The sequence below is a fragment of the Rhinatrema bivittatum genome, chromosome 2 (assembly GCF_901001135.1).
Source record: "Rhinatrema bivittatum chromosome 2, aRhiBiv1.1, whole genome shotgun sequence".
Lineage (NCBI taxonomy): Eukaryota > Metazoa > Chordata > Amphibia > Gymnophiona > Rhinatrematidae > Rhinatrema > Rhinatrema bivittatum.
The window spans coordinates 14,124,017-14,196,105 of record NC_042616.1 but is presented as its reverse complement, the minus strand read 5'-3'; the positions used below and the strand labels follow the sequence as shown (position 1 = coordinate 14,196,105).

General features: G+C 45.7%; 1 protein-coding gene and 1 long non-coding RNA gene across 2 annotated transcripts; both read right to left on the bottom strand.

Annotated features, from left to right (window-relative positions):
• Positions 1-26,923: 26,923 nt before the first annotated feature.
• LOC115083570 (oocyte zinc finger protein XlCOF6-like) lies at positions 26,924-31,039 on the bottom strand (the record flags this gene model as incomplete). Its single annotated transcript, XM_029587468.1, has 2 exons — positions 30,985-31,039; positions 26,924-29,127 (listed from the first exon to the last, which is right to left on the bottom strand). Coding segments are annotated over exons 1-2 (2,238 nt in total), but the record flags the coding sequence as incomplete, so codon positions are not given.
• A 926-nt stretch (positions 31,040-31,965) lies between these two features.
• On the bottom strand, positions 31,966-49,324 carry LOC115083571. The gene is made up of 2 exons (XR_003854359.1): positions 48,945-49,324; positions 31,966-34,972 (listed from the first exon to the last, which is right to left on the bottom strand). It is a non-coding gene; the product is annotated as an uncharacterized LOC115083571 (long non-coding RNA).
• Between the last annotated feature and the right edge of the window lie 22,765 nt (positions 49,325-72,089).

Genomic DNA, 72,089 nt, shown 5'->3' with positions numbered 1-72,089 from the left:
TTCGTGAAGCCAAGAAAGCGGCATAGTGCCTTTAATCCCATTGATTGAGGCCACTCTTGGATGCTTTTAGTCTTTTGAGGGTCCATCTGGAACCCTTCTTTGGAAACAGTATAGCCTAGAAAAGGCACGGATTCCTGATGAAAGACGCACTTCTCGAGTTTTGTGTAGAGGTGGTTGTCTCGTAGTCTTCGTAGTACCTTTAACACATCTGACTGATGCATCTGAAGGTCTTGAGAGAAGATTAGGATGACATCTAAATATACCACCATGCATTGGTACAGCAGGTCTCGCAGAATTTCATTTATCATATTTTGAAATACCGCTGGTGCATTGCACAAGCCGACCGGCATGACTAAATACTCAAAGTGTCTGTCATGGGTGTTAAAGGCTGTTTTCCACTCATCCCCGTGACAGATTCGGACCAGGTTGTAGGCCCCTTTTAGATCCAGCTTGGTAAAGATCTTGGCCCCCTGCAGTCTGTTGAATAGTTCTGATAGCAGTAGAGGATAGCGATCCTTTATGGTGACCTCTGTAATCAATACAAGGGCAAAAGGATCCATCCTTCTTTCCAACAAAAAAACCCCCGCACCAGCCAGGGATTTGGAAGGTTTGATGAAACCTTTCTGCAGGTTTTCTTGGATATAGGCCGACATGGCTTCAGTCTCTGATAATGAGAGGGGGTATATACTTCCCTTGGGAGGTTCAGAATTAGGCTTCAGATTAATTGCACAGTCAAAGGTTCTATGTGGTGCTAATACATCTGCTGCTTGCTTGGAAAAGACGTCCTGAAAGGATGCATATTGAGGCGGTAGGCCGGGTAGAGATGGAATGGCAGGCATGCATGGTAAGGGTATAACTCTCGATAGACATCGATCATGACAGCCAGTTCCCCACTGCGAAAGTTCCAGCGTAGCCCAGTTAAACTGGGGTGTGTGTTCTTGTAGCCAAGGTAAGCCGAGCACAACGGGGTGAATGGCTTTATCGAGAACCAGGAAGGAGATAGTCTCAGTGTGTAAGGCCCCCGTGCGTAAGCATATGGGCTGTGTAATAAGGGAGACCTTCCCTGGTAGAGGCTCACCATGTATTGAAGACAGCAGTAGTGGAGTAGCCGTGGGTGTAGTGGGAATCCATAGGTGCTCTACTAATCTTTTCAGAATAAAATTCCCTCCAGCACCCAAATCCATGAGTGCAAGTGTCTGGAACTCGAGACTCCCAGATATAAGAGAGACAGGGAGAGATAGTGGAGGAGAGAGTGTAGTCAGACCTAGGAAGAGTCCTCCAGCGGATCCTAGGTCTGCACGTTTCCTGGACAGATGGGGCAGGTTTGGACAGCATGGCCAGATTGTCCGCAGTACATGCAGAGACCCATCCGTTTACGATAGTGCCTCTTTTTATTTATTTATTTATTTAAATACTTTTCTATACCGAAGATCATGTACAAGTACATATCGGTTCGGTTTACAGTGAACCAACAGTTGGAAATTACATCAAACAATAAGAACATAATTTAACTAAACCTTGTACAGCAAACAATAAGAACATAATTAACAAAATTGTACTAGAGTAGAACTGTAGTTGAACAAGCATAACGAGTGGAATATAGGGAATATCGAAAAAGGGAAAAACATGATAATCAGCACAGGGAGTACATTATAGAGGTTACGGGGAACTTCGATCGGTTAGACACGATTGAACCTAAGTTCTGAAAAGTAAGGACAGGTATGGGACTTTAAGTAAATGCTCTTGAGAAGAGCCAGGTCTTCAGTTTTTTTTTGAACGTCCGCAGGCAGGGTTCTGTTCAGAGTTCCGAGGGCAGATTGTTCCATTGTAATGGTCCTGCAATTGAGAATGCTCGTTTCTTGAGAGCTGACTTGGCCGGGGGAACATAGAGTGTACCTAGGTATGTTGTTCTCATTGGTCTGGAGGTTGAGTGATGTTGCAGGGGGAAGGATAGTTCGAGGGAAGTTAGAGAGTGAATCGTTTTGTGGATCATAGTTAGCACTTTATACTGAATTCTGTATTTGATAGGGAGCCAATGTAAATACATAAGGACAGGAGTGATGTGGTCTCCTCTACCGGTGTTGGTCAATATTCTTGCTGCAGAATTCTGTAGCATTTGCAATGGTTTGGTTGTGATAGCTGGGAGGCCGATTAGAAGAGCATTGCAGTAATCTATTTTTGAGAATAAGATGGCTTGGAGAACTGTTCGGAAGTCCTGCATGTGAAGGAGGGGCTTCAGATTTTTTAGAATGCGTAATTTATGGAAGCATTCTTTTGTTGTGTTGTTGACGAATTTTTTTAAATTCAGCCGATTGTCTATAGTTACTCCCAAATCTCTTACATTAGTGGTAGTAGATATTTGGAGTGAAGAGAGGTTGTGGAGTGTCCGAGCATATTTGTTGTCCTCTTGATCGATGATTAGTAATTCCGTTTTAGATGTGTTGAGTACTAAATTAAGGTTAGTAAAGAGGGTGGTAATAGACTGTAGGCAACTGTTCCAAAAAGTGAGCGTTTTTGTGATTGATTCTTTGACAGGTATCAGGATTTGAACGTCATCTGCGTAAATGAAATGAGTAACCTTTAGTTTTGTGAGAAGCTGACAGAGCGGAAGGAGGTAAACGTTGAATAAAGTGGGGGATAGAGAAGATCCTTGGGGAACTCCGAAAGTGGCATTTACAGGGTGTGAGTCCTTGTTGCTGATTCTGACCTTGAATTTCCTGTTATTGAGGAAGGACTTGAACCACTCCAGGGCTGTACCTGATATTCCAATGTCTGCGAGGCGGTTGATGAGGATGGAGTGCTTCACCGTGTCGAAAGCTGCAGATATATCGAGTAGTGCTAGCAGGTATGGGGTCTTTTTATCGAGGCCTGTGAGGATTTTGTCCGTTAGAGAGATGAGAAGAGATTCCGTGTTGAGAGCTTTGCGGAAACCGAATTGGGCGGGAGCTAGAATCTTATGTTCCTCTAGGTAATCCGACAGTTGTTTGTTCACAATTCTTTCCATAAGTCTGGCGACAAAAGGAAGGTTAGCAATGGGGCGATAGTTAGCTGGGTCCGTGGGGTTCAAGTTAGGTTTCTTGAGTAAAGGTTTAAGGGTTGCGAGTTTCAAGATATCAGGTACTGATCCTTGTGTTAGAGAGCAATTGATAATCTTTGCTAGAGGCTTGGAGATGGTTTCTGGTACGGTGAGCAGTAATTTTGAGGGAATAGAGTCAGCTGGGTGTGAAGATGGCTTCATCTTTTTGAGAATGGATTCAATTTCAAGTGAAGTGGTAGGTTCGAAGGCTTTTAAGTTTGCTTCCTGGTTTGAGTCGAAGTAGAAGGGTGACGGTGGTCTTGTGTTTGGGGAATTCAGAGGGGCTATTAGCTTGAGGATTTTATTTTCAAAAAATTGTGCCAGTTCAGAGCATCTAGATTGCGCTTGGCAATCTGGGATTGCTGGAGAGTTGGGTTTCGTGAGCTCTGTGACATAGGAGAACAAGGCTTTGGCATCAAACATAAAATTATGAATTTTACTAGCATAGTAGTCTTTTTTTGTACGGAGGATGGAGTTTCTGTAGTTGTGCATGTATTTTTTGTAGTCCGTTAGGGTTGAGTGGGAGGGTCTCTTGCGCCACAAGTGCTCCTTACGTCTTAGTTCTTGTTTGATGTTTTTCAGTTCCTGTGTGAACCAAGGTTTTTTGTTTTTGTTGGAGGGGTCTAAGTTTTTTGTTTTTAAAGGGCATAATATATCTGCTACCTTGTTTGTGCTGTTGTGCCAGGAGGTGAGAGCGGCATCTACATTGGAGAGATCAAGATTCACCAGTTCTGTTGATAAATGAGACCTGAGGTCATCCAGGGTGCAAGGTTTTCTGTAATTGATTGTAGTTTTAGATGCGGCCGCTGGATTTTCTTTAATGAGTAGTTCCGTAGTGATCATCTGGTGGTCTGACCATGGGATAGGGGAGCAAAGAGGCAGGGAGGTTTGAGTGAGGTCTGAATTGATGAAGATTAAGTCCAATGTATGGCCAGCTCTGTGGGTGGGATTTTTAACAATTTGTGTGAAACCCAGGGCCTTGAGTGCTGACAGGAATGCTTCGCAATTGGCGGAGTGGGGTGTCACATCAATGTGGAGGTTAAAATCTCCCAAGATGATGGCTGGAGTTTCTGATTTGATATCTTTGGCAATGATTTCTATTAAGGGGGAAGGGTCTGATTCCAGGAGCCCAGGTGGGGCGTAAACTAGGCAGATCTGGAGCTGTTTTGATTTGAATACAGCACATTCGAGATTGGAGGTGTAATAGGAGTTCTGTAAGATTAATCTTAGTTTTTAGCGGTTAAATGGCTGCGGCCTGGCTGCATTGGTTCGTCCTCTTCACTGGGTGCAGAAGGTTGGGTAGAGGCCAAATGCATGGTTCGAGGGTGGATACCTCCCGAGGTGTGCTTCTTGGGGCTCTTTGCCTCCTGGGTCTGATCACGTATCTGGCGATCAACTCTCCCAGCTAGATCACTGAGAAATTCCAGGGTATCTGGCAAGTTGCGAGCCGCTAGTTCATCTTTTATACGGGATTGAGGCCCTCCAGGAATATAGTGCGTAGGCACCCCAGGTCCCAGTGGAGTTCTGAGGATAGTGTTTTAAATTCAATAATGTAGTCCGTTAGTGGTTTACTCCCTTGCTGAAGGTGTAGAAGAGTAGATCCTGCTATTGTCTGGCAGGCTGGATCGTCAAACATTGATTTGAATAGAATCAAAAACCCAGTCAAGTTGCTCAGGACAGGATCATTGTGTACCCAGAGGGGTGAAGCCACAGGGCTCTTCCATCAAGTAACGAGAGGATATACTTAGTCTTGGAAACAGCTCGAAAAGTGCATACAGCACTGATTAAGGAAGCCCATGCACATCAGAGCGTCTCCAGAAAAGTGTGTAGTGGTTGGTAGAGGCAAGGTGGTTTGAACAGTAAGGTTTTCAGCTGCCGGTCTCAGTACCACGTTCCGTACAGGGAGCACTGCCCCCTTCCAGCAGGAGGTGACATCACCAAGGAAGAGGAAATGGGAACTGCAACCGCTGTACAAGGAGATGTTAGAAACGGAAACTTGACGATAGAAAAAAAGACCCTATGGCCCATCTAGTTGGGATAGACGCTGGGAAATGTAGTCCTGCACTGTCTTTCCTCAGAGGTTTTTGGGAATTGTGGGAAATGTAATCCTAGGGGGTGGTTTGTTGCAAAAGTCCAGTTCCATTCATAAAAACCAAAATGGGTAACTCTGCAGCCTCTCAGAGAGACTGGGGAGCAGGGAGCAGGGGGAAGGGACCGCCCCCCCCCCCCGCTCACGCCACCGCCAACGCAACCGCCCGGCTCCACGTGGCCTTTAAAAAGCAGGCCAGACCGCAGGCGTCCCCTCTTCAGCCGGACCCATCGCGACCGCCAAAAATCGGCGCAGACCCACCGGGGTCAGGAGGTCGCCCTCGGTCCGCCGCGACCGTCGGAAGGCTTCCCGCAGCGACTCCAGGCAAGGCCGGCCCTCTTCCCCAGATGGACCTCCCCCCTGCTGACGCCACCGCCGACGCAACCGCCCGGCTCCACGCGGCCTTTAAAAAGCAGGCCAGACCGCAGGCATCACGCGCCTAAGGGCACGACCAAGGAGCCTACCCCTTGGTGCGTCCCTTAGTGTCGCCCATTAGTGTGTTCTCCCCCATACCTTACACCCACCTCCTCACTCTCCCTTGTACCCTGGTATTGTGGCTCCCGCCATGCACTCCATACCCCGCCTATACTATCCCACCCTCAGGCACACAATCCCCTTTGCTCTACGTCCCCTCCCTCAGCGTAAATCTCTGCTACCTATCATGATTTCTCCCCTCACACAGTTCCTAGGCCTCACCTCCCTAGCCATATCACTTTTTAATACCCAATCCCTCCTAAAAAAAGCCCCCATCCTCCAGGACATTCTCAGTGACTCCCGCCCCGACATATGTGCCATCACAGAATCTTGGCTATAAAGCACAGACCATGTTTTCCTCAATCAGTTACCCTCACATGCCTACGACATATTCTCCCTCCCCAGGCCCAAAGGAAGAGGTGGTGGCCTCCTCCTCGCCACAAAAAAACACCTTAACCTCAAACAACAACCTACCGCTGCCCCCCACAAACTGGAAATTGGCCTCCTCAGATCCAAAGAGTTACAAATCTGCCTCATATATGCGCCTCCTAGCCTACTTGAACAGGACCCATCCCCATTCATTGAATTCCTCGCGGATACCATCAATATGGAAATCCCCGCCATTATACTAGGAGATTTTAACCTCCATGTTGACGCCACCCCCAACTCGCCTTCCTGTGATACCCTCCTCAACTCCCTACTCGCACTCTGCTTCAAACAAATCATCAACTCCCCCACACATAAAGCCGGGCATACCCTCAACCTCATATTCATTAACTCCTGTATAGACGCCACCTACTCACCGGATAGTATCCCTGTCCCCTGGTCAGATCACTTTCTCATCAATGCACACCTCATGATAAATCTACCCCCCACCAGCACACTCCCCCCCCCCACATAGCACTAAAATCACTTTTCGTAAACCATGCACCACTGAAGATCTCATCTCTGCCTTCGATAATTTCTCTGACAACCTTGACTCTCCAACCCTGAAGCGGCCCTTTCCTCTTGGCACTCTCTTACCACTATAGCCAATAATATCTGCCCTATCATCAAAGAAATACGTCACGGTCAGACAGCAAAAAAACCATGGTACACAACAAAGCTCAAAAACCAAATAAACGACCTGAGAAATAAAGAGTGCAGCTGGCGCAAAAATCCCACACCCAAACATGCAGCCGTATATAAAACTACCCTCCATGCCTACAACCTCGCAACCACCACACAGACGAAACGCGACTGCTACTCTGCTAGAATCCATCACTATCAATTCAATGCAAAGGCCCTATTCTCTTACGTGGCAGAACTCACAAAACCCCCCTCCCCCCTTCCTCTAATGAACAAGAAAAAAGTTAATGTGAAGAACTCGCCCTCTACTTCAAAAACAAAATAGCTAACCTCCTCCTACGCCTCCCCACCAACCCCCCCCCGACCAACCCCCTCCCCACAAACCCGAATCTCAAGCTTGAGTCCCTTGACTCAACCTCATCCAAGGAAATCGAAACTACCCTAAAAAAATCAAACCCGCTACTCACCCCTCTGACACCATCCCAACTAAAGCCCTCCTCTCCATTCCCTCCATCATCGCAAAACCCATTGCAGACATAATCAATTGTTCCCTGTCACACAGCAAAGTCCCAGTCCCCCTCAAACTGGCAGTTGTCAAGCTCCTACTCAAAAAACCCACCCTCGACCCCTCCAACCCCTCAAACTTCCGGCCCATCTCTAACCTTCCCCTCATTTCCAAAGTCATGGAAAAAATCGTCAATGCCCAGCTGTCCAACTATCTGGAAGACCACAACATCCTTCACTCCTCCCAATTCGGATTCCGCAAATCTCGCAGCACGGAACACCTACTACTCTCCTTAACTGACACCCTCATCAAGAGCCTGGACCGCGGACACTCCTTTATCCTGGCCATCCTTGATATCTCGTCCGCCTTCGACACCCTCAATCACAAAATCCTCCTTACCCGCCTCTCGGAGATCGGCATCTCAGGCACCGCCCACCACTGGTTCACCTCGTACCTTCTTAACAGAAGCTACACCATAAGAATGGCAAACTCAGAATCCTCACACATCCCCCTCACCCAAGGCATCCCTTCAGGGCTCTTCCCTTTCATCTACCCTCTTCAACATTTACCTAGTGCCCCTCTGCCACCTGCTTACCGATCTAGGTCTTAAATTTTTCCTTTATGCAGACGACGTCCAAATCCTCATCCCCATCCAGGAATCCCTCACCAAATCCCTCAAGTTCTGGGAAACTTGCCTTGCATCCATTAACGCCCTCCTCTCTAACCTTCTCCTTGCCCTAAACTCCGCCAAAATCGAACTCCTTATCATCTCAAAGCACTCAGACCTGATCATACCCACCACAAGCAACCCCGCCACTCTCGCCATGGCTCTACCCAACTTTGTGCGAGACTTAGGGGTATCCTTAGACCATCAGCTTAACTTCAAAGATCACATCAACACTATCATAAAGGGTGGTTTTTACAAACTCCATATCCTCAAAAAACTCAAACCTTTGCTCCACGCCCAAGATTTACGCACTGTCCTGCAAGCGACCTTGCTATCAAAAATGGACTACTGTAATTTCTTGCTCCTAGGCCTCCCCTACAACACCATCAGACCCTTGCAATTGCTACAGAATGCCATGGCAAGAATCCTCACAAACACACGTAAATCCGAACACATCACTCCCATACTGAAGGAACTCCACTGGCTGCCCATATCCTACCGAATCAAATACAAAACCCTGACCATAATCCACAACTCACTTCACAATCATCATCACCCCTGGCTTGAGGACCCCATCCGCCTCCACGCTACCGATCGCCCCTCAAGAAACGCACACTCTGGCACCCCTCCACACCCCCTTCACTTAAAAGTGCCTCCCTCACCTCCACCAGAGAAAGAGCCATATCCATTGCTGGACCCACCCTCTGGAACTCGATGCCACCTATACTCCGTCAAGAATCATGCATTAAAAAGTTCAAAACAGGGGTCAAAACTTGGCTCTTCAAAATGGCCTATCCTGACCCGGAACCCACATAGATCCTCCCCACGGCTTCCCCTCCCCTGTCCCCCCCTAAGTCAACACATTCCTGTATACTCAAAACCACCTGCAAAAGTACCTGTGTGTACCCATGTCCATAGTACCCCTTGGGAATATTTCCGCATTATGAATACTACCGCGTGTGAATATTTCTAATCTGTAAATAGCACTGCCTTATGATTATTACCGCCTTGTTAATACCCCTTCCTTCATATAGATTTATAATCTTCCTTGCAAATGTATGTCTCCCACCCAGTACAAAGTTGACCGTAATCACAGAGCTGTATAAGACTCTCATAGTTGTATAAGATGTAAAAGACCCTCCCACCTTGTACAAACCTGTCTGTGATCACATAGATGTATAAGACTCTCAGTTGTATATGCCACTCTCTGAGATGCTGACAGTAAGCACATAGATGTATAAGACTCTCACAGTTGTATATGCCATTCTCTGATATGTTTAAGATCTCTTACCTGTACAAAGTTGACCGTAGTGCCTCTCGCCAAGTGCACACACTACGATGTTATAGTTCTTAATCCCTCCGGTGGCCCTCTTTCACCACTGGTTTTTCCTCCCTGCCTTGCCTTCCTCCTGCTCACCTCTCCCCCCACCCCTGTTTTATGTAATTTCCGTCTTTCTGTTACATTGTAAACCGGCATGATGTACCCACGAATGTCAGTATATTTTAAAAGTTTATAAATAAATAAATAAATAAATACATAAAGTGTGTTTCGTCTCTGTAACTAAATGTCTGAGATTAGTTTAACAGCTATAAATTATGAAATTTAGCTCTTATTTTTGAAGATAAGAATATACGTGAACGTATGTATCTGATGGCCACACAGCAGCAATAATCCAATAACCAGAGCAATTTGTATAGTTTATCCACATAACATTGCAGGCCGATTATTGCCCACCCACCCCCTGTGCAGGTAAAAGCACATGTGCTGATACAGTGTGCATACTTTTTAATCCATAACGAAAAGTGAGCAGCAAGTCGGGAGGGAATTTATAAATAGAGATTGCATAATTTATACATAGAGATTGCATAACCATTCCCATTGTTTGCTAACTGCCACCTTATCGCCTCATTGCTCTGTACCCTTACCTGCTGTACTTTCACCTGACTGTACCTGTACCCGTCCATCCCTGTACAAATACCCGTCAATGATGATCAACTTTGTACTATCATCTAAACTATCCTTCCTGTTGAAATTTTGTAAACTGTTGTGATGGCATAACTGAATGACGGTATATAAATCTCAATAAATAAATACAAATAAATAAATAAACGGGAAAAGAAAGAAGGGAGAGCAGGGAGGTGGGAGAAGGAAGGCGGGAAAAGGGAGGGATTCTGGGGACAGAGCAGGGTGAGGAGACGCAGGAGGGAGGGAGACTGGGAAGGCTCAGGGAGAGGGTAAGGAAGAGAGGATGTGAGAGAGAGCCCCCTCTGACTGCTGCCCTCTGCCTCCCCCGCCCAGCACTGACAGCAGGAGCTGAGGCTGCACACAAGGCTGCAGGATTCAGGATCAGCTGGGACTGCGCTCTCAGGAATATTGGGACTGGCAGACTGGGAGCTCAGATTCATACATTATACCTGGAAGGAGAGCATCAGCTTGATGAGGAAGGAAGCAATCCTGGAGCTAGGACCTGCCCTCAGGATGATGTGGTATCCTCTAGCACTGAGAATAGTTCTCCAGGAGCAGGGACCCAGGAGGGAAGACTGGGAGCTCAGATTCATACATTATACCTGGAAGGAGAGCATCAGCTTGATGAGGAAGGAAGCAATCCTGGAGCTAGGACCTGCCCTCAGGATGATGTGGTATCCTCTAGCACTGAGAATAGTTCTCCAGGAGCACGGGCCCAGGAGGGCAGACTGGGAGCTCAGATTCATACATTATACCTGGAAGGAGAGCATCAGCTGATGAGGAAGGAAGCAATCCTGGAGCTAGGACCTGCCCTCAGGATGATGTGGTATCCTCTAGCACTGAGAATAGTTCTCCAGGAGCACGGGCCCAGGAGGGAAGACTGAGAGCTCAGATTTATACTTTATACCTGGAAGGAGAGCATCAGCTTGATGAGGAAGGAAGCAATCCTGGAGCTAGGACCTGCCCTCAGGATGATGTGGTATCCTCTAGCACTGAGAATAGTTCTCCAGGAGCACGGGCCCAGGAGGGAAGACTGAGAGCTCAGATTTATACATTATACCTGGAAGGAGAGCATCAGCTTGATGAGGAAGGAAGCAATCCTGGAGCTAGGACCTGCCCTCAGGATGATGTGGTATCCTCTAGCACTGAGAATAGTTCTCCAGGAGCAGAGATCCAGGAGGGAAGACTGGGAGCTCAGATTCATACATTATACCTGGAAGGAGAGCATCAGCTTGATGAGGAAGGAAGCAATCCTGGAGCTAGGACCTGCCCTCAAGATGATGTGGTATCCTCTAGCACTGAGAATAGTTCTCCAGGAGCACGGGCCCAGGAGGGAAGACTGGGAGCTCAGATTCATACATTATACCTGGAAGGAGAGCATCAGCTTGATGAGGAAGGAAGCAATCCTGGAGCTAGGACCTGCCCTCAGGATGATGTAGTATCCTCTAGCACTGAGAATAGTTCTCCAGGAGCACGGGCCCAGGAGGGAAGACTGGGAGCTCAGATTCATACATTATCAGGGCCGGTGCAAGGGGATTGGGTGCCCTAGGCACCTTCAGCCTTGTACCGCCCCCAGCCCTGCCCCCGGTCACAGCCTTGACTCCCCCCAAAAGAAAACTTACAAAATACCTGGTGGTCCAGGTGGGAGCCCGGGAGCGATCTGCCACTCCCGGGACCTCGGCTGCCACTAATCAAAATGGCGCCGGTGGCCTTCAGCCCTTACCATGTGACAGGGGCTACCGGTGCCATTGGTTGGCCCCGTCACATGGTAAGGGCTAAAGGCCACCGGTGCCATTTTGCTTAGTGGCAGCCGAGGCCCTGGGAGCGGGAGCTCGCTCCCGGGCCCTCCACTGCACCACCAGGTTTTGTTTTTTTTTTAATAATTTCTTTATTGAAACATAGGCAAAAACAGAACCTCAGAAAGCAATCATATAACCGTCAAACTAAGAGTATGAAATATTCGCCTTCATTATTGTAAAGACATGTTTTCCTTATTTTAATGACCCTCACCTCCTCAATTCCTCACCCCCCCTATCCCCCTTCCCCCCACCTTCCCTCCCCCCCCCCCCAGCAGAGAATCCCAGTTCCTCCCCCCATGTATACTATTGTTGTGGAGCGCTAGGAGAGCGATCCCACTCCTGGGTGATGTGTGTCCTTGGGCCACGGCTCGACCCCAGAGGGCTCTGAAGAGGTGCCGTGGGAGGCGTGGCATGCCCGAGCATGGGCTGGACGGGAGCAGGGCTGGAGTGACATGGAAGACAGGCCCTCCTCCGGACCTGCACGCTTCGGAAGACCCAACAACGCAATGTTGGTCTTGTGAACAGTCCTCCGACCGTTCCTAGCCCTTTCGGACCTGCCGCAGGGTACGGCACGAAGCGGCAGGCCAGATGGAGACCAGGGCAGCGAAGACTGGAACATGGATTCAGACGAGACTCAGGAACGACGTAGACTCAGGCATAGACGTGGACTTCAGGAACGAGGTGCAGGATGCATAGACATGGACTCAGGCAAATACGTGGACTCAGGAACGAGGTGCAGGATACATAGACGTGGACAGGCACAGACGTGGACTCAGGACGAGGTACTGGATGCACAGAGGTGGAGTCAGGAACGAGGGCTGAAGGAAGACATGGGCACCGTCCCTCAGGGCGCCCTACTCAGACCACCAGCGGGACTGAGTCGCGGACCACCCTGCCTAATGCGCGCCCTACTCAGCCCTGGAAGGCTGGTCGCGGACCACGCAGAGAGCGGGAGAGCACAGGAAAGAGGAAGCAGGTTCGCTGCACTCCTGGCAGCACAAGGCAAGGATACGCTGCACTCCTGGCAGCACAAGGCAGGTTAAAGCATCAGGATCAGGAACAAGGATATCTGGAACAGCAGGAACATCAGGACTGGAACACAGATACTGGAACAGGAGACACACCTCAGGGCTGGAACATGGACATCTGGAACAGCAGGAACATCAGGACTGGATCAAGAGACAGACCTTGGGACTGGAACGGCAGGCAGACATCAGGACTGGACGAGGAGCTCCAACAGGTAACAAAAAACACAGGACCTTGCAGAAGGCTGGAACACAGACGACTTCCTGGAGCGAAGGATCTCAGGAGTGACCAACTCCTTGCGAAGGCAAAGACAGACTGAAAGCTGAGCCCTTTAGTAGGGCTGAGGTGGACAACGCCCAGGGAGGGGTCAGCAGGGGGCCACACCTGGCTGGCCCTTGAAGAGGAGCAGAGAGACGCGCGCTCGCGCCCTAGGGAGCTGAAGAGAAGAGCTGGAAGCTGGTGGCGTCCTCAGCCACGTGGAAGGCCAAGGAAGCAGTGGAGCAGCCCTGGGCTGGAGCTGGGTGAAGGCAGGTCAGTGGAGCAGCTCCCAGCCGCATGGACAGAAGCAGGAAGAAGCAGAGAGAGGTAAGACTGCAGGCAGAGTAGAGAGCTGTAGCAGGCTGCAGGCACTGGCAGGGACGGCTTCCCAGCCAGGCAAGGACCCGGGCTGAAGCAGGCACTGGGAGAGACGGTCTCGCTGCTGGCTAAAGGTCCCGGGATCGCAGCAGCACGTCGGGGGAAGGCAGGAACAGAGAAGCCTGCCGCATGGGAACAGCTGCGGGGACAGCCCCAGCTGATTCAGGGAGAAACCAAGCAGCAGCGTCAGCAGCCCAGCTGGCTGTCTGTGAGAAGGTAAGAGCCTGCCCACGCTTCTTGTGGGCAGGAGCATAACATACTATATAGCAAACCAAAAAGTATAAAAGTATAAAAAGGCACATATACATATAATAACATGGAAAAGTTTGAACTATTAACCTTTACATGAAAAGCCTGTAAGAGACTGAAGCTATGTGGTCCCAAATCGCAAAAACACAAAAAGCATGACGTAGAATGTCAAAAGGTAATACACCCGGAATCTGAAATCCTTATATCTTGATTAAGGTTTAGCTGATACTTCCAAGGGAGCAAGAGCTCTGGTACTAGCCGGAAAAGCGTCATAGTAAGGGCCCCAAATTTCTCGAAATAAATGTCTCTTGCGTGGAGTAAAAGGTTTGTACATGGATCCGTGTTCCAGTAAGTATAGTTCCGTCATCAAGGTTGACCACAGAGCTGTGGTAGGTGATTGCGGTTCGATCCACTTTAGGAGAATACACTTTTTCACTATCAGGCAGGCTTTAGATATGAAACCTATGTTATCCACATTAAGACTGCTCTCTCCAATGTCAATATTCAGAATGCTAAAAGAGCAAGACCAATGAATATCAGTATGAACCATTCGACCGAGTTTGGTCCGTATAGCTTCCCAGAATGTACCTATTTCTTGACATTCCCAAAGGCAATGAATCAGTGTGGCACCGGGCAAGTTACATTTTAAGCAATTCGAGGAAGGTATGCGACCCATCTGAAATGCCCTCGCCGGTGAATAGACAATACGGTGGAAAATCCTCTGTTGAATTTCTCGTAGAATAATGTTATTTGTAATTTGAGCAATAGACTGATAACAATGAGCAAGCATCCGTTCATCCAGCTCTTCCCCACAGTCCTGAGACCACTTAGGGAGCAGTCTAGTAAAGATATTACACATTGAAACAGTATTATAAAATTGATATAGACACGATAAGGAGCCCTGCTTAACCTTGAAACATTCCATCAAGTCATCATATAGCATATTAGTAATCATTCCCTCTGCCCTGAGCAACGCTGACTGCACCACTGCTTTTAAATGAGCATAAAGAAGGAAATGATGAGACTGGAAACCAAATTTCTCCTGACAATGAGCAAAAGAGTACATCTGGCCCGAGGTAAGATCCAATACAGCACACAAGGGCCAGTTAGAAGGTAAGGAGAAAGCGTGCTGAGCAGGTAGCAGCAGCCGGGACTCCGGAGTGATGTTCCGCAAGGGGAAGTGTGGAGAGATATGCGTTGATAAACCCAAGAGTCTGCGGGTAGTCCCCCACACCTTCCTTATTGTAGAAACTAATCTGTGGTGCACAGTGAATTTTAAACTCGAGGAAGGCCAGGTATGGATAAGATAACAAGGATCAAATGGGCAACACAGTTCCTGTATCAGTAGGGGGTCTGTATATTCCTGGGTGCCCAGAAGCCAATCCCCTAAAAATCTTAGATTCGCAGCCCAGGAATAAATTATGAAATTGGGGAGCCCATAACCACCACGAGTACGTGAGGCAGTCATCGTAGAGTAAGCCAACCGTGCTCTCTTATTATTCCAAATAAATTTACGGATGGCTGCCTGAAGGATCTTATTATCCCTGGAAAGAAGTAAGCAGGGTATCATGGATAATTTATATAGTATTTGAGGAGCAATAACCATTTTAACCACCGCGATATGCCCTTGCAAAGACAAGGGAAGATTTTGCCATCCTACTAGCTTTTTACACGCTTTATCTATCACCGGGGGCATATTTAAGCGATACCATGTCCAGGGGTCAGCATGAATGATTATACCTAAATATTTGATAGTGGTCTCAGCCCATTTTACAGGAAAGTCTGGCCAGGTGCTTTGCAAGGACCCGCTCAGATCCAATGCCTCAGTTTTATCCAGATTCAGTTTGAACCCCAATAAAGCTTGGTAGGATTGGAAGATCTGGATAGCTTCTGGGAGAGCCCGTCAGGCATTTGACAATAGAAGTAAGATGTCGTCAGCAAACAGTAAAGTCAAATAGGTCTGAGAGCCCACCGAGATACCCGTCACTGCCGGGGAAGTCTTTAATCGAGAAACTAATGGTTCCACTGTTAGAATGAACAGGAGAGGGGAAAGGGGGCACCCCTGCCGCGTCCCCCTCTGCAAATATAATTCCTCAGATAATTGGCCATTGACCATAATACGGGCAGACGGATTAGTGTAAAGTAGAGTGATGTATTCATATATTCTACCCACAAAACCCATTTTAGAAAGAACTTGCCTCAGGAAGGGCCATGCCACCCTATCGAACACTTTTTCAGCATCACAGGTGACCAGCAGGGGTTCACAGATTTTGGACGCCTGGGAAAGTTCTAGTGCAGCCATCACTTTGTGAATATTTACAGTAGATCTTCTTCCCGCCACAAATCCCACTTGGTCAGGGGATACTAACATGGGCATTAAGGGCTGTAATCTTGTAGCCAAGATTTTAGCAAATAATTTAATGTCCAGGTTTAACAAAGAGATAGGTCTGTAGGAGGATGCCAACAAAGGATCCCTGCCCCCTTTAGGCAGGACAACTGTAGTCGGCTGCCCTCATTGTCGCTGGCATTTCTTGTCAGTCCGTCATTGCCTCGAAAACGGACTGTAAAATAGGTGATACTTCTGCACTCAACGTTTTATAAAACAGAGATGTCAAACCATCTGGGCCCGGTGCCTTATGGGCAGGCAATGAACGGATTGCTTCACTGATCTCAGCAACTTCTATAGGTCACTGCAGCCGCAACTGCTGAGCTTCCGAAAGGCAGGGCAAAAATTCCAGTATATCAACCTCTTCCACTGGGTCAGCTGAATATAGCTTACGATAATATACAGAAAAGATTTCAGCTATATCTGGTGATGCAGTTTTAATTTCACCTGCCTCGTTTTTTAAATTGGCTATAAATTTAGAGGAGTCTTGTGCTTTTAATAGGGAGGCAAGCAAGCTCCCAGCTTTGTTGCCAAAGCGGAAAAAGGAAAACTGCCTATATCGCAGAGTCTTGGCTGCTCTAGTATGTAGTAAAGAGTTTAGAGCTACTTGCGTCTCCTGATATTGGGCAAGCTTTGTGGCATCCTCCTGAATATTGATTTGACGCTTAAGACATCTCTTTCTTTTTTTTCTAAAGAGATAATTTCCTTGTCAAGCTGTTTCTTCTTAAAGCTAACATAACTAATAACTTCCCCACGGAGAACACATTTTGCAGTTTCCCACAATAAAATAGGCTGAGAAATGTGGTTGTGGTTGGCCTGCAAAAACTTCCTCCAGCACTTCAAAAGAAACACTGGAAATTCAGGATCATTAGCCAAAGAGGCAGGTAATCTCCATTGACCTGAGGAGGCTGTCACCCGTGGACCGTAGGTGCCCAGGTCGGGGCAATGATCTGATATCACCAATGGTGCAATAACCGAACCTGTGAACCTGGAAAAAATGGATTCAGAGATGAGTAACTAATCTATTCGTGAGCGTGTGGGGTGGGCTCGGGCGATATGGGTAAATTCCCTCTCTCCCGGATGCAGGGTCTGCCATAAGTCCAAAAGAGCCAGATGTTTGCACAAAAAATTGGGGCCTTTGTTCTCACTAAGGGCATGTCCCCCCCTAGCCGGTTGCCGATCCAATTGCGGGTCCACTACAAAACTAAAGTCTCCCCCGATGACCATGGGAAACTCGCCCAGCTTAAGAAGGTGTGAGAGTAATGTAGTGTAATAATGATGATCATAAGTATTAGGAGCGTATACAGAGACCAAGATAATTGGATGGCCCATCAAAATTCCCTTCAAAATAATGAACCTGCCCTGGGGGTCCACCACCTCTTCCTGTAACTGAAAAGAAAGGGATTTATGAATAAGAATGGCCACCCCTCGACTTTTTGAGGTTCCCGTAGCATAATAAACTTGTGCAACCCATTTTTTCCGCAACGTTTTGACCTCCTCCTCAAGTAAATGGGTCTCCTGTAGGAAAACCACTTGCGCATGGAGTCTAGCCAACCTGGCCAGCACTTTCTCCCGTTTGATAGGGGTGCCCAGGCCTGCCACATTCCATGTTACCATCTCTACTGCCATATTCCCAGAGCAAAGAAAGTGTGACGTCCTTTAGGCTCCCCTATAAGGAAAGACATCAATAACAGCAAGAGATATGCAAAAAGCGTAGCTTTAACCATTGGCAACCACATTTTGAACATAATACACCAGCGGAACATGAGATTCTCTGCAAATACCCTTCCCAACCAAACTACCCCGATTTCAATAAAAAGCCCCCCTCCCCTCCCCCCATCACTCGAGGACCTCATCACGGCCTGCGAGCGATCCCCACTATCTCGCCACCTCTCTCGTCAAAGCCCCTATAAATATAGGGAGAGAGATCACTAGGTAGAACAATGTGACGGTTGTCACCCCAACCCATAACGTAGAAACTGTATACAGACATTAGCGCGAACCCCAGAAATACACTGCAGGCTAATAAAAGAAATACACCCCCAGTAGCAAACAGTTAAGTTGTGAACTGCATCAGCACAATCCCCAGATAAGTATCTTAGCTTCAGTTTGGTATCGATGGTCTTCTGCAGTGGGGACAAAAATAAAAATCACACAAAAATAAAAGAGTTCAGTCTTTAAGTGTGCGCAAGAAAAAACAAAAAAAAAAATCGATCTGTGTCCAAGATTACAACTAGCTTGTCATAAGTGCCAGAAGTAGAATCACCCAACGCAGCCCCGAGGACCGCAGCCCTCTGTTCATGAAGATGGCGTCATATCTGAGGACTGGAGAGTCTGCACGAACGTGCTGGCGTCTGAGGCTGAAGTGAAAAATTTTACCTGACCTTGATGTGAAATCCGGAGGCGCGCTGGGAATAAGAGTGCAAAACGAATCTTTCTGTTGACCATCTACGAGCATACTCCATTGAACGCTTTGTGGAGGAGGGTAACACGTAGAGAAAAATCTTGAAACACCATTACCCTATGTGAATCATAAAAGAACTCTCTTGCTTTGCGATAATGTTGCAAAACCAGTTCCTTATGGGCAAAATGAAGAAATCTGGTCAAGATCACTCTGGGTCTGCGCGAGGAATCACCCTCGGGCTTCCGGCCTACGCGGTGGGCCCGCTCCATGAGGCCCCCAGATGGGGAAGCCAGGGAAGGCACGAAACTTAATAGCCAAGCCTCCAGCAAGCGCGGCAGTTTGTAATCAGGTAAGGACTCTGGAATCCCGACGAAGCGCAGGTTGTTGCAGCGCGAGCAATTTTCTAGGTCATCCACTTTTTCTTCACTAGCCCGTAGCTGTGTCTCCAGCGCTGCCACGCGGCCTTCTAGCACACCTATATCGTCTTCGGCTAGGCCCACACGGCCCTCAACCCGTTCCACTCTCCCATCGAAATCCACCAATGTCGCTCTTACTTCAGCAATCTGTTCAGAAATCTGGTGGAGATGCATATCAAGCACTGTCACCACCGCATGAGAGATCTTTTCTTCCAAGGGACCGTCCGCCGATTCCACTCTCCCCGGTGAGGCAGCCATTTTGGAAACGGAAGTTTTCACTTTCTCCTTTTCCTTGCGGGTCACACGGAAAGCCATCCAAGAAACACAGCTATAGAAATCTGCTATCAGTAAGTTCACAGATGCCAAGCCAGTAATTTGGGTGCAAAAAAGGTCCAGGGTAAGCTCGATGAAATAGGATTAGGCCAGGGTGACAACCGGACCTCTGATAGCTGCCTCCTATCGAGTCCACCACATCACGTGATCCCCCACCACCAGGTATTTTGTAAGTTTTCTTTTGGGATGAGTCGGGGCTGCGACCGGGGGCGGGGCTGGGGGGCGGCACAAGGCTGAAGGTGCCTAGGGCGCCCAATCCCCTTGCACCGGCCCTGTATGTAATGTAAATCAGTGTAGACTGTAACCTGTAATTTAGTGTTTCCGGGATGGGGTTCGGAAGTATGCTGTTCTAAGTACTGTGTACGTGCCCAGGTATCAGCACATAATTCTGCTTCCTGCGCTGACAAGTGGGGCGGCAGGGCAAAAGCCTGTGAATATGTTGGTGTCTTTCTCTGATAAGGTAGTTCTATTACTGCAAAACTTTGTACCTCCTCCTTTTCCACCTCCTCCAACAGTAAAATAATAAATACCTTCGGGCACAGGCTTGGACTGTAATCGTAAAGAATCAGGGTGTTCTACGGAAGAACATGCATGTGGTGTGTCAGGGAGTCCTTCTAATACTTCAGTTAAAGCAATGACAGGGGGTGGGGGACTTTTGTTCCAGACCTTTAAAGTATATGTGAACTAAGTAACAATGCTTTGTATCTCCCAGTACGAGATGCTGTGAGCATAAGTTGGGGCGATTGTTAACAAAAAAGCCACATCATGAGTAGTGTGTAAGTGAACTTCTGCATATGGAATCTGGTGTTGTAATTTATCTCGAGCTGCAGCCGCAGCTACGATACCTCTTTCACAAGCTGACATTCCTGATTCCATCACAGAAAACTTTCCCGGTAGATACAAAACAGGTAATTCCCACTGCTGCCCATGAATTGCTGCCCATCCTCAAAAAACCACATCTCGACCCCTCCGACCTCTCCAACTACAGACCTATCTCGAATCTCTCATTCTTATCCAAGATCTTAGAGAAACACGTCAATCTCCAACTCTCCGAACACCTTGAAACTCATGACATCCTCTACCCCACCTAACACAGCTTCAGAAAATCACTCAGCACCGAGACACTCCTCACTGACACTGTCTTAAGAGGATTTGATGCCGGCCAATCCTTCCTACTCATCTTACTGGACATCTCTGCTGCTTTCGATACCGTAAATCATAACATACTCATGACCCGCCTGATGGAGATTGGCCTCACCGAAACAACCCTCAACTGGTTTCGATCTTACTTATCCAACAGATCCTTCAAAGTTCAATTCAACAACAGTGAATCCAAACAATTTCCACTCCCCCACGGAGTCCCTCAAGGTTCCTCCCTATCATCCACCCTCTTCAACATATACATGCTCCCTCTCTGTAAACTCCTCTCCAGTCTGGACCTCACCTACTTCATCTATGCTGACGACGTCCAGATTCTCCTCCCCATCAAAGAAAGCATAACTAACACCATCTCCCTCTGGACCTCGCTCTCCTTACAAATATCAAATCTCCTCACACAGATATCACTCACCCTCAACCACAAAAAACCCGAAATCCTCCTCTTATCCAACAAAAACACTTCCAACTCCAGCAATGACAGCCCCCCCAACCAGCCACCCTCCACTCTTTCCGACGAGATAAGAGACTTAGGCTTCCACCTTGACTCATCCCTCAACTTGAAGAAACACATCAACCACACAATCAAAGAAGGTTACTACAAACTAAAAATCCTCAAGAAGCTCAAACCACTTCTTTTCCACCACGACTACCGCACAGTTCTCCAATCCCTCATACTATCGAAGCTTGACTACTGCAACTCCCTCCTCCTCGGTCTACCCACCTCTACCACTAAACCACTTCAACTACTCCAAAACGCCGCAGCCAGATCCCTCACAAACTCCAACCGATCCTCCCACATTACCCCTACACTCTAAAAGCCTTACACTGGCTCCCCATCTCACACAGATCTCAATACAAAACACTCACTATATTACACAAAACCATCAACATCCATAAAGCCAAATGGTCCAAAAACCCTCCCCAACTTCATCAAAGCCAGAAATGACTTCGCTCCCAAAACACAGGCCTCCTGGTCATTCCACACACAAAACTCGCCCACCTGTCTTCCACTAGCCAACGCTCCTTCTCTGTAGCCGGTCCTACCCTCTGGAACCAGCTACCCCCCTACCTCAGACTGGAACCCTCTCTCCAAACATTCAAAAAACATCTGAAAACATGGCTGTTCCAGAAAGCCTACCAACTAGCGACCTAACTCCTCCTCCCCTCCCACCCACTCCTCTGTCCTCCCTCACCCCACAAGAAAGCCTCACCTTATATAACAATTAAGACATTAAAAAAAAACAAAAAACCCCACCAGGTATAAAGTTCTCCTCAACTGTTACTATGTACTTACACTGTCCCTACGTCCCACTTTGTTTCACTGTTAAACTGTTAACCTATGTTTCTTTGTTAAACTGTTAACCTATGTTTCATTGTTAAACTGTTCCTACGCATGTTTTAATGTTACAATGTAAAAATGGTATGACTTCCGTCATGCTATTATCCTGTTACAATGTGAACTGATGTGATGTACCCCAACGAATGTCTGTATATAAAAGCAAATAAATAAATAAATAAATAAATAAATAAATAGTAACCATGGGTTACCCATAAATCTATTGGAATGGAGGAATCAAAATTCTGTAAAGGACGAACTGCGCATGCATCTAATATAAGCTGATTCAACAACTTCTTCTCTTCTTCTGATAAACATACCAGGGATTTTCCAATTCCTTTTGAATGTGCATACAAAAAGAGTGCTCACTCACTAAAAGCAGGGATCCATAAACGGCAAAAGTGCAGGGAACCTTACATTTACCGTCTGTTTTTATAGTTTGTAACAAGATTTGTATGTTGTCCATAATAGCTAGTTTTGTTTGAAGACTGTAGTTTCTCAGCCTCGGTTCTCTTGGTTGTTTCGGGAAAGAATCTATATGGCTGGATGAAGTGAAACATGCAGTTAGTTTCCGGGTGTCTTTCTCTGTGAATGGAGCGGACGTTTGAAACTGTTTATACAGAGATAAGATTACTTTTACTTTTCTGCTGTAATATAGTAAAAATCCCGTGGTTGGAACAGATTAGGATTTCTTTCTTTAGGTAAAATATTCACAGTAGTTTCTTTAGTAAATGAAAACATCTTCCCAGGTGACTAGACTTAAAAAGAAAGCATTTTAATTATTTGCCTTTGTTTTGGATATTATCTATTGAAACTCCTGCTTCCTGTTCTATTGTGAAACATGTTTGTGCAAAATGTGCTCATCTGAAGCAATTTTCATATAACTAGATTTTGAAAGGCTCTGGGTATTTAATTTATTATCAGAAAAAGATATATAGTTTAAGAATCCCTTAGGGAGTTAATTACTAGTGGTAAAGTTTAAAACTTGAAAGGACACAGGCAGTTAAAGAGTTGGCAGCAGAGCGTGAGAAAGGTGGGGCTAGTGGAGGAATGCAGAAAAGCGTTTCTCAGAAGAAGGCATAAACAGAGGAGAAAACTCCATTTTAATGAATTGATCTGTTAGTTAAAAACAGGAATTTGTTTGTTTAGTTTAAAACAGATTGGCAAGGAATTAAAAGATATTGAGAATAATAATAGCCTTGATTTAGCAAGAATGTTTAGGTTCATTTACAGTGAATAAAAATCTGTGTCTTGCCAGTGCAGGGAATGCAGGGTTGAATAGGCTCTTCCTTTTTTTGGAAAGAGTTTTGTTTGTTTAAATAGAGCGTTACTGCTAAGTTGTTTTGAAGGTGTGTGTATGTGTGTCTGATGGAGTAGGTGATGGCATGGTAATGTTAATTAAAAGGAAATGGATTGAGACTGTTTTGAAAGTACAGAGGGACATTGAGAAAAAGTTGCGAGAATTCCTTGGCATGGTATCATCGGTGGGGGATGATCTCAGCAGTCAGGGTTCTGGCCATTGTAAAGCTTCCAAAGGTTTGGTCATCACACCAGCACATCTAAAGCACCCCCCAGGCAAATCCAAATTGATTTTATTAAATTGTATATGAATTGCCCATTACCTTAATTTTGTCATATGCCAGATTTTATGTTTTCCAGATTGACAGCCTTCCTGCCATGGAAGATGTCATGCTTGAAGTTGACATTTTTTCCCAGTTTGATTTCCCAGTTTGATTTTGATTATATTATTATTATTATCAATTGATTATGATTATCTTTAAGTTAATTTGATTAGTGCTTAACTATGTCATTAATTTGTTCTTAATTGATTTATTATGTACACATGAGTTTATTCTCTTTTCGAATGTAAAGCTTGTTGCTGATTTACTGTTGATTGTGAACCTAGGTGATGTTATTAACGTGCCGCGGTATATAAAAAACTTCGAAATAAATAAATAAATAAATTTCATTTTTAAACAGATCTATTTTAATTCTGACCTTTGTTTGGTTCTGGATTGATCCAGACACTCCAAACACTTCCCAAACATTTTTTGGTCTGGTTTTTTAGTTCAAATATGTGTTAATTGTTCTTTGTCTTTTGTGCAATGAATTAATTTGTGTGGCAGTTCAGTGAAATTTATGTTTCTATGTAATGTCTGAACACTTAAGTTGTTTGTGGTTTGGACTATTCATTGTTACCTAATAATAAAGTGGGAATATTAGGAATTATAGCCATGATGGAATCTTCTCATTGATTAATTTGAATTTGTTTTACTTTTATATTAGGTTTTTTTTAACTTAATAATGAATTAAGAGGCTATGCGTCGATGTCAAAAGAAAGAAACACACCATTCTGGGAGAACTGTAAATCATCCCATCCTTTCCATCCTTTGCCACAGAAGTCATCTTGCACCCTTCATTATATGAACTGAAATATTTACAATTCTTGCCTGATTTTCTCATGTTTGTTTTGCTCTATGCCTTACCTAGATGCTATTTTCCTTCGTTTTATGAGTCAATGTCCCGTTATTTGACATGTGATAACTGATTGTCATAACAAAAATATTTTTATCTACCAAGCCAGTACCTGGTTAGGTACCTATTTGCAGACATCATTATTAACAGTCTGAATTAATGCAGTTTTATTAATCCCTACATTCCAAATGTTTTGCAGCATTTTCCAATCCTATGTCTTTTAATACATATATGCATTTACTTACTGACTCAGCTCTCAGGGATCAAGAGGGGTATATAATTCTTTCTCCCTTATTTCTTGTTTTATTTTTTTACTGAATTTCTTCACTTTCCTGTGCAGGGACTTGCCCAGGTGGTTTAGTAGCCCTACAAAGACATTATTTTATATGTGGACACAAAGCATACTGAGCACTTCGGTGCAAGTGTTTTACCGTACACACACATTATCTGAATTTGTCTGTAATTCCAAATGTTTTTTCTAATTATTCCTGATTGCAGAGAGAATTGCAACAGTCGTTACATTTCCTTAAATCCTAATAAACCCTCCCTACTTCCTGAAGGCCAAAATGTAGGTTTAGTCATTATAGGTGTCATTTCATTTGTTACAGGGATTAAAAAAAATACAGTGCTTACAAGCCAATTTTAGAAGTTATAGTTTATGAGTCTGAATATGCTTTTAACTAATTAATGAATGATCTCAGCCAAATGCACAAATGATTATCTGTAATTATCCCAAAGTGAAGTATGTGCTATTGTAAAAGGACAAGTTGTGTTTCTGTTGATAATTCTGAATTAGTTATGGATCTGGTCTATTTGGTGGGAACAACTGGTAAACTGGCTGACATCCATAGGAGAAATTGCAAGGGATTCTTGTGGTTTGCTCTGGTTCTTCTTTTAGTTGTGATAGCAGTATGAATTTGTTTGTCTATCTGTTTTTTGTTTTGGGGCCTAAAACAACATCTCCTATCACTTTGAATGCAGTCAACATTCAGAGGTCAAGTATGACACAGAACCTCTATGCTTCTCTTGATACAGCAGCTTCCCTGGAAAGAGACCTCCTCAGGATGAGTCATGTTGACAATAACGGGTAAGATCAGAGTACGCCCTCTGACAACCTAAGACAGTCGCATGACCCTGAGTGTGATGATTGTCTGCAAACATCAAGAGGGGAATGAAGAGATTTAGGTTATTTGTTAATTGCTGCTTTAAGAAAATACTATCTCATGTTAAGTAACTGGAATAAGGCCTGAAAAGAGAAAAATGTAATTGTCAGCCCAAGGCTGAGAATGGCATCAGTGCAGAAATAGATGTGATAAGGAAGGTGCCAAGAAAGGTATAAGAAACAAAACAAAGTACTAAGCAGAACGTGAAAGGCGCATGAAGGAAAATTACCAGCTGACATAGGGGATGAGCAAGGGGGGGCGTCGAGCCATGTTTATCAGTGTATAAGGTAATGCAAATTTAAAACATTGAGTAATTGGCATTGCTCATAGAACAGTATATTCTGTAAAATTGGGCTCCTTTACTCCCGTAAGGAAACACAATCTAATTCCTTATTGTTCCGCTATCTTGATTTTTGTATGCTTGCAATGAAATGAACAAAGACTGCCAGGTTTTATAAGATCTTTAAGCTACTTAATAAATGTTATGTTTTGAAACTGAAAGTCTGTTTCATCACTGGCTATCTCTGGGGAGGAAAACCAAGCAGGGTAAGTTTAGGATTTTAACATGTTTTATGATCCCGTTCAACAGTATGGGGCGGATTTTAAAAGGGTTACACGCATAAGTTATGTGTGTAACCCTTTAAAAAAAACCCCTGCGCGTGCCGAGTCTATTTTGCATAGGCTCTGCGGCACGCGCAAGCCCTGGGATGCTAGTATGTCTTGGGGCTTGCAAAAAGGGGTGGGGTGTGGACGTTCCAGGCGGGGGCGTGGCCTGAGCCTCCAGGCACAACAGCTATTTCCCGTTGTTCCCGGGATCGCGGGCCGGCCATCGCTGGTGCACGTAAGTTATGCCTGCCTGGAGGCAGGCGTAACTTCTGCAACAAAGGTAAGGTGGTGTTCTAGGTAGGGCTGGGGGGTGGGTTAGGTAGGGGAAGGGAGGGGAAGGTGCAGGGGGGTGCAGGGGAAGGTGCATGGGGGTGGAAGGAAAGTTCCCACCGAGGCCGCTTCGATTTCGGAGCGGCCTCAGAGGGAACAGAGGCAGGCTGTGCGGCTCGGCGCACGCAGATAGCACAATTGTGCACCCCCTGTACGCGTCGACCCTGGATTTTATAACATGCGCACACATATTATAAAATCGGGCATAGATTTGTTTGCGCTGGGTTGCACAAACAAATCTACACCAACGCGTAGATTGTAAAATCTGCCCCTATATGTGTAGAAGGGAGGGGGGAAAAGGATATCAAACTTTGTGGTGAATAACGAGACTGAGATTATCCAGATGATCTGTATTGTTTATTATGTGTTTTACACCAATAAAATTGTTCATACAAAAAAAAAGAAAATAAGTGTGGGAGCTTGCTGGGAAGACTGGATGAGCCATTTGGTCTTTTTCTGCCATCATTTCTATGTTTCTATCTTTTCTCTGACAATGGTTGCTCCCCTGTGTGAATTCTCATGTGTTTTGTGAGAGCACCCTTCACTGTGAATCTTTTATTACATTCAGTACATGACAATAGTCTCTCACTGGTGTGGATTCTTTTGTGTTTTGTGAAGGCCCACTTCACAGGGAAGCTTTTAGTACATTCACTACATGAGAATGGTCAGTCCCCTGTGTGGATTCTCATGTGTTTTTTGAGGGCACCCTTCAGAGTGAATCTTTTATTACATTCACTACATGAGAATGGTCGCTCCCCTGTGTGGATTCTCATGTGACTTGTCAGAGCACCCTTCAGAGTGAATCTTTTATTACATTCACTACATGAGAATAGTCTTTCCCCTGTGTGGATTTTCATGTGACTTGTGAGGGCACTCTTCACAGAGAAGCTTTTATTACATTCACTACATGAGAATGGTCGCTCCCCTGTATGGATTCTCATGTGACTTGTGAGGGCACTCTTCACAGGGAAGCTTTTATTACATTCACTACATGAGAACGGTCGCTCACCTGTGTGGATTCTCATGTGACTTGTGAGGATACACTTCACAGGGAAGCTTTTATTACATTCACTACATGAGAATGGTCGCTCACCTGTGTGGATTCTCATGTGACTTGTGAGGATACACTTCACAGGGAAGCTTTTATTACATTCACCACATGAGAATAGTCTTTCCCCTGTGTGGATTCTCATGTGTTTTGTGAGAGCACCCTTCTCAGTGAATCTTTTATTACATTCACTACATGAGAATGGTCGCTCCCCTGTGTGGATTCTCATGTGACTTGTGAGGGCACTCTTCACAGGGAAGCTTTTATTACATTCACTACATGAGAATGGTCGCTCCCCTGTGTGGATTCTCCTGTGTTTTGTGAAGGCACCCTTCCAAGTGAATCTTTTATTACATATACTACATGAGAATGGTCGCTCCCCTGTGTGGATTCTCATGTGTTTTGTGAGGGCACTCTTAACAGGGAAGCTTTTATTACATTCACTACATGAGAATGGACGCTCCCCTGTGTGGATTCTCATGTGACTTGTGAGGGCACCCTTCAGAGTGAATCTTTTATTACATTCACTACATGAAAATGGTCGCTCACCTGTGTGGATTCTCATGTGACTTGTGAGGGCATACTTCTGCATGAAGCTTTTATTACATTCATTACATGAGAATAGTCTCTCACCAGTGTGGATTTTCATGTGTTTTGTGAGGGTACTCTTCCTATAGAAGCTTTTATTACATTCACTACATGAGAATAGTCTCTCACCTGTGTGGATTCTCATGTGACTTGTGAGGGCATACTTCACAGGGAAGCTTTTATTACATTCACTACATGAGAATGGTCGCTCCCCTGTGTGGATTCTCATGTGTTTTGTGAGGGTACTCTTCACAGGGAAGCTTTTATTACATTCACTACATGAGAATGGTCGCTCCCCTGTGTGGATTCTCATGTGACTAGTGAGGGCACCCCGCATAGGGAAGCTTTTATTACATTCACTACATGAGAATGGTCGCTCCCCTGTCTGGATTCTCATGTGTTTTGGAAGGTCTCTCTTCTCAGTGAATCTTTTATTACATTCAGTACATGAGAATGGTCGCTTTGCTTTTTGGATTCTCATGTGTTCTGTGAGAGTACCCTTCATAGGGAAGCTTTTATTACATTCGGTACACATATATGGCCTTTCACCTTTGTAGATTTTCTGGTTTTCGGAGAGGCATGATTTACTAATGAAATGTTTTCCACATTCAGTACAAGAGAATGGTCTCTCTCCTGTGTGGATGCAGAAGCTTTTCCCACACTCCGTGCAGGTAAATGGTTTGATTCCAGTGTGGATTGGCTGGTGTTGCGTGAGGTTTTTGTTCCTAACAAAACATTTTTCACCTTTAGTGCAAAAGAAGGGTCTCGCTCCAGTGTGGGTTTTATAATGTAATTTTATCTTATACTTACTAATTAAACTTTTCCTCCAATCATTGCAGGGGAATGGTGGCTCTGGTTTATGTATGTTTAGGTGCACATTTAGATTTTTCTTCTGACTGAAGCTTTTCCCACACTTATTGCATAGAAATAGTGTGTGGAGGGGGTGGGCATTCTGGTGTAATATTAAATGTGATTCCTTACCAAAGCTTTTACCACAGGATTTCTTCCCTTTCCCCTCCCTCTGGTGAAGGACTGCAGTCTTTTGATCACTGTTAATCCTCTGGCAGGGTCTCTCTGTGCTCACTTGTCTCTGCTGCTCAGGGATGACTTTGACCTCCATCTCACACGCAGTGACTGCATCCCGTGAGTCTCCTGCAGAGTCTGTCTGCTTCTTCTCTGACTCCTGCTGTCTATTCCTTGTGTTTCTCCTCTCAGTCCCCTGTGAAACATCCTTAAAACCATTTCCTGATTCTCTTGGGATCAGCTGTTCTTCCATAGGATGTTCTTCTCGATTCTCCTCCTTTATGTGCTGTGTGATCTCATCACTTGCTGGTGATAGAAGAAGACATTAATCATGCATTAGTGACCATGCAAATGGATCTGGGTTTCTGCTCCTATAATCACTGCTCTGGCAGTGTCACACAGTGATAGAGCTGCGCATTTCTGACCAACCACTAGTGACCATGAAAACCATCTAAAAATGGGGTTGGCACCAAAAGCCTTATGAGATGAGCTCTTAAATATGTATAACCTAGAGGAGAGGAGAAAGGGAGATATAATAGAGACACTTCCATACCTGAAAGGTAATAATGCTCAAGAAGTAAAATTCGCTGAATGGAAAATAATTTGTAGAGCAAAGGTCATGATATAAAGTTCCAAGGGGAGAGACTAGGAATAATATCAAGAGATATTTTGTTTTCACAGAAAGTGTGGTGGATGCCTGGAATTATCTCATGGAAGTGTAGGAGATGAAAACTGTAACAATGTAAAAAAATAACAGCCAGATAAACACAGAAGCGAGAGAAGATGGAGAGAATGAGAGATAAGAAGTCAGGAACGTAGGCGAGGTTGCTGGAAAAAACCAGATACTCCATAGATAACATCTGAGAGGGAGAGAAGAGGGAGGAGGGGGGTAGGATAAGCTTGGAGGGGAAGGATGAGAGTTGCCACAGAAAGACAGGGCTGAGATTGATATCCAGAGAAGGGCAGGTGTGAAGACAGTGAGATTCTCTTAGGGCAAGAGGAATGGACAAGGCAGAAGACAGAATAGCCGAGGAGGTGGAGAATATGGGAGGCTGACAGTGCACCTGATGTTCCCAAAGGAAAGAAATGGGGAATGAGATTGGGTAGGGTTAGCGTCAAGAAGAGGAAGGACAATGGCTGCATAGGTAGAGGAGAAGGGAAAAATGAGACAGCTAGAAGCATGCAGACAAGCTGAAACCTCCCTATTATATCAGTGCAAGGCTAAGTATGTCACGGGGTAATGACAGCATTGAAGCAAGCTCAGACCTCTTGTATCCTGCTGTTCATATTCAGCTAATTGTAAAACAAGAATGCATGCGACCGTAAGTGCATGTGGGGGTGAGTGAGCAAAGATATGCTGGAGTTTTAAATTATGTGCACAAGTACGTGTGTAAGATGTAAAATACGCCTAGCACGTGTAAACGAGCAGATGTAAAGCACATTTCTTCCTTAAGAATTTGTCGGCTTTAACACATGCAGGGAAGAGGATTTTAAAACATGCTCAGGTTAAACACAGTCCAAGTTTTACCCATTAGCCCACCAGTTTTTCCAGTCCATCTCAAGGTCATCAAGACCCTTCTAGTTCTTCATCCTGTACTCCCCCCAGTTGAACAAGACCCCCCTCACCCTATCGTGTTAGTCCTAAAAAGTGATTTCTGTGGACTTACACATCATCAGGAGCAGCAGGAAATATACACAGCTAACAGTGTGCCACGAGCAGCAGCCACTGGATTTACACACTTAACTGCTAGCCCCACCCCTTTTTAGCATGAACAAGTAATTAGCAGCTTTTGAAATTCATGTCGCTCACGTGCGACCACGTATTTATCTTTTAGTGCGAGTAACGCTTTTAAAATTTGGCCCATTCAGTTCTGTATCCGGGCAGGTGGGATCAGTAGTCCTGGGCCTGCTGCTGAGGGCTCAGTCAAGTCCCTTGAGAAACTGTGGATGCTCCCCAGCAGGTGCCTCATGTAAGACATCTGAGATAAATTTCTAGACTGCCTCACAGGGACAGATCTCACGTGAAAAGATCCAAACAACCAATCTTAGGTGCCAGCTCAGACCCAGAGCAATGCTGGAGCTGGAGTCAGGAGAAAAGTCATAAACGACCTTCAATAAATCAGCCCTCGAGTTCGCTAAACATGCAGATAATGCAATTTTTACCTAGGGAGATGAGGGTCTCATAATTCTCCTTCATCACCTCCCTGTAAAGCTCCTTCTGCCCTTCATCTAAATACCCCCACTCCTCCTGGGAGAAATAGATAGCGATGTCCTCAAACATCACCCGCACCTGAAACACAAAGCAGAGACATCTCAACTGGATTTATTCTAACATTTTATCATGGAAAAGAGGACACTAGGACTCCTCTTCCCCAAGAAATTACAGATTTGTTCTCTCTGTGTTGCTTCTACAATCAGTTTCCTCCATAGACCCCAGGGTTTTCAAATCAAACTGGAAAACATTCTCTAATACCAGAGACAGAGAATATGAAATGTCATTGCGTGGATAAATCACATTATAATAAAAAGGAAGCTACAAGAGCATTATCCAGATCATCAGGAACATCTGGTTCTATTCCATGAGGAGGACTCACTGTGCTAAATCCTAACAGGGGAGGAAGAGTTTGGTATCCTGGGCAGTGACATATCTCCCATTGTGATGTACGAATTCTGTATTTAGGGGTGTTGCAAACAATGGGCACATAGGGATCGTGCCCCAAATCTCAAACAGCTCTTTTGTTTCCTTCTCTGCAGGGAAAAGGAAAGGAGAAATTAATACTTACCTGATAATTTCCTTTCTTCTGCATTCAGGCAGGTCAATCCACACAAATGGGTTATGCACCTCTACCAGCAGGTGGAGACAGTGTAAAAGCTGATGACAAGGACATATAGGTCTGTCCTGACATCAGCCCGCAAGTATTCTCTGGAAAAGCCAAACTGTGGACAAACTGATTATACATGAAGATAACCACTTATGCTTCCAACCAATTGAGAACACTGAGCTCAGTCAAAAGAGCTAACATTTACTAAAGTAAGGAGCTGGTCATGACACTTACCAATCCTGAAACGAGTAACAGATATAACACTCTGTGTCGTTCGTACTGTTTGAAACCTCGGATAAGAAAGACCAATAAAGACTAGCTCTAAGAGTCAAACAGAGAAGTTTAATATAAAGAAAGGCATGGTTTCTTTAGGAGTAGCAAGCGTTACAATCAAGCGGTGTAAGCTCAAACCTACTCGGTGATCTATTGTTCGCGCACAGGTTTATAAAGGTTTGCCTTTAGCCAATCACCAGGTGTCTGCATCTCCCCGCCCCCTTAACAGATATCCATTTATTAAAATTTGGGTATGTATTTGCCCTGCGACTAGGGGTGTTCGCACTGCTCCTCTGTGATGTACGTGGAAGCTGGTTTCTCTTCTTTGTCTAAGTTTTGTTTTCCTTGCTCTGACGTTTCTCATTGCTTCATCATTCATACATTCCCCCCTTGAAGGGTTTCGCCTAGGAACCCTTCACACCTATCTGCGTCGCACATCGCCTGTCTTAGGTTGTTCCGCCTGATCAAGGCTATTCCTTAGTGGCTAGAGACTTACCCGTCTTCGTACCAATTTGCTCTTTTTTCACAGATGGCTGTTTCTTGTGGTAGGGAATGATGTATTGATGTCCTTAGAGTCCAGGAGCATCAGGTTCAGGGTTTCTGCTTGGTTTAACATGATCCATGCGCTGGTCTGGGTCACCAACATTTCAGACACTTGATCTCGACATCTTCATAGGCAGATACAGAGGCATGGTAGGCACAGGCAGACACCAAGTCCTAGCAAAGCAATTGTACATACGGAGCCAATCAGAATATTCAAACCCGAGCCTAATCCAGAGAACCATGATCCAAGGGATTCAAAAGGATCACTGACTTAGAATCTTTTTCATGTCTGCATCGGCACGTGAGCAATAGACATCATGTTCTGGGTGATCTCTTCAATTACTTCACCTTTATCATCTATTTGTAGGCAACAGTTACTGAGGTTAAATTTTCCACATAGTCCTCCTTCGGAGGCTAGAATATAATCTAACACTAGACGGTTCTGGGTAGATGGCATTCCGGAAACCCTTTTCTTGTGTAGCTAGTATTCGCAGTGTTTTTGCAGTTTCATTAGTAATTATCTCAACACCAGCTTGTAATCTTATAATACGGTTTAATATATATATCGGGGTTCTGTTACCCCAGGAGGCGGGGTCGTTATAGGCCACTATACACTCTGGGGGGCCATTCATCACCCTTACAATTACCTATCTTAAGGTCTCGTTTCCTTCTTGAGCCGGGGTAAGTGCTGTACAGGGGCATCTCTAACTGTTGACCCATCTGTAGGGGGATTAGGAAAAATGAGGGACAAATTGTATCCTTGGTACAGGCTCCAAACAATCCCTTTGGTAAGGAAGAGTGCACGTAGGCACCACATATCGAATATAATCCATGCGGAGCAAGCCAGCTCGGAGGAGTGGATCCATCCTTCAAGGAAAGGAAAGGCTCACTTTCCTAATCGGTAAAGTTTGGAGTTACGGAAGAATTGGGCCAATGGGAGATTATCATTTGAGCTTTCGTGGTATAGTTGAGGGAGGATTGTGACAAGCAAGAGGAATTGCCTACAGCTATAGTATGCAATATTGTGTAAGGTCTATGGATACACCATGTTGCAACAATGGAGTGGGCCAATATCCACTGTGCTTTCCCATATCTGGATGCTAATTGAATACTAGAAGCATTATAAGGAGTCTTCCAATCCCATTCTTTCGCTTTCCAAGGACAATTCTCTCCCATATTGGTACCTCCGCAAACATAACAATTAGAGACATGTAGGGACACCGTTATAGCATTGGCAAGATCAATAAACAGGTTTCGGGCGGTTTGGGATACCAGGAAAGGTTCTTGGACATGCTGATAGAATTCCTTGAAAATGGCAGAATGATCCAACGGACTCTTACGGGTGGTAACCTTCTGAATGTAAAAAAACCCTCCTGGGTCAGTTCCTGTGGCATAGATTCGGATGCCAAAAATGTTGCCCCGTGTGCGGAGGAATTCGGATGGTTTAAAAAGGGTAAAGTTAACCTTATTACAGGCGTTCAGGGCACAGCTTGACAGGTCCAGTACTAATGTTAAGGAAGCTGACTTATGTGTAGTATGCCAAATGGCAAAGGCAACGCAATCCCAATATCCACAATAGGAATATGCTATCGTGGAGGCACAATGGTTCTTGGTTCTGTATATATGGGGCCATTGTCGTGGATATATATATTTGTGGTTATGCATGTAGGTGTGTTGCCATTCTAGGGAACTACCACAAGTCTGAAAGAAATCCCAGTCCGGAATCAGGAAACATACCTCAAAGATAAGGGAAGCAGGCTTGTCAATGGGGGGGGGCAGTAAGACAGATGTTAAGAGTTGTCCCTGGGACAATGCTCCTTTGTGAACTTGCAGCCATTGTCGAGCAGGATTTTCAGTAGAATCAAAACAAGTGGTCTCTCCATTATGTGTACACACACTGCACTGGGTGGAATTATATGTGCAATGTGTGACGGTCCCTTGACATTCGTACCTTGTCTTATATAGCTATGTGGATGTTTTGGTTATACCATCTATGGTTATGGTGATACAAGCATTATATGAGGTCGGATCAGTTGTTGTGTATATGGGTGACACAAATATACCAATCAGGAGGGATAACCTAGCAAAATAATTGAACATCATCCTTGTTTACAAAACTCATATACCAAAATGGAAATACAGGAGTAGACCAAGGGTGGTGAAAATAACAAAAAGGATCAGTATAACACACATCCAGGTATCAAAAGAAAGGAACAAAGGTTCGTGAAACATTTCAGTCTTTCAGTCCGGGTCGTCAAACGGGAGCAATTGTCCTTGAGAGACCATGTTGTGGTCTGGGTCTGTTAGCTGTGGTTGTGGGTGGATGTCTTTAAGATGAGTCCACACTGTGTATTGTCCTAATTTAACGGTTGTTGGGGTGATGGCAGAAACGGAAAGGGTCTTACATACACGGGGTCTTTCCAACTCTTGTGCGAATAGTTTTCTCCACACTAGATTTCCGACCTTTATAGATAGAAGGTGTTCTGAGTCGGACTGTGTCTCATCCAGAGTACCTGCAAAGGAATGAATGTAGGTTAATGCAGCACATAAATTCTTCCAATATGCAGGGAGACGATCCATCATGGCTGTACTGGGGGTTACCCAAGGCATAAACATACCTGTTTGTAACTGGAATGGTGACAAATGCAAATTGGAGATGGGTGCATTTCGCAAGTATAGTAATGCCCACGGTAAACAATCTAACCAAGTACTTTTGGTTTGCTCCATAAGTAGCCACAATCGGGTTTTTAGTAACCAGTTTTTAATAATCCGTTATATCTTTCTACGAGACCGTTGCTCTGGGGCCTGTAAACTGCCACTCTGCGATGGTGGCATCCCAGTAATTGCGTAATAGCGTCCACCAATTTGTTGACAAAGTGGGTGCCGTTGTGGGTAACGATGCAGTGTGGAAATCCATGTCGTGGAATGATCTCTTGATAAAGCACTTTTGCCATAGCGTCACTAGTCTCATTTCTGCAAGGGAAGGCTTCTATCCAGTGCGAGTATCTGTCAACACAAACCAAAATTACCCCAGTATTGACTGGGTAAATGTATCGGGACACGCTAGAGCAGAGCTTTCCAAAGTGTGTGTGGCGACACTTTAGTGTGTCGCCTGAGGTGTGCCGGTGTGTCGCGCAAGCCCGGTGCACGTGACACACCAGCAAGTGGGAGTTAATGCGGCCGCCGGTGGACCTCATCCCACTGGCGGCTGAGCAGTGAAGTTTCGCTGGGCTGGGCTGTGCTGTGTGCCGGAGACACACAGCAGAAAGATCGGCAGGGCCGTGGTGGAGCTTACATCACCACGGCCTGAAGAAAAAGGTCACGCAGGTGCTCCTCCTCCTTCCTGCCCACGCGGCCCTGGAAGAAAAATGTTGCCGGAGCTGCACGGGCAGGAAGGAGGAGGAGTATCAGCCGCGTGCAGAAGAGAAGAAGTGGGCTGAGAGAAGGAGAAGGCCCGGTAGCAGGGTCCCCACCGTGGATCGGCCCACGAAGAACAGGGACGCCGCTGCCGCGGATCGGCCCGTGAAGAACAGGGACGCTGCTGCTGCAGATCGGCCCACGAAGATCAGGGACGCTGCAGAGCCCATCCTGCAGCGATCCGTGAAGAGGAGCCCAGAGGTAAGAGAGAGGCTGAAGGCCTGTAGAGTGCGTGTATGAGATGATTTGAGAGATTGTGTGCGGGAGTGAGGACCTGAATGTTTGTAGAGACAGCATGTGAGAGCCTGTGTGTGTGTGAGAGAGACAGCATGTGCCAGTGAGAGCCTGTATGTATGAATGATTGTATGAGAGAGCATGTGACAGTGAGAGTCTGTACTTGAGCAAGACAGCATTTCGGGGAAACACGGTAGCAATGCCTCTGTCTAGAAATTCTCATTTTCTATTGGTCAAATTTCAATTCTACATTTGATTTTTTGCTTTTCCAAAACCAAGCTCGAGGTTTAATTTATTTTATCATTTTTGATAAACCACAATTCAACATAAATCAAAAATGGTTAACAATACAAATAAATCTAAAATCTAATGCAAGTGTATATCATAATCATAAAGATTAACAGCAGCAAAGAAAACAAATATTACAATCCCTTATCCTAATATCATATCACATAATAAATAGCACCCAACCCTATTTCAATTTATCAAGCTCCGTATCCATCAAGTGGCTGAAGGATAACCCCACCTCTCTTTCTAACCGGGAGACGCTGTTAGGCGTTCTCATGGGTACTTTTCTACTGTGGCGGGGGTCTCCAATTTTCTGGGAGCTAATGTTGACATCTTTCTAATTGGGCCTGAGCAGAAGTTCCAGCTTCACCTCCCCTCGCAGCACTAATGTAGCTGAAGGGACTTTGTTGAGGATGGAGAGGGAGGTGCACGATCTCAGGTTTACTGTTTTTCATAATCGTGCTTTTGCTGATACTTCCACGGTGAAACTCACCTGGTTGGGACAGGTCACAGGTGTGCTAGGATGTCCTATTCTAGGGCTGGTGTTTCCTTTTCTTTGTCTCTAGTTTTTTTTTCTTTTTCTCTCGGTCTCACTCATGCTTTGTTAATTATCACAAGTCTGAAACATGGTGAACTCAGTTAAATACATTTCATTGAATGTTCGGGGAATTTCATCTCCCTTTAAGAGAAACCGTATTTTGCAGTTTGCACGTAGACGGGGGGCCCAAATTCATATGCTTAAGGAAACTCATGTGATGAATGCAAAGCATGATAAATTGAAACAGGGTTGGGTGCTGTTGGAGAATTACTTACCTGATAATTTCGTTTTCCTTAGTGTAGACAGATGGACTCAGAACCAATGGGTATAGTGTACTCCTGACAGCAGTTGGAGACGGATCAGATTTCAATCTGACATCAGCCCCTAGTACATATACCCCTGCAGGAAGTGCAGCTCTTCAGTATTCTCCCTTGAAAAGCATTGTGGATATATGTGTGACTGACTAGAATAACTTCATAACTTGAATAACTTGATTAACTTTATAACTTGGATAACTTGATTAATTTGAACTGGTTGAATTGGCTATAGCTGGAGACCACCAGTGCCCTCAACCGGGAAACGTCGACACCCGGTAGGATGGTTGTCCTAGATGAAGGAAAGCATGGCTTACCCTTGATTCACTCGCTCCCGGGGATGTCCCCAAGAATTCCATGAGTAACGGCAGCCGTGGGTGGAATGCTGAGTCCATGTCTACACTAAGGAAAACGAAAGTATCAGGTAAGTAATTTCTCCATTTCCTAGCGTGTAGCAGATGAACTCAGAACCAATGGGATGTATAAAAGCTACTCCCGAACCGGGTGGGAGGCTGGCCGTGACCCACTTAGTACTGCCCTTGCAAATGCTATGTCCTCCCGAGCCTGAACATCCAAGCGGTAAAACCTGGAGAAGGTGTGGATGGAGGACCATGTCGCCGCCCTGCAGATCTCAGCAGGTGATAGTATCTTGGTTTCCGCCCAGGACACTGCCTGGGCTCTAGTAGAATGGGCCTTGACTTGTAAAGGCGGTGGCTTGCCTGCTTCCATGTAGGCCGCCTTGATGACTTTTTTGATCCAGCGGACTATGGAGCGGACCATCTATTCGTCCTCCACAGCGGAAAGAAGCCGCTTCCCCCTGCTTCTTTCCGCTGTGGATGACGAATAGATGGTCCGACGTTTGTACGGACTCTGACCTTTCCAGGTATCTGGCTAAGAGCCTGCCAACATTGAGATGTCGTAGACTTCGAGCCTCTTCCGAATTCTTCTGTTCATCTGGTGATGGTAGCGAGATGGTTTGGTTGAGGTGGATGTGGGACACCACCTTGGGTAGGAACGACGGAAACGTGCGCAGCTGGATGGTTCCCGGGTTGAGCCTGAGAAACGGCTACCGGCAGGACAGTGCTTGTAGCTCCAATATATGATGAGCTGAACAGACTGCCAGCAGGAAGGCTGTTTTCAATGTTAATAGCCGGAGGGACAGGCCTCGGAGAAGCCTGAAGGAGGATCCTGCTAGGTAATCTAGGACCAGGTTGAGGTTCCAAAGAGGCACCGGCCACTTTAGGGGTGGTCGGATGTGCTTGACTCCTTTTAGGAAGCAGGAGACATCCGAGTGAGAGGCTATGCTGCCACTCCCACTCTTGAGTTCGTAGCATGACAAGGCCGCCACCTGTACCTTGATGGAGTTGAGGGACAATCCCTTCTGCAGTCCGTTCTGTAGGAATTCCAAAATGGCAGGAATTGTGTGTGGCATGACGTTGTGGTCCTCACACCAGGTTTCGAATACTCTCCAAACCCTTATGTATGTGAGGGATGTGGAGAATTTGCGTGCTCGGAGTAGGATGTCAATTACTGCCCCCGAGTAACCTCTCCTCTTTAGGCAAGCCTTCTCAATGGCCAGGCCGTAAGAGAGAATCGAGCTGGGTCCTCAGAGTATCGGCCCCTGTTGGAGCAGGTCTGTGTGTGGAGGAAGCAGCAGGGGGTTCCCTGCCAGCAGTCTTCACATGTCTGTGTACCATGGTCTTCTTGGCCAGTCCGGGGCCACTAGAAGTACTGGTCCCTTGTGGTGTTCTATCTTGTGGATGATCGCACCCAAAAGAGGCCACGGCGGAAAGACATATAACAGAGCCTCCTGTGGCCAGGTCTGTACCAGGGTATAGATTCCCTGGGACTGGGGATCCCGCCTGCGGCTGAAGAAACTGGGTACCTTGGCGGTGGACCGGCTTGCCAGGAGGTCCATGGCTGATCAACTGGAATGCTGTGGTTGACAGTTTCCATTCTCCTGGATCTAGACTTTCCCTGCTGAGGTAGTCCGCTGCGACATTGTCTTTCCCAGCAATGTGGACAGCCAAAATCTCTTGGAGATTCACTTCTGCCCATGACATTAGGGGGTCTATTTCCAGTGACACCTGTTGGCTTCTGGTTCCTCCCCGACGGTTGATGTAGGCCACTGTTGTGGCGTTGTCTGACATTACTCTGACCGCTTTGCCTCGGAGTCTGTGAGCGAACCTTAGGCAGGCTAGCCTGACTGCCCAGGCTTCTAGGCGATTGATATTCCATCCCGACTCTTGTTCGTTCCACTGCCCTTGGGCGGTGAGCTCCTGGCAGTGTGCTCCCCATTCTCATAGACTGGCGTCTATGAGAATGGGGAGCACACTATGAGTAGGATCCAGGTTGGGGAGGATAGTCTCGTTCCCTGGCTCAGATGGGCTTCTTGTAGCCACCATCATAGTTGGGCCCAAACTCTGTCCGGGAGCTGGAGCCGCACAGTGTAGTTCTGGGACAGAGGATTCCATCATGATAGAAGCGAGCGTTGTAGGGGTCTCATGTGAGCCCGTGCCCATGGGACTACCTCCACTGTGGATGCCATGAGACTGAGAACTTGTAGGTAATCCCATGCTGTGGGGCGAGGATCACTCAACAGGGTTCGTAACTGGGTTATCAGTTTTGATCTTCTTGTCGGTGTCAGGATGACCTTGTCCTGTTTGGTGTCAAACTGGACTCCCAGATATTGGGAAGGCTGCAGGCAGCTTTTGCTTGTGTTGATCACCCAACCGAGTCTCTCCAGTAGAGCTTGGACTCTGTTGGTGGCTTGGTGGCTTTCCTTTGGGGATTTCTCTCTGATCAGCCAATCGTCTAGATAAGGCTGCATGCGGATTCCTTCCTTCCTCAGTGCTGCTGCCACTACCATTATGATCTTGGTGAACGTCCGGGGTGCAGTGGCTAACCCAAAGGGTAGTGCCCGGAACGTAGGATCGAGAAGCGTAGGAAACGCTGATGCTCTTGATGGATTGGGATGTGTAGGTAGGCCTCCAACAAATCCAGGGAGGTAAGGAACTCTCCCGGCTGTATCGCCCTTATTACCAAGCATAGGGTTTCCATGCGGAAGCGGGGAATCTTCAGGTAACGGTTGACCGCCTTGAGGTCCAGGATAGGTCTGAACGTTCCTTCCTTCTTGGGAACGATAAAATAGATGGAATAATGGCCAGTATTTATTTGTTGTGGAGGCACTGGTGTTATTTATTTAAAGAGTCTTCTATACCGATGTTAGTCGAAACATCACCTCGGTTTACATGGAACAAAAGCAACGGAAATTACAAGTAACAGGGGAAGGGGTAAGGGGTACAAAAAACCAATAGGAGAGCAGAGAAGCATAGGAACAATTAACAAGTGAACTATAATGTCATAAGAACAAGGTCATAGTCAAATTCAGGTCATGATCATGATGTTATCATGGTGTTATCGCCTCTAAGGCTAACAACCTGGTCAATGTAGCTTCCACTACCACTCTTTTTGAAGGGTCGTGGCAGGGAGATTTCATGAACTTGTCCGGAGGGAGGTGGTGGAAATCCAGATAATATCCCTCTCGAATGATGGAGAGGACCCACTTGTCCGACGTTATCTCGACCCATCTTTGGTAGAATAGGGCCAGTCTGCCCCCTATGGCTTCTTCCTTTAGATGGGTCATCTGATTCTCATTGTGGGGTGCGGCTGGGGTCTGGGCCCGAGCTGGCTCCTCTTTTATTGCGCTTGTTCCGAAAGGACTGACTCCGGCTTGCGGGGCGGGCCGCCTGATATGAGCTTCTATATGGGTTGAAGTACTGTGACCCTCTGCCCCTGGAGGTCCGTGGAAAGGATCACTGGTTTCTCTTATTCCTGTCCTCCGCTAGCCACAGCAGTGGGGACCCGCCCCACTTGTTGGCTAGTTTCTCTAGTTCGCTTCCAAATAGGAGTTTTCCCTTGAAGGGCATCCTTGGGAGTCTTGTTTTGGAGGATGCGTCGGCTGACCAGTTTCGGAGCCAGATTTGTCTTCTGGCTACCACTGCGGATGAGACTCCCCTAGCTGCCGTGTGTACCAGATCCGAAGCAGTGTCCACGAGAAATGATACGGCTGGTTCCAGGGCTTACCCAGGAGTGATGTTCTTGGTTTGCGCTAAGCAGGCGCGTGTCACCACGGCACAGCAGGCCGCGATCTGTGAGGACATAGTGGAGACATCAAAGGACTGTTTGAGGATAGATTCCAGATGTCTGTCTTCAGCATCCTTGAGCGCTGGGTCCTCCTTCCACTGGGATCGTAATGCGCTTCAAGAGTGCACAAACTATGGCATCCTCTTTCGGACATGCCAGGAGATTTTTGGCAGCAGGGTCCAGAGGGTACATGGTTGCCAGAGCCCGGCCCCCTTTGAATGTGGTTTCTGGGGCCTCCCATTCCAGGTCAATTAGTTGCTGGACGGCTTGTAATAGTGGGAAGTGACGTGAGGTCTGACGAAGTCCCTCCAAAAGTGGGTTCGGCTTAGGTTCCCCCGAGGCGCTTGTGCCCGAGATGGCAAGCTCTTTCAAGTTTTGCGTGACTAGGTCTGGAAGTTCGTCCTTGGTGAAGAATAGTCTCATGGTTCGATGGGGCTCTGGCCCCGGAGGGAGTTCCCCCTTCCTCCAGGGGTTCTGGCTCCTCCTCTGAGATGTCTGTGTCCCCGAAGGTGGGGCTTCTGGGCAGTGGGCTCACCTCCCTGGACTTAGAGGGTCCTGGTATGCTGGGGGTCTCTGGTGGTGCCTGTGGCCGCATTGCAGGAGGTCCCGGTTGCACGTGGATGAAGATATGCAGACCTTTGAAGAATTCCACCCAGGAGATCGAAGCTGGGTCTAGACTAAGGGGCACCGTGTCCCTGGGGAGCCCCGTTTGAGGGGGGTCCCGCTGTGTGGTGCCAGGTCCGGCGTACCACTGGAAGGGGTGGGGTCTGGTCCCGGCTGGGGAGGGCCATGAGCTGGGTCCCCTAGGGCCTCTTCGCAGTGAATGCACAGGGCCGTGGCTTCCTCATACTGGGCCACTCTAATATGGCATGCTGGGCAAAGGCATTGAGCTTTTGGCTTAATTTCAGGTGGAGCCATGGTTTTATGCGTGTATATACAGTTGTGCGTCGAAGATGCGCGTGTATCTAGCGATGTGCGTGCTGTTGTGCGCGCGGGTCGGAGTTGTGTGCTCGGCACAGTAAGCGCGTAGTTATGCGCTTAACTTGTGCGCACGACTCGCCTGTAAGCGCATGGATCGAGATGGCGGACAGGGTGGCGAGCAGGCTAAGAAGGCGATGGCGACCACGTGGACAAGATGGCGACCACCTCGGAGGGTCTCCATGTGGGAGGACCCTCTGTTCTGACCGGGGTCTGGCCCGGTTAGGACCAATCAACCCGGTGGCACTGGTCCCGGCTGGTGACCTGTGCGTCTCCTCCAGCTTTGGAGACCGGAGACTTTAAAATAGATTTCTACCCTACCTTGTCCCGGCGCTTCCCAGTTTCGTTCTGGGTGGTCTCCGGCTGCGGGGGGAGAGGGCAACCTTCATCGCCGCGCTCGAGGTTGCACCCGCTGCCTCTCAGCCTCACCCGATGTCGGGGCCTAGGTCCCCGCCGAAGGTCGGCCACCAGACCGAGCCTTACCTCCGAGGGATCGTGGAAATCGCCTCGGGAATCTCGACTGGGGGAGGGACCCACCGGGTGTCACTGCAGGAGAGTGGGGCTCGTCTGTAGAGGTAAGATTTCTTAATTTGGGTTTGTTTGGTAAAATTTACTCTAACGCGTACATAGAGTCCCTAACTGCTATGGAGACGGAAAATACTGGAGAGCTGCACTTCCTGCAGGGGTATATGTACTAGGGCTGACGTCAGATTGAAATCTGATCCGTCTCCAACTGCTATCAGGAGTACACTATACCCATTGGTTCTGAGTCCATCTGCTACACGCTAGGAAATTATTATTTTTCACATAATACTCTTAGTAGGGGGGGATTTCTATGCTAGTGGATAAGAACTTGCCTCTTATAGTGCTTCGGCGGCATAAAGACGAGGAAGGGCGCTATGTGACTCTGGACTGCGTGCTCATTAACAAAACATTCACCAGAGTGAAGGTACATCACCCTAATAGTGATCAGGTGTTGTTCTATCAGGTATTGACGGATTCTCTTGCAGTATTTGGCTTTGACCATCTGCATCTGGGTGGTGCCTGGAATGTATGCCCGGACTCGATTTTGGACAAAACATCAGTATCTGCTTCCGGGACCCTGCCCCGAGGGAATTGACGGAGGCATGTGTGCTCATGGATATCTGGAGATTTCTATACCCTACTGCTCAGGACTATACCTTTCACTCCCCTGCTTTTGTCTCTACAGTTAAAAGTAGTGATATTTTGGTGAGTAAGTTGTCTGATCTTCCGCCTGTGGAAATTACTTTGGTTCTTGGGGCAGGGACTCCAAGGATATCTCTTTGGAGGCTGAATATGGCTTTGTGAAGTCATCGCCAATTTCCAATATTGCTGAAGGACGCTATTTCTGAGTTTAACATTCATAATCCAGTCGAGAATTATTCCTGGTTCTCCGTTGGGAAACTTTTAAGGCTTGGTTTCAGGGTAAATAGATTAGTTTTGCGAGTTTCCTCAAAAAAGAGCACTTGGCTAAGGTTCGTGATCTGACAGCCACAATTAAGCGGCTGGAAGATCAGCATAAACAAGATTGCTTAGCCCGCACATATAAGCAGCTGGAGGCCTGTTGGCAGAATTGCATATTCTTCACCTATATACGGTGGAACAGGCGCTCAAATTAATGAAAGTTAAATTCTATCAGCACGGGAACAAAGCTGGTGCCTTCTTGGCTCGGGCAGTCCAAAAAAGGGCAGGGAAATCTGTTATTCTGCAGATTAAGGGGGATTGGGGTGAGGACGTATCTAGTTCCACGGGTATAGAGCAGGCCTTCTTATAGTATTTTTCTAAACTGTACACTGATCCACCTCCTGCCTCTCCTGCAGATATTACTCAGTTCTTGGCACCCCTAGGGCTTCCTCAATTATCTGCTGTTCAGGAGGAGTTTTGATGGTTGCTATTACCTCCCTTGAGGTACAGAATGCAATTACATTGTTGCCTTGGGGTAAATGCCCAGGTTCTGATGGTTATTCCATTGACTTTTTTTTTTTTTTTTTTTTTTAAATACCTGCTGGAGGTTGCTCCCTTTTTAGTATCTATGTTCAACCTTGCTGGGAATCCGGACTTTGGCCTGGGAACTTTAGCTTATGCTATAATCTCTCTTCTTTTTAAGCCTGGGCATGATCCTTCAGAGTGTGAGTCTTATAGGCCTATTTCCCTTCTTAACACCGAGTTGAAAATATTGGCTACGGTTTTGCAGCTTCGTCTCGACTCGGTTCTTCTATCCCTAGTACACAGAGACGAGACTGGTTTTGAAAAAGGGTGAGTCTCAACCTTTAACACCAGACGATTGTTCATTATTCTCCATCTGGCTAAGTGTCAGGGTCTTTCGGGGTTGTTTTGTCTTTGTGATGAGGAAAAAGCCTTCGATTGGATCTCTTCACCATTTTTATTTGCGGGCTTGCAATATGTGGGTTTGCATAATCAGTTTATTAGCTGGATTCAAGCTATGTATTCTAATCCAAGAGCTCGGCTTTTGATCAATGGATTCTTTCTTCTTTTTTCTCTATAGCGATCTGCTTCCAGCCTGATATTCATGGGGTATGGATTGGGAACACTGAGCACAAAAGTTCTCTTTATGCTCTGCTCCTACCCTGCTGGGACTCATGGGGATCTTGCAGCTTACAGGAATAATTGGGACAAATCTGAGATGTTTTCCTGGGGTGGGAGGGTTTGTCTGCCAAACTGTCTGGATTCCTTCATTGTGGTTACTGAGGGATTCAACTATCTCAGTATTAATTTTCCCAGGGGCTGGGCTTTATACACAATTTTGTGGGTCTTATTTGTACGATTAAGAAAAACCTACTGGATTGGGTGGATCTCCCTGTTTCCTGGACTGGGCGGATAAATTTACTAAAAATGAACATGCTAGCAAAGCTCTTATACTTGTTCCAACATGTACCATACAATATGCCTCTTCAAGGGTTCGATGATCTTCACAGTTGTATGACAAAATTCATTTGGAATCATAAACCAGCGTGAATTAGTTTCGCTCAGTTATGCATGTCTAAGAGGCAGGGTGGAATGGCATTGCCGAACCTGAACGTTTATTACTGGGCTGCTCGACTGGTGTGTCTTAAGGGATGGGCTGGTCATAGCGATGCTCCATAAGTAGCGTTAGAAAGTGTACAATTGGAGGGTGGTTCACTCGCTGTGCTGCCATTTCTTCCTGATGTCTCCCCGGTGAGACGTAGAGCTAGCAGGGGCCATCCTATTATCTCACACACTCTCAGGCTATGGTCTCAGGTCCTTCATTTTCTCAGGGTGTCTACTGGGGAGATGTTGCCCATTGCACGGATTTATGGGAATACTTGTATTTTATGATATACATCTCCTGAAAGTTCAAAACCTGGAGAGGCCTGCGTTTATGTACGATTATGAACTCTGGGATGAGGATGGTCGCCAATCCTTTGAGGTTTTATGTGAGGAGTATAATTTGCCTGAGCATACGCAGGCGTTGAGATGTTTCTTCGCCACTGGGGGTCGTTACATAAAATGGAGACTTATCTGGGGGATCCTGATGCCTCCGCTAAGGGGATAATGGCCATTTATTGGGGCATTCTAGCTCATCGGCTTGGCGAGGAAACATCCCAGAAACTGATTGTGCAATGGAATTCAGATCTGGGTACTGCCTACGATTCTAAGGTTTGGAAATACATTTGGCTAGATGCTCATCACAGCTATATCTGTGTTAAACAAGTTGCACTAATGGTTCAATTGTTACATCTAACTTACCAAACACCCCTTTTCTATAGTAAAATTCTTGGGGACGCAACAGTTACGTGTTGGCGGAGTTGCAGTAAGTTGGGAATGTACATGCACATGTGCTGGTGCTCTCAAAGTGTACATCATTTTTGGGGTCAGGTAATGCAGGAAATCGCTGATATATTAGGATCCCTATTGGTATTACTCCTCCATTGGGTCTTCTTGGTAGATGGGTGGGCTCAGCGATTCTTCGGAAATACATTGGTGGGTCACTTATTGCTTGCTGCTAAGTTTATCATTGCCACCTTTTGGAAAATTAGTCCTGGGATGTATCACTGGCAGGATCAGGCTTGGGTAATAGCAGATATTGAGCGTTTGTGATTTGCTTTACGAAATGAAAGTTTTAAATATCAAATTGTTTGGGGCCCATATTAGGGTTACTACAAGACGGATTGAAGATTCTTGTTTCATGGATGGGTGGGGATGACTATGGATTGTATTGTCTTTCTCAGATTTTGTTGAAGCACTATGTATCTTTTGTCTTTTTGTTCCTGTGCTGTTTGAAAATCTGTTAAATAAAAAAATGATAAAATAAAAATGAGGAGAGGGATAGAAGTGATAGGAGGGAGTGAGATTAGTAGGAAATGAGAGGCAATAATGAGCCTTGGTGAGACAGCCAGAAGACAGAATAGGAATGAGGAGACAGAGAAAGCCAAGAACAAGCAGACGCAGAGGACAGATTCAAACCACAGACATAAAGATTGGAAAATGATTTTAAGTTTGGTAAAGATTTCTGTGCTTTCTCGGAAGGGCTCAGAGGCAGGCGTTATCTGCACTTTTCTTCCAGCCCTGCAGTCACCGGGGTAAATAAAGCACAAGGAAGACAGGAAGGGATTTGCAAGCTGAAGAGGGGAAGCACCACATGCAGCTGTTGCCCTGCAGCCGGGTAGACGCTGAGTTGCCAGGGCTCCGGGCATGGAGGTTACAGAGAATCTTATATGAACTCTGCTGGCCTGGGACAGTCTCTAGCCTGGAATCTGTCAGTGCTGGGAGAAGAGCTGAAGGGGGTGGGGAGGCAGGAGCAGTACAAGAAAAGAGCAGGGAAGTGATCCAAGCCTGGGGAGGAGGGGGAATCACAAACTGAAGGGCGAGCTGAGCCTGCCAATAAAGGGAAGCCTAACCTGCTGAGGAGGCGGGAGGATGGGGGAGCAGTGAAGGGTGAACCGGGCATGTAGAGGGGAAGAGATGAGGGTTGAGGAGAAACATGCTCCCAAATATAAAAAGAGTCAGAGTGTGCCCATGCAAAGAGGAGCAAGACAAGATTAGGGGACTTTGAAAGGGGGGTTGAGAAAGAGAGTGGTGGGGGCAGGGGAGCCATTGTGGTGTGGAAGGGCAGTGCATCTCATCACCTCGCCAGTTCTCCCTTTTCCTTTATTGAGCTGTGATAATGAATGCAGGCAGCCTAAGATGGAGAAGCCTCTGTGCTACTTAATCCCAGGGTAAATGCCCTGTTTCTCCATTGAGCTGATGAAGCGAAGATAAATCTACAAAGCTCATCACAGATGTTATTACGTCGGGAAACCTATAACCTTTTGATTAATTAATGCCATGTATCAGCTTCCTAAAATGCAAAACATGAAGATTCCTGACTCAGTTCAGATTTCTTAATCATTTTAAATGAATGCTCATCCCGAATGGATCACTCCCTAAATTTGTGCCTGAGGCAATGGATCTGAACCCTGCCTTTCCTAGCTCACAGTCTGCTGATCCAACCACTAGGAATATGCGGGGAACTAAGAAAAAATAGCACACAAAAATATTTTACCTGCATGATATTAAGGGTGAAATAGAAAATAGCTACACCTCCAGAGGTGCATCCTCCTACCTGCTGAGCAGAAAGCCCTGCAGCCATTCTCCTGCCCCTTCTCCAGAGCAGGATTTCCAGCCCCGGCTCCCTCCCTGCACGGTCCCTGGGGTGGGGGATGGGAACAGTCCCAGGCTGCATCCCCTGCCCCCCTCCTACCTGCTGAGCAGAAAGCCCTGCAGCCATTCTCCTGCACCTTCTCCAGAGCAGGATTTCCAGCCCCGGCTCCCTCCCTGCACGGTCCCTGGGGTGGGGGATGGGATCAGTCCCAGGCTGCATCCCCTGCCCCCCTCCTACCTGCTGAGCAGAAAGCCCTGCAGCCATTCTCCTGCCCCTTCTCCAGAGCAGGATTTCCAGCCCCGGCTCCCTCCCTGCACGGTCCCTGGGGTGGGGGATGGGATCAGTCCCAGGCTGCATCCCCTGCCCCCCTCCTACCTGCTGAGCAGAAAGCCCTGCAGCCATTCTCCTGCCCCTTCTCCAGAGCAGGATTTCCAGTCCTGGCTCCCTCCCTGCACGGTCCCTGGGGTGGGGGATGGGAGCAGTACCAGGCTGCATCCCCTGCCCCCCTCCTACCTGCTGAGCAGAAAGCCCTGCAGCCATTCTCCTGCCCCTTCTCCAGAGCAGGATTTCCAGCCCCGGCTCCCTCCCTGCACGGTCCCTGGGGTGGGGGATGGGAACAGTCCCAGGCTGCATCCCCTGCCCCCCTCCTACCTGCTGAGCAGAAAGCCCTGCAGCCATTCTCCTGCACCTTCTCCAGAGCAGGATTTCCAGCCCCGGCTCCCTCCCTGCACGGTCCCTGGGGTGGGGGATGGGATCAGTCCCAGGCTGCATCCCCTGCCCCCCTCCTACCTGCTGAGCAGAAAGCCCTGCAGCCATTCTCCTGCCCCTTCTCCAGAGCAGGATTTCCAGCCCCGGCTCCCTCCCTGCACGGTCCCTGGGTGGGGGATGGGATCAGTCCCAGGCTGCATCCCCTGCCCGTCTCCTACCTGCTGAGCAGAAAGCCCTGCAGCCATTCTCCTGCCCCTTCTCCAGAGCAGGATTTCCAGCCCCGGCTCCCTCTCGGAACGGTCCCTGGGGGTGGTTGGTAGCAGCTTCCGGTCTCAGCACCGGGTCGCGTTCCGAACAGGGAGCACCGCCCCTTTCCAGCAGGAAGTGACATCCCAGGGTAGAAAAAGACTATGGCCCATCTAGTTGGGATGGACGCTGGGAAATGTAGTCCTGCACTGTCTTTCCTCGGGCTGAGATTTTTAGGAATTGTGGGAAATGTAGTCCTAGGGCCGTGGGTGTTGCAATTGGCTGATTAATAAAGCCAAGTCCAGTTCCGTTCATAAAAACCAAAATGGGTAACTCTGCAGCCTCTCAGAGAGATTGGGGAGCAGGGGGAGGGGAAAAGAAAGAAGGAGGGGAGAGCAGGGCGGTGGGAGAAGGAAAGAGGGAAAAGGGAGGGATTCTGGGGACAGAGCAGGGTGAGGAGGCGCAGGAGGGAGGGAGACTGGGAAGGATCAGGGAGAGGGTAAGGAAGAGAGAGGATGTGAGAGAGAGCCCCCTCTGACTGCTGCCCTCTGCCTCCCCCGCCCAGCACTGACAGCAGGAGCTGAGGCTGCACACAAGGCTGCAGGATTCAGGATCAGCTGGGACTGCGCTCTCAGGAATATTGGGACTGGCAGACTGGGAGCTCAGATTCATACATTATACCTGGAAGGAGAGCATCAGCTGATGAGGAAGGAAGCAATCCTGGAGCTAGGACCTGCCCTCAGGATGATGTGGTATCCTCTAGCACTGAGAATAGTTCTCCAGGAGCAGGGACCCAGGAGGGAAGACTGGGAGCTCAGATTCATACATTATACCTGGAAGGAGAGCATCAGCTGATGAGGAAGGAAGCAATCCTGGAGCTAGGACCTGCCCTCAGGATGATGTGGTATCCTCTAGCACTGAGAATAGTTCTCCAGGAGCAGGGACCCAGGAGGGAAGACTGGGAGCTCAGATTCATACATTATACCTGGAAGGAGAGCATCAGCTTGATGAAGAAGGAAGCAATCCTGGAGCTAGGACCTGCCCTCAGGATGATGTGGTATCCTCTAGCACTGAGAATAGTTCTCCAGGAGCAGGGACCCAGGAGGGAAGACTGGAAGCTCAGATTCATACATTATACCTGGAAGGAGAGCATCAGCTGATGAGGAAGGAAGCAATCCTGGAGCTAGGACCTGCCCTCAGGATGATGTGGTATCCTCTAGCACTGAGAATAGTTCTCCAGGAGCACGGGCCCAGGAGGGAAGACTGGGAGCTCAGATTCATACATTATACCTGGAAGGAGAGCATCAGCTTGATGAGGGAGGAAGCAATCCTGGAGCTAGGACCTGCCCTCAAGATGATGTGGTATCCTCTAGCACTGAGAATAGTTCTCCAGGAGCACGGGCCCAGGAGGGAAGACTGGGAGCTCAGATTCATACATTATACCTGGAAGGAGAGCATCAGCTTGATGAGGAAGGAAGCAATCCTGGAGCTAGGACCTGCCCTCAAGATGATGTGGTATCCTCTAGCACTGAGAATAGTTCTCCAGGAGGGAAGACTGGGAGCTCAGATTCATACATTATATCAGTGGTTCTCAACCTTTTTTTGGCCAGGACACACCTGACATGGTTCTCACATGCGTGACACACTGAACATGTGACCATCACGGGGCTAAATGTAAACATGCACTCTGCATCCACAGGAATCCCCTCAACCCCCAGCAATGAGTGCAGAACAGATCTAGGGCATTACCCTGTACAACTCGCCAAACAAAAAAGATATTCTGGTTCTGATGATATCCCAGTAAAAGCAAAACAAACTCCTTTTACTACCAGGCACAATAGCCTTCCTTATGAAAAGACAGTAATTTACCACTAATGCATATCCTACTGAGAAAACACAACAAATAAGATTGATACAAATGCCTACATGCTAGTTAAATACCTCACCTCGGTCACACACCCGTCACCAAGTACAGAAAAACCACAAATTATAAATATGGAGAAAGAAACTGGAATGGAAAACCAAAAAAGCCACTCTGCATGCAGTGCGAACCTGGAGAAATGGAAAGAGAAATATAGCACCTAACAGACTCTCAGGATTTGCAATAATGCACACAAACTAACCCTCACAAAGTTACACCTGTATTATGGAACACACTAAAACAAATGTACCTACAAATGTCTGTAAAAAAAACCAACTTTAAATAAATACATTTTAAAAAGTAACAATCCTATCTAAGAAATACAACTATTAAACCAGGCCCAAAACACTAATACATTTCCTATTGGGAAAACAGAATAAGCCAAGCTGCTATAGAGCCCCACACAGAAATAATTGTAAAGCTATACTAAAAATGTTACAAAACAACTGCTCAACAGAATAATATCCAACAATTAAAAACTCATAAAAATTATTAAAACATGTCCAAATATCAATAAAATATTTCAAAACAGCAGACATCGCATAATACCCAATAATTAAAATGGCAGTCAATCAAGAAAAATAAATTTAAAAAGTCGCCTTTACTTACCCTCTCCAGCCCAATAGCACTCACCAGAAGCAGCAAGGGCTGCTGAAGCTCTGTCCTCACAGTCCTCTTCCTTAGCGCCCACAACCAGTCATTCACACACACACACCCAATTAGACCCCACGACCAGTCTCGGTCTCTCTCACACAAGTCATCTTCCTGACCAGTCTCTCTCTCAATCACACTCATGGTCTCTTATATACAAGCTCACAATCACACACAAATGCTCTCGCACCCATTCACACCAGCTCTCACCCAGGCTTCCATTAACACCCACACACACAAACTCTCACCCAAGCACCCATTCACACCCACAAGCTCTCACCCAGGCTTCCATTCACACCCACACACACACAAGCTCTCAGCCAAGCACCCATGCATCCATTCACACACAGACACACCAGCTCTCAGCCAGGCACTCATTCACACACAGACACACCAGCTCTCAGCCAGACACTCATTCACACACACACACAGACACACCCACTCTCACCCAGGCACTCATTCACACACACACACCAGCTCTCACCCAGGCACTCATTCACACACAGACACACCCGGTCTCACCCAAGCACTCATTCACACACAGACACACCAGCCCTCAGCAAGGCACTCATTCACACACAGACACACCAGCTCTCAGCCAGGCACTCATTCACACACAGACACACCAGCCCTCAGCAAGGCACTCATTCCCACACAGACACACCAGCTCTCAGCCAGGCACTCATTCACACACAGTCACACCAGCCCTCAGCAAGGTACTCATTCACACAGACAGACACACCAGCTCTCAGCCAGGCACTCATTCACACAGACAGACACACCAGCTCTCAGCCAGGCACTCATTCACACACAGACACACCTACTCTCACCCAGGCACTCATTCACACACAGACACACCAGCTCTCACCCAGGCACTCATTCACACACAGACACACCAGCTCTCAGCCAGGCACTCTTTCACACACAGACACACCAGCTCTCACCCAGGCACTCATTCACACACAGACACATCAGCTCTCAGCCAGGCCCTCATTCACACACAGACACACCAGCTCTCACCCAGGCACTCATTCACACACAGACACACCAGCTCTCACCCAGGCACTCATTCACACACAGACACACCCGCTCTCACCCAGGCACTCATTCACACACAGACACACCAGCTCTCACCCAGGCACTCATTCACACACAGACACACCCGCTCTCAGCCAGGCACTCATTCACACACAGACACACCAGCTCTCACCCAGGCACTCATTCACACAGAGACACACCCGCTCTCACCCAGGCACTCATTCACACACAGACGCACCCGCTCTCAGCCAGGCACTCATTCACACACAGACGCACCAGCTCTCAGCCAGGCACTCATTCACACACAGACGCACCCGCTCTCACCCAGGCACTCATTCACACACACACACCAGCTCTCACCCAGGCACTCATTCACACACAGACACACCCCGCTCTCACCCAGGCACTCATTCACACACAGACACACCTGCTCTCACCCAGGCACTCATTCACACACAGACGCACCAGCTCTCAGCCAGGCACTCATTCACACACAGATGCACCAGCTCTCAGCCAGGCACTCATTCACACACAGACACACCCGCTCTCAGCCAGGCACTCATTCACACACAGACACACCAGCTCTCAGCCAGGCACTCATTCACACACAGACACACCAGCTCTCACCCAGGCATTCATTCACACACAGACACACCCTCTCTCACCCAGGCACTCATTCACACACAGACACACCCGCTCTCACCCAGGCACTCATTCACACACAGACACACCCGCTCTCAGCCAGGCACTCATTCACACACAGACACACCAGCTCTCACCCAGGCACTCATTCACACACAGACACACCCGCTCTCAGCCAGGCACTCATTTACACACACACACCAGCTCTCAGCCAGGCACTCATTCACACACAGACACACCCGCTCTCACCCAGGCACTCATTCACACACAGACACACCAGCCCTCAGCAAGGCACTCATTCACACACACAGACACACCAGCTCTCAGCCAGGCACTCATTCACACACAGACACACCCGCTCTCAGCCAGGCACTCATTCACACACAGACACACCAGCTCTCAGCCAGGCACTCATTCACACAGAGACACACCCGCTCTCACCCAGGCACTCATTCACAGACACACCCGCTCTCACCCAGGCACTCATTCACACACAGACACACCCGCTCTCACCCAGGCACTCATTCACACACAGACACACCAGCTCTCAGCCAGGCCCTCATTCACACACAGACACAGCAGCTCTCAGCCAGGCACTCATTCACACACAGACACACCAGCTCTCACCCAGGCACTCATTCACACACAGACACACCCGCTCTCAGCCAGGAACTCATTCACACACAGACACACCAGCTCTCAGCCAGGCACTCATTCACACACAGTCACACCAGCCCTCAGCAAGGTACTCATTCACACAGACAGACACACCAGCTCTCAGCCAGGCACTCATTCACACAGACAGACACACCAGCTCTCAGCCAGGCACTCATTCACACACAGACACACCTACTCTCACCCAGGCACTCATTCACACACAGACACACCAGCTCTCACCCAGGCACTCATTCACACACAGACACACCAGCTCTCAGCCAGGCACTCTTTCACACACAGACACACCAGCTCTCACCCAGGCACTCATTCACACACAGACACATCAGCTCTCAGCCAGGCCCTCATTCACACACAGACACACCAGCTCTCACCCAGGCACTCATTCACACACAGACACACCAGCTCTCACCCAGGCACTCATTCACACACAGACACACCCGCTCTCACCCAGGCACTCATTCACACACAGACACACCAGCTCTCACCCAGGCACTCATTCACACACAGACACACCCGCTCTCAGCCAGGCACTCATTCACACACAGACACACCAGCTCTCACCCAGGCACTCATTCACACAGAGACACACCCGCTCTCACCCAGGCACTCATTCACACACAGACGCACCCGCTCTCAGCCAGGCACTCATTCACACACAGACGCACCAGCTCTCAGCCAGGCACTCATTCACACACAGACATACCCGCTCTCAGCCAGGCACTCGTTCACACACACACACACACACACACTCACCCAGGCACTCATTCACACACAGACACACCCGCTCTCAGCCAGGCACTCATTCACACACAGACACACCAGCTCTCACCCAGGCACTCATTCACACACAGACACACCAGCTCTCAGCCAGGCACTCATTCACACCCACACACACACACACTCACCCAGGCACTCATTCACACACAGACACACCCGCTCTCAGCCAGGTACTCATTCACACACAGTCACACCAGCTCTCACCCAGGCACTCATTCACACACACACACACACACCCGCTCTCACCAAAAACGTATTCTTCTTTCACTGAAGGGATGGGCTCCAGTTCCGCCTCGGCTTTACTCTGGCGGGCCTTCTTTTTGTGCCACCATGGGAACGGGCTCCTGTGGTGGCCTCGTGTGGGGTCGGGTTTCCTCTTCGCCGCCACAGCCTGTGGCGGCCTTGCTTCGTCAGCTTTGTTTCCTCTTCGCCACCACGGGGATGGGCTCCCGTGGTAGCCTCGGTCGGGTTGCCTCTTTGCTGCCACAGGCTGTGGCGGCCTTGCTTCGTCGGTGTTGTGTTTCCTCTTCGCCACCACGGGGATGAGCTCTCGTGGTAGCCTCAGTCGGAGTCGGGTTTCCTCTTCGCCGCCATGGGCTGTGGCAGCCTTGGTTTGTTGGAGTTCGAAACTGCTATTTCTCCCATCCCACCCCTGGGCTAGGCGATGCCTGCCTTACCGGTCAATCAAAGGCTTCCTCCCTTCTTCCTACTCCCACTGGTAGGTAGAAGGGAGGAGGTTTCCAATTGGCTTGCGCGGGGGCAGGCAGAATGAAGGAGGCTTCCCATTGGGCAATGGGGGTAGGAAGAAAGGAGGCTTCCAATTGGCCCGCGGGGGCTGGAAAAAGGGAGAAGGGAAGTGCAACGGGCAGTGGGACACCTGGAGACATGACACACCTGCCGGTGTTTGGCAACACACTAGTGTGTCGAGACACACCGGTTGAGAAGCGCTGCATTATACAATGAGCAGGAGAAACTCTGTAATCCCAGGGTAAAGAGGAGAAACAGCAGCTATAGCAGCAAAATCTGTGGTATCCTGCAACCAGACCAGAAATACGCAACCTAAGAACATAAAAATTGCCATACTGGGTCAGTCTGAGGGTCCATCAAGCCCAGTATCCTGCTTTAATGAGTGGTGAATCCAGGTCTCAAGTACTTGGCAAGATCCCAACCAGTAAATAGTTCCCATGCTGCTATCACACATTGAGAAGCAATGGCTATTCTGTAAGGCAGCGATTCTCAACCAGTGTGTCGCCAAGCACTGGCAAGTGTGTCGTGGCTCCCAGTGTCCCACTGCTCTCCTTCTGCTTCCCTTCTCTCCAGGGGCGGGGCTGAAGAGTGGAGAGACCTGTGCACCACCACTGGAGGCCGGGCCAGTGGGGCCGAAGAGCGGAGAGACCCTGTGCACCGCCACTGGAGGCCAGGCCGGCTGGAGAGACGTTGCACGCCGCTAGAGGTCAGGCCTGCAGCAGCTGATAAGCAGAGGCCAGGCTTATTGGGCCAAACAATGAGAAGAGGCTCCATGTGAGCTTGTGTGTGTGTGTGTGTGTGGTACAATGGGTGCATGAGTGGCAGCTTTGTGTGTGTGGTAGAATGGGTGCCTGGGTGCATGAGTGGCAGCTTTGTGGGTTGTGGTACAATGGGAGCAAGAGCATTTGTGTTATGATTGAGAGCTTGTATGTGACAGAGCGTGTGTGATTGAGAGAGACAGAGACTGGTCAGGGAAGTGACTGGTGTGGGGGGGGGGGGGGGGGAGAGACCGAGACTGGTCAGCGAGGTGACTGGTGTGTGTGTGTGTGGAGAGGCAGAGACTGGTCAGCGAGGTGATGTGTGTGGGAGAGACAGACTGGTCAGCGAGGTGACTGGTGTACGTGTGGGGGAGACAGACTGGTCAGCGAGGTGACTTGTGTGTCTGTGAGAGAGACAAAGACTGGTCAGGGAGGTGACTGGTGTGTGGGAGACAGAGACTGTGTGTGAGTGACTAGATGTGGGCCATAAGGAAGAGGACTGTGAGGACAGAGCTTCAGCAGCCTCTGCTGCTTCTGGTGAGTGCTATTGGCCTGCAAGGGAAAGGAGTAGGAGAGTTGCAGGAGAGGGTAAGTAAAGGCGGCTTTTTAAGTTTATTTTTCTTGATTGACTGCCATTTTAATTATTGGGTATTATGTGATGTGTCTGCTGTTTTGAAATATTTTATTGATATTTGGACAATTTATAATAATTTTTATGAGTTTTTAATTGTTGGATGTTATTCTGTTCATCAGCTGTTTTGTAACATTTATTAATATAGTTTTACAATTATTTCTAAGTGGGTATCTGTCTATAGCAACTTGGCTTGCTCTGTTTTCCTAATAGGAGGTGTATTAGTGTTTAGGGCCTGGTTAAATATTTGTAGTGGTAAATTATTGCCTTTTCATAAGGAGGGGTATTGTGCCTGGTAGTAAAGGGAGTTTGTTTTGTCTTTACTGAGATGTCATCAGAACCAGAATATCTTTTTTGAATGGGGAGTTGTACGGGTAATGCCCTAGTTCTGCTCTGCACCCATTTTTGGGGGTTCCTGTGGATGCAGAGTGTTTGTTTACATTTTGCCCCGTGATGGCCACATGTTCAGTGTGTTACGCATGTGAGAACCATCTGTCAGGTGTTTCCCGGCCGAAAAAAGGTTGAGAAGCACTGCTCTAAGGGGTAGACTTTTAAAGGGATGCGCTGATTTTATAACATGTACGCAATGACGCATTTCTGCCTTTATCTGATGAGGAATGATTAGGAATGAAGCCCGCCTGTTAATGCTGCACAACACTAGGGAGAAGCCTGTTTAAGCGTGCAGCCAAGACTCTGGCTAGTATTTTAAGGTCTAAATTAATAATAGAAATCGGTCGGTGGGACCCACAGAGGGTAGGATCCCTACCAGTTTTTGCGATGTCTGATATCCCGGCCACATTAGAATTATTCGCCAGAGAACCCCCCTCCTGCAATAAATTGAACATATCAGTTAAAGGAGCAGCTAAAAATTGGGAGAGACGTTTATAATATCCACTGGAAAGCCCATCTAACCCTAGAGATTTACCCCCCTTCAGGGATTTAATAACTTGGGGCAGAGGATGACAGGTGAGCCGCCGGGAACGTCCAGGGCTCCACAATCCCTCTCCCAGAGGAGCCAAAGCATGGAACAAGGCTCATTGTGCCGTGGAGCATAGAAGACACAGAAGCAGGCAGACCTTTATCTGCGTTGCATGCCGGCTCTTCACCCCCTATACCGATGACATCATCAGGATCAGGGGCGGGACCCAGGGCTGAAGATGACAGGTGAACCAGCAGGAACATCCAGGGCTCTACTAACTTTCTTAACCACATCCTCTGCCAATGAATTCCACAGCTCAATTGTGCATTAAGTGAAAAAGAATTTTCTCCTATTTGTTTTGAATGTGCTACTTACTAACTGCATGGAGTGTCCCCTTATCTTTGTAAAACACTGCTTTACATTTATCTGTTCTAGTCAGCTCATGATTTTATACACATCTGTCATATCCCCTCGCACCTGTCTCTTCTCCAAGTTGATCAGTCCTAACCTCTTTAGCCTTTCCTCATAGGGGAGCCATTCCTTCCACTTTATCATTTATTTTGTACCTTTTCCAATATAACTATATCATTTTTTAGATACGGCGAGTAGAACCGTACACAGTACTCTTGGTGCAGCCTCACCAAGGAGTGATACAGAGGCATTATTAATTCTACATTTTATTCTCCAGTGCTTTTCTACAAATTCCTAGCACTCTGTCTGATTTTTTGACTGCTGCCACCACACACTGAGCCAAGGATTTCAAAGTATTGTCCACTATAATACCCAGAACGTTTTCCTGGTTGGAAATACCTTATATATGGAAGCTAACATCATGCAGCTACAGTGTGGGTTACTTTTCCCCATGGGCGTGACTTGGTTCATGTCCACATTAAATTTCATCAGTCATTTGGTGCCTTCCAGTCTCACAAGGTCCTCCTATACTTTTTTATGATCTGCTTGTGATTTAAGAACTTGGAATAATTTAGTGTTGTCTGCAAATTTGATCACTTCACACTCATTGTTCCCATTGTGAGGAATGAAGTTTAAATGTTGCTATTACTTATCTATAAAGAAGAAATATAGGTTGCTTTACCTGTTTAATATTTAGACTACTTTATGCTGCTAATTGCTAAATGCTGCTAAAAATAGAGTAGGACACACTGACAGCTGGAAAACACCCGACTTGCTTTGCTAAACACAGTAGAAAGAATTAAAGAAATGTTTTAAAGTGTAGCTCTCTCCAGAAGCTGAAGGAGAGATTGAACTATGCTTTCAGCAATCATTTTTACACTTCTGACTCTGGACAGTTGCTCAAGGAGGGAACGGACAGGCAGGCTGTACAGCTGTGTCGCATAACCAGAAGCAGTGGAAAGTAGGCCAGAAATATAGGCCTCATCCTAGCAGAAAGGCAGTGCAACAGCCCGAAGTCAGAATACCTTCCCCAATCTCTCCCTGACAGCACAACACCTGCCTGAAGACCCCCTCACTATTGACAAAAGATGAAAGATAATGAGCCTCTGCACAAAGCAGAGGACAGCGACAACATATGAAAGCAAAAAGAAGTTCTTAGGCCCCTTGTACAGCACCACCCTTTTTCTGCAACTGTCTAAAGGAGAAGGTGGTTTTGCAAACCATAAACCGAGGGTAACTGCCAGAGGCCAGCAAGAAGCAAGCAACGGAAAAAGGGGGCAGGGATGGAGGGGGCGTTTGTTATCATTGTTAAGTTGCCGTGTTAGTTGTCTGTTAGGGCTCGGGTTGATGAATAGACTGCAGCCTGCTATAAAGCCAAAAGAAATAATGGTGTTGTGTGTTCTTTGGGGAGGTGACCGGGCTATTGGGCTGAGCGCAGGTCTTGACTTCTTGTGTTATATCTATTTATTAATGAAGGATTTCTCACACTCAGTACAAGACAATGGTCTCTCTCCTGTGGGGATTTTCTGGTGTGAGATTAGTATATAGTTATTAATGAAACTTTTCTCACACTCAGTACAAGACAATGGTCTCTCTCCTGTGTGGATTTCCTGGTGTGAGATTAGTATATAGTTATTAATGAAGGTTTTCTCACACTTAGTACAAGACAATGGTCTCTCTCCTGTGTGGATTTCCTGGTGTGAGATTAGTATATAGTTATTAATGAAGGTTTTCTCACACTCAGTACAAGACAATGGTCTCTCTCCTGTGTGGATTTTCTGGTGTGAGATTAGTATATAGTTATTAATGAAGGTTTTCTCACACTCAGTACAAGACAATGGTCTCTCTCCTGTGTGGATTTCCTGGTGTGAGATTAGTATATAGTTATTAATGAAGGTTTTCTCACACTCAGTACAAGACAATGGTCTCTCTCCTGTGTGGATTTTCTGGTGTGAGATTAGTATATAGTTATTAATGAAGGTTTTCTCACACTCAGTACAAGACAATGGTCTCTCTCCTGTGTGGATTTTCTGGTGTGAGATTAGTATATAGTTATTAATGAAGGTTTTCTCACACTCAGTACAAGACAATGGTCTCTCTCCTGTGTGGATTTCTGGTGTGAGATTAGTATATAGTTATTAATGAAGGTTTTCTCACACTCAGTACAAGACAATGGTCTCTCTCCTGTGTGGATTTTCTGGTGTGAGATTAGTATATAGTTATTAATGAAGGTTTTCTCACACTCAGTACAAGACAATGATCTCTCTCCTGTGTGGATTTTCTGGTGTGAGATTAGTATATAGTTATTAATGAAGGTTTTCTCACACTCAGTACAAGACAATGGTCTCTCTCCTGTGTGGATTTCTGGTGTGAGATTAGTATATAGTTATTAATGAAGGTTTTCTCACACTCAGTACAAGACAATGGATCTCTCTCCTGTGTGGATTTTCTGGTGTGAGATTAGTATATAGTTATTAATGAAGGTTTTCTCACACTCAGTACAAGACAATGGTCTCTCTCCTGTGTGGATTTTCTGGTGTGAGATTAGTATATAGTTATTAATGAAGGTTTTCTCACACTCAGTACAAGACAATGGTCTCTCTCCTGTGTGGATTTTCTGGTGTGAGATTAGTATATAGTTATTAATGAAGGTTTTCTCACACTCAGTACAAGACAATGGTCTCTCTCCTGTGTGGATTTCCTGGTGTGAGATTAGTATATAGTTATTAATGAAGGTTTTCTCACACTCAGTACAAGACAATGGTCTCTCTCCTGTGTGGATTTTCTGGTGTGAGATTAGTATATAGTTATTAATGAAGGTTTTCTCACACTCAGTACAAGACAATGGTCTCTCTCCTGTGTGGATTTTCTGGTGTGAGATTAGTATATAGTTATTAATGAAGGTTTTCTCACACTCAGTACAAGACAATGGTCTCTCTCCTGTGTGGATTTTCTGGTGTGAGATTAGTATATAGTTATTAATGAAGGTTTTCTCACACTCAGTACAAGACAATGGTCTCTCTCCTGTGTGGATTTCTGGTGTGAGATTAGTATATAGTTATTAATGAAGGTTTTCTCACACTCAGTACAAGACAATGGTCTCTCTCCTGTGTGGATTTTCTGGTGTGAGATTAGTATATAGTTATTAATGAAGGTTTTCTCACACTCAGTACAAGACAATGGTCTCTCTCCTGTGTGGATTTTCTGGTGTGAGATTAGTATATAGTTATTAATGAAGGTATTCTCACACTCAGTACAAGACAATGGTCTCTCTCCTGTGTGGATTTTCTGGTGTGAGATTAGTATATAGTTATTAATGAAGGTTTTCTCACACTCAGTACAAGACAATGGTCTCTCTCCTGTGTGGATTTTCTGGTGTGAGATTAGTATATAGTTATTAATGAAGGTTTTCTCACACTCAGTACAAGACAATGGTCTCTCTCCTGTGTGGATTTTCTGGTGTGAGATTAGTATATAGTTATTAATGAAGGTTTTCTCACACTCAGTACAAGACAATGGTCTCTCTCCTGTGTGGATTTTCTGGTGTGAGATTAGTATATAGTTATTAATGAAGGTTTTCTCACACTCAGTACAAGACAATGGTCTCTCTCCTGTGGGGATCTTCTGGTGTGAGATTAGTATATAGTTATTAATGAAGGTTTTCTCTCCCTCAGTACAAGACAATGGTCTCTCTCCTGTGTGGATTTTCTGGTGTGAGATTAGTATATAGTTATTAATGAAGGTTTTCTCACACTCAGTACAAGACAATGGTCTCTCTCCTGTGTGGATTTTCTGGTGTGAGATTAGTATATAGTTATTAATGAAGGTTTTCTCACACTCAGTACAAGACAATGGTCTCTCTCCTGTGTGGATTTTCTGGTGTGAGATTAGTATATAGTTATTAATGAAGGTTTTCTCACACTCAGTACAAGACAATGGTCTCTCTCCTGTGTGGATTTTCTGGTGTGAGATTAGTATATAGTTATTAATGAAGGTTATTCTCTACACTCAGTACAAGACAATGGTCTCTCTCCTGTGTGGATTTTCTGGTGTGAGATTAGTATATAGTTATTAATGAAGGTTTTCTCACACTCAGTACAAGACAATGGTCTCTCTCATGTGTGGATTTTCTGGTGTGAGATTAGTATATAGTTATTAATGAAGGTATTCTCACACTCAGTACAAGACAATGGTCTCTCTCCTGTGTGGATCTTCTGGTGTGAGATTAGTATATAGTTATTAATGAAGGTTTTCTCACACTCAGTACAAGACAATGGTCTCTCTCCTGTGTGGATTTCTGGTGTGAGATTAGTATATAGTTATTAATGAAGGTTTTCTCACACTCAGTACAAGACAATGGTCTCTCTCCTGTGTGGATTTTCTGGTGTGAGATTAGTATATAGTTATTAATGAAGGTTTTCTCACACTCAGTACAAGACAATGGTCTCTCTCCTGTGTGGATTTTCTGGTGTGAGATTAGTATATAGTTATTAATGAAGGTATTCTCACACTCAGGTACAAGACAATGGTCTCTCTCCTGTGTGGATTTTCTGGTGTGAGATTAGTATATAGTTATTAATGAAGGTTTTCTCTCACTCAGTACAAGACAATGGTCTCTCTCCTGTGTGGATTTTCTGGTATGAGATTAGTATATAGTTATTAATGAAGGTTTTCTCACACTCAGTACAAGACAATGCTCTCTCTCCTGTGGGGATTTCCTGGTGTGAGATTAGTATATAGTTATTAATGAAGGTATTCTCACACTCAGTACAAGACAATGGTCTCTCTCCTGTGTGGATTTTCTGGTGTGAGATTAGTATATAGTTATTAATGAAGGTTTTCTCACACTCAGTACAAGACAATGGTCTCTCTCCTGTGTGGATTTTCTGGTGTGAGATTAGTATATAGTTATTAATGAAGGTATTCTCACACTCAGTACAAGACAATGGTCTCTCTCCTGTGTGGATTTTCTGGTGTGAGATTAGTATATAGTTATTAATGAAGGTGTTCTCACACTCAGTACAAGACAATGCTCTCTCTCCTGTGGGGATTTCCTGGTGTGAGATTAGTATATAGTTATTAATGAAGGTTTTCTCACACTCAGTACAAGACAATGATCTCTCTCCTATGTGGATTTTCTGGTGTGAGATTAGTATATAGTTATTAATGAAGGTATTCTCACACTCAGTACAAGACAATGGTCTCTCTCCTGTGTGGATTTTCTGGTGTGAGATTAGTATATAGTTATTAATGAAGGTTTTCTCTCACTCAGTACAAGACAATGGTCTCTCTCCTGTGTGGATTTTCTGGTATGAGATTAGTATATAGTTATTAATGAAGGTTTTCTCACACTCAGTACAAGACAATGGTCTCTCTCCTGTGTGGATTTTCTGGTGTGAGATTAGTATATAGTTATTAATGAAGGTTTTCTCACACTCAGTACAATACAATGATCTCTCTCCTATGTGGATTTTCTGGTGTGAGATTAGTATATAGTTATTAATGAAGGTATTCTCACACTCAGTACAAGACAATGGTCTCTCTCCTGTGTGGATTTTCTGGTGTGAGATTAGTATATAGTTATTAATGAAGGTTTTCTCACACTCAGTACAAGACAATGATCTCTCCTGTGTGGATTTTCTGGTGTGAGATTAGTATATAGTTATTAATGAAGGTATTCTCACACTCAGTACAAGACAATGCTCTCTCTCCTGTGTGGATTTCCTGGTGTGAGATTAGTATATAGTTATTAATGAAGGTTTTCTCACACTCAGTACAAGACAATGGTCTCTCTCCTGTGTGGATTTTCTGGTGTGAGATTAGTATAAAGTTATTAATGAAGGTTTTCTCACACACAGTACAAGACAATGGTCTCTCTCCTGTGTGGATTTTCTGGTGTGAGATTAGTATATAGTTATTAATGAAGGTTTTCTCACACTCAGTACAAGACAATGGTCTCTCTCCTGTGTGGATTATCTGGTGTGAGATTAGTATATAGTTATTAATGAAGGTTTTCTCACACTCAGTACAGGACAATGGTCTCTCTCCTGTGTGGATTTCCTGGTGTGAGATTAGTATATAGTTATTAATGAAGGTTTTCTCACACTCAGTACAAGACAATGGTCTCTCTCCTGTGTGGATTTTCTGGTGTGAGATTAGTATATAGTTATTAATGAAGGTTTTCTCACACTCAGTACAAGACAATGGTCTCTCTCCTGTGTGGATTTTCTGGTATGAGATTAGTATATAGTTATTAATGAAGGTTTTCTTACACTCAGTACAAGACAATGGTCTCTCTCCTGTGTGGATTTTCTGGTGTGAGATTAGTATATAGTTATTAATGAAGGTTTTCTCACACTCAGTACAATACAATGATCTCTCTCCTATGTGGATTTTCTGGTGTGAGATTAGTATATAGTTATTAATGAAGGTTTTCTCACACTCAGTACAAGACAATGGTCTCTCTCCTGTGTGGATTTTCTGGTGTGAGATTAGTATATAGTTATTAATGAAGGTTTTCTCACACTCAGTACAAGACAATGGTCTCTCTCCTGTGTGGATTTTCTGGTGCGAGATTAGTATATAGTTATTAATGAAGGTTTTCTCACACTCGGTACAAGACAATGGTCTCTCTCCTGTGTGGATTTCCTGGTGTGAGATTAGTATATAGTTATTAATGAAGGTTTTCTCACACTCGGTACAAGACAATGGTCTCTCTCCTGTGTGGATTTTCTGGTGTGAGATTAGTATATAGTTATTAATGAAGGTTTTCTCACTCTCAGTACAAGACAATGGTCTCTCTCCTGTGTGGATTTTCTGGTGTGAGATTAGTATATAGTTATTAATGAAGGTTTTCTCACACACAGTACAAGACAATGGTCTCTCTCCTGTGTGGATTTTCTGGTGTGAGATTAGTATATAGTTATTAATGAAGGTTTTCTCACACTCAGTACAAGACAATGGTCTCTCTCATGTGTGGATTTCCTGGTGTGAGATTAGTATATAGTTATTAATGAAGGTTTTCTCACACTCAGTACAAGACAATGGTCTCTCTCCTGTGTGGATTTTCTGGTGTGAGATTAGTATATAGTTATTAATGAAGGTATTCTCACACTCAGTACAAGACAATGGTCTCTCTCCTGTGTGGATTTTCCTGGTGTGAGATTAGTATATAGTTATTAATGAAGGTATTCTCACACTCAGTACAAGACAATGGTCTCTCTCCTGTGTGGATTTTCTGGTGTGAGATTAGTATATAGTTATTAATGAAGGTATTCTCACACTCAGTACAAGACAATGATCTCTCTCCTGTGTGGATTTTCTGTGGGAAATATGCACTTGCCAGCAAGCCATTTCATCAGGGTTAAACATTAACTTCCCTTCTCCCTGACATTTGCCTGAATAAAAGCATCACTTGTGCTTAAGTCTCTGCCTGGGAAAGGATACCTGTTGGCCCTGAATTCCTGGGGGAGGGGCTGGGTGTTCCCTAGTCAGAGGCAGGACAAAGTCAGGAGGTATAGATTTCAGCAGCCAATGATATGATCCGTGCACACCCCCTGAGCCAAAGCCAATGGTGTAATGACTCTTCTGTTGCTATGGGAAAGTAGCCAATCATGTAATGACACATCATCTGCCTTTGTATGAATGTACAATAAAAGGAAAAGGCTCGTGAGGGCAAACCCTCTTTGCCTTCTCTCTTCCTGCCTGCCATGAAAGCTGTCTGAAGCCTCTTCATTACTCCTACATCTGGTGACCGCGACAGTGATGATAAACTCCATGCTTATTTCGGCTGGTCATAGCTTAAAGGTACGTACCGTTCAACAGATCTGCTAATCGTAAGTATATTAAAGTACTTTTTAGTATATTTAAGTATTTTTTAGCAAGTTTGTTCCCCACACTCGTAAGCATGGGCAATGATTTGACTATACAGCAGAGGCTACATGCCAGGAAGCTGCAGCAAATCATCAATAATCATTATTTCATCACCAGAAGAAAAATAGCGCAAGTCAGCCTGGGGGACTTAGAAAAATTAATAAGTGAAATAGCTTGCCGTTGCCCTTGGTATTCGATGGAGGCTGGAACTCTAAATACCCAGGAATGGATCTCAATCGGCAATTATCTTCATACGGCTCCCAGAGCTCCCATAAAGCTAATATTAATCTGGCAAAAATGTACAGAAGCCATCGAACACATGGTAGAAAAAAAAGGTTTAAAAACAGCAGTTTCAAACCATGTGCTTTTAGAAGCAGGCAGACATACCCTTCCCCCATCTTCTCAGTCTTCCTCAGAGACAGCAAATTCTTTGTATCAGCTCTCAATACCCACACTCAAGCCCATTCACACCTTCCCCATTTCTTCAGAAAAGCAGTCCTTGAGAACAATAGAGCTACAACCTGGCCTGGGTGGGGCGATTAGCATTGAATTTCAGCAGAAACTGCAGAAAGAAAACCTTACAGAAACAGAATTATTAGAAGGACTTCAAGCCTTCCCCATCCCAGAAAAGAACCATGAACAAAGGGGGACAGAAAATGAAATAGAACATCTGGAGACACACACTCACATGGCTCCTGTGGCTTCCTCTGCATCCACCTCAGAGAAAAGACCCCAGGAAATAGAAAACACTGAGGTCAGAAAAACTAGCCTTCCTCCATCTTGCCTGCAACCCCCTTCCCCCACCACAAAGGGGATTAAAGAGCTGGATGTGGCAGCAAGTGCCATGTGCAGTGACTATGCCCACAGCTCTTCAAAGAAATCAGCGTGTAAGACCTTGGGCCAAGCAGCTACACTCCTGCGTTACAAGCAAAGAAAATATCAATATGAAAAAAAGGATTTAATTAGACTCATGCGTTACAAGCAAAGAAAATATCACTATGAAAAAATTGATTTAATTATACACTTCAATGACCTCTTGCAGACCAGATTAGGCAAAGTAACTGTGCAGACAGTACAAATTTGGAAAAAATGGTTTCTCCTGGTCTTCGATGTTCAGTTGCAGAGGGACTGCATACTTAAGGAGTAGTTTCTATTTGAAATTCAGTTACAAAAAATCTGCATACTTTGAGAGTATTTTCCCCCACAAAGTGAATGCATAGCCTTGTGTTGGAACTGTGCTGAGATTTGAACAATTGCTGTGTAAATTACATGTGAAAGTTCCCTTTTACAAAGTTAATTTGGCTCACATTTAAAATGACTCCATTTCTCTGAGATTTTAAGTTTATAGTTTGAATTGCCAGCACACAGAACTTGTATTCTTACTGTGATTATCCCTAAAGTGAATTGAAGTGGTGTCTGTCTGCAAAGAATCAGCCAGCCATTGTCTGTGGTTGATGGTATCAATTGTTAAACAAAGCTATCTTTAAGTTCCTATTGACTGAAGGATTAATTCCTTGGGTGCAGTTCTTTTCTTTTGAGAAACACTGCTCCTCCCCCCCTTTTCTGTAACTCTTGCTAGCCACTCTTGGGGGAGGGAGGGAGAACTTTTGAAAAGAAAAAAAAACTGGACTTAGTACTGCAGTTTCTCTCTCTAGTTTATATATGTTATAACTCAGACAGATTAATAGTAGTTACAGTCACTTTAACATGCAGCAGACAGAGCTGAGCAAACAGCGTGTTTAATTTCCTATTCTAATAATTATATGAAGAAATTCTATTCTGATATTCCACATTGAAAGTAAGCTCAGAGTATTATTGATTGCAACCTGGAACAATAGTTGCAATCTATAAAGTAATGATGAGGTCTCCACTAGGAGGCGCTATGTTATTCTACAAGTTATATTATATTATTGTTTTAATAATTCTGTTGTATAATAGTTTTTATTTTTCAGGCCTACAGACCTTCTGTATTAAGGACACTTCAGTTTTATTTTCTTTTTCACAAAATTTTTACAGAATTCCGAACCTTAAAATTTTTACTGATAGAGGTTGCTACATCTAAAGCAATCCCTCCCAAACCTTTTCTTGCAAATCCAAATTGATTTTATTAAATTGAATAATAGAATTGATTTCTTCAAGGTTAAAAAAGTAAGAACTTCACTTTAATCCTTACCTTAGTAATTTTTTGCTGTATGCCAGTTTTTGATATTTTCCAGATTTACAGCCTTCCTGCCATGAGGAGATGTGAAGATGGACACTTTGCAGTTTATTTTAACATTTTTCTAAACACCTTTTGACTTTTGATCCTTGATCTAATTTTGTTTTTGATAACTTTTTGATAAGATTCTTAGCTCATATTATGTGTTATCTGTTGTCTGTCTTGATGCAAGAAATATTTGCAGGATGGATGAATATGTGTCAGTCTTGTGTAACATATGTTTAATGTAATGTCTAATATACTTGTCATTTGATTCAGCTTACAGCAAATGACTTTTCCTTTAAAGGATTAATTTACACTTATTGCTATTTTACTAAATGAAAATTGATCACTGCATAAAAACTTTCTTGATAATCCCTCTGTTCTGAAAACTAATAATGGCTCTGCTTATTGCAGCCATTCCTTTGCATGAATTTTGTCAATAATTGAACATTAAATACTTATTTGACATCCCCTACAACACCACAGGGCAAGCCATTGTGGAGAGAGCCAATCATACCCTTAAGAGCTCTGGACCAAACAAAAAGAAAAAAGGGGGATTGCCCCTGGATTTTCCCCCTGAACAAAGTATTGTTTACTTTAATTCATCAAAGTATTGTTTACTTTAATTCATCTAAACATATCAGGTTCACATAAGAACACAGCCATGAGTAATCATTATGGGACTAGGGTTAGTCACCCACAGCCATCAGTTTTGTATAGAATATTTAATGTCTGGTACGGTCCCGTTCCCTTAAAATGGGGAACGAGGATATGTTTCTCTGCTTGCTTCCACAGGTATCAAGCCGTGGAAAGATGGAAAGGTGTCCAGGTCTACAGGACCCGATCCCAACTTCTCCATGAGCCTCCACAGCCCTCAGAAGGACAGAGATCGGACTCCTTGCAAAAAGCAGCACCACATGACCTGGGGACTGATCAAGGCCCTATCCAACCAATCTGCACAACTCTTAGAACAGCAAGACCTTGAGAAAACTCCAGAGAACTTGTTGGCCGCTTTTTCTTGCCTGAATGCCAACTCATTAACAATTGTGTTCTGCATCCTCATCTTTTGCCTTATTTCTCCAGCTATGGCGATTTCAGAACAAGGACTCTGACAGAACAACATGCACAGAACTTTTCACACCTGTTGAATCGAACAGACTGTTGGATCTGCACACACATGCCAACCCAAGCCTGCGGAGAACTACTGATGCATGCTGTACCATTTAACCTTACAGTATGGACTAATTATCCTTTACAGAGAGGTTTTCATTAACTCTCCAGTTAATAATACCATACTACACATTGGTAGCTGTATTCAAGAGACTGCCGCTCTTTGTTGGGACTATGATACAGGGGATGGAAAGGGAATTCAGGTGGGAAATATCCATATTGTAACTGAACTTTTGTATTAATCACTGAACACTTGCATAGTTATACCACATATGTATGCAATTGGCAGATTTCAGGATGTGCAGTGGGAGACCCAAGCAAGTACAGAAAGTATAGAGGGGATGAAGGATTTACCTTTTGTAGTTATATAGCCCAAATGATAACCAATGACATGTCCACTAATCTGTTAGGAAACATATGGATGTTATGTGGGCGTAGAGCATATATGTACATTTCCCCGAGATGGATAGACAGATGCACTTTAGGCTACATCCTCCCCTCATACTATGCAGTCAAAAATTTACCCAAAGCAAGGCTCCGTAACAAAAGGGAGGCGATAAATAATCCCATAGAAAAGTATACAGAAACTCAGATAGCTAGAAGCCTGTTTCCCCCAATGGGAACAGATATGAATTACAGAGACTTACACATCCTAGCTAACTGGACGACTGCCATATTTAATCAGACAGTCCATGCATTAAAACTACTCACAACAGAAGTTTCTCAGATTAGAGAAGTAGCATTACAGAACAGCTATACCTTAGAAGCTATTTTAGCCTTAAAGGGTGGTGTTTGTGCATTAATTGGATCTCATTGCTGTGTGTACATATCAGATTATAAAGCAAACCTCACACATACCAAAGAGCAGATAGAAACCATGGTTGCTGATGCACCATTTTTCAGACAGAATACCAACTTCTCCATGGGACTGGCTATGGTCCTGGCTCCCTGATATTTCTGGTCTCAAAAGGGTGATTTCTATTATAATTACTGTAATTAATTATTTGCCTGTGATGCTGTATTCAGTGCATACCCAACCCTCATATCCATATTGAAACCTTGCTCTCAGCCCGGATACAAAGATGTCTTGTAAGATGCCTAATAGGGAATCTTGAGCCCTGCAGCGTTGGCACACCACCTGCACCTGCTCTGGGTGATATGGAGATTCAGAAGCTCATCGGCAGCTGGCACACCACGTCGAATTATAGCTTTCTTCTCTCCATAATCCCCCTTCCCCTATTTCCAGCCCATACCAAGACATAACAGATTTCAGTAAGGGTCTAAAGCTTTACTGAGCTGCCCTAAACAAAAACAGAAAGGGTGAGATGTGGGAAATATGCGCTTGCCAGCAAGCCATTTCATCAGGGTTAAACATTAACTTCCCTTCTCCCTGACATTTGCCTGAATAAAAGCATCACTTGTGCTTAAGTCTCTGCCTGGGAAAGGATACCTGTTGGCCCTGAATTCCTGGGGGAGGGGCTGGGTGTTCCCTAGTCAGAGGCAGGACAAAGTCAGGAGGTATAGATTTCAGCAGCCAATGATATGATCCGTGCACACCCCCTGAGCCAAAGCCAATGGTGTAATGACTCTTCTGTTGCTATGGGAAAGTAGCCAATCATGTAATGACACATCATCTGCCTTTGTATGAATGTACAATAAAAGGAAAAGGCTCCTGAGGGCAAACCCTCTTTGCCTTCTCTCTTCCTGCCTGCCATGAAAGCTGTCTGAAGCCTCTTCATTACTCCTACAATTTTCTGGTGTGAGATTAGTATATAGTTATTAAAGAAGGTTTTCTCTCACTCAGTACAAGACAATGGTCTCTCTCCTGTGTGGATTTTCTGGTGTGAGATTAGTATACAGTTATTAATGAAGGTTTTCTCTCACTCAGTACAAGACAATGGTCTCTCTCCTGTGTGGATTTTCTAGTGTGAGATTAGTATATAGTTATTAATGAAGGTATTCTCACACTCAGTACAAGACAATGGTCTCTCTCCTGTGTGGATTTTCTGGTGTGAGATTAGTATATAGTTATTAATGAAGGTATTCTCACACTCAGTACAAGACAATGGTCTCTCTCCTGTGTGGATTTCCTGGTGTGAGATTAGTATATAGTTATTAATGAAGGTATTCTCTCACTCAGTACAAGACAATGGTCTCTCTCCTGTGTGGATTTCCTGGTGTGAGATTAGTATATAGTTATTAATGAAGGTTTTCTCACACTCAGTACAAGACAATGGTCTCTCTCCTGTGTGGATTTCCTGGTGTGAGATTAGTATATAGTTATTAATGAAGGTTTTCTCACACTCAGTACAAGACAATGGTCTCTCTCCTGTGTGGATTCTTTGGTTCGAGATTAGTATATATTTATTAATGAAGGTTTTCTCACACTCAGTACAAGACAATGGTCTCTCTTCTGTGTGGATTTTCTGGTGTGAGATTAGTATATAGTTATTAATGAAGGTTTTCTCACACTCGGTTTAAGACAATGGTCTCTCTCATGTGTGGATTTTCTGGTGCGAGATTAGTATATAGTTATTAATGAAGGTATTCTCACACTCAGTACAAGACAATGGTCTCTCTCCTGTGTGGATTTTCTGGTGTGAGATTAGTATATAGTTATTAATGAAGGTTTTCTCACACTCGGTTTAAGACAATGGTCTCTCTCATGTGTGGAGTTTCTGGTGTGAGATTAGTATACAGTT